Source organism: Malania oleifera, chromosome 2 (assembly GCF_029873635.1).
Source record: "Malania oleifera isolate guangnan ecotype guangnan chromosome 2, ASM2987363v1, whole genome shotgun sequence".
NCBI lineage: Eukaryota > Viridiplantae > Streptophyta > Magnoliopsida > Santalales > Ximeniaceae > Malania > Malania oleifera.
In genome coordinates this window covers 1,938,353-2,010,441 of record NC_080418.1, presented here as the reverse complement: position 1 = coordinate 2,010,441, position 72,089 = coordinate 1,938,353, and the positions used below count along the sequence as shown (strand labels likewise).

The following is a 72,089-nucleotide window of genomic DNA, read 5'->3' as shown; positions in this document are numbered from 1 at the left end:
GTATTGAGAATGCTTTAAGTATGTAACTATTTTTTACTGGTTTAAACACATGTTGTCCCACACTGATGTAATATCTTTCACCTTACTGAGAAGTGTCTCACCCTAACATACAACCTTTGTTTCAGGTCCTGCAGGACGTCGATCCTAGTTGCTAGAGGGACTTGGAAGGTCGTATTGTGTGTAGATTACGTAAGTGTTTTGTATATGTAATAGAATGTCTTTTTGGGGAGTGTAAGAATAGGTTATGTTTTAAGCACGATCGTATGTATTTGAGAATACAGTTGGAAACTCTAGTTATGTCTTCTAGATTCCATATGAATGTTTATGTTTTCCGTTGTGCATGAGATTATAGTTCATTATGAAACACCCATATGTCCCTTTTAGGGCGGGTTGTATATGTATGATTATCAGAGATATGTGTATTATACAAGTGTAGTAGCACTCCGGAGCTGTATAACGGGCCAGGATGTTACATAACCTCTGTAACTCCTCTCTGTTTTTGTATTGTTCTTTAATCTCTTACTAATGCTCTCCCCTCTATCTTTCTGTGTGAACTTTTTCTCCTTTCTAATTGCCCCCCTTTTTTGTATTGCTCTCTGATTTCTCGCTAATGCTCTCCCCTCTTCTCTACATCTCATGCCCTTCTCTTTCTAACTTCCCCATTTTCCCCCGAAGCCTTGTGCGAGACTCCCTATTTATAGGGAGTCTAGGCAGCTCATTTGGTGCCCAAATGCTTTCCCTCCAACAGAATTCCATAGCCACCTGTACCTTTATACCTGTGATTCTGGTAGGGAATATTTTAACAACCTTCATCATTGCGCACATAAGAATTTTAATCATTTATTATTTTTTCTGAATTTTATTTAGAAATTGACTTGCTCTTTCCCTTTTTGTGCACATGAAGCTTTGGAAGGTGCTCTCGGCTATTCCCACTAGCAATAGGGGGATTGGATCTGCTTGACTTTCTATTTTCCTGTATTTTTGTAATTTTATGTATTTCTCAATATATTTCCCTGTATTTGCTCTTTTTTCGTGTATGTATTTTTCTATATTCAGCATTTCTCCTTCCAGTGTTGTACTGTATCTATATGCAACTCCCTATGTAGTGTAGTATTTCCCAAAATTTCCTTGTATTCCATATCCAGGGCACGTGCCCCCTTTTTAATAAAATGTGTTATTTCAATGCATGTCCATGCTATTACATATTTATGTATAAAAACAAACAGGGCTTTAACGATTATCAATTAATCTAAAAATTTTGCCCACACAAATGACTTTCCACTAATTAAACTCCAACACTAGTTTTTGAAGCAATCGACATCTAGGAACAAGATATGAATTAAGAATTCGATCAATCAATTTTTCCAACACAATGAGTTCAAAAATTCATAGTCTCACTTAAACAACATGATTTTTGAAAAATCATGTTAGGGACACTTAGGACCATGGTTCAGTTGCAACCTCATCCATGGGAACTTAGGCACAAACAGTTAATGATGAGCAACCTCGACCTTCAAAATTTGATTCAGATACCATTTTCTAAAATTGAGTTCAAATAGTAAAAATTAGGGTGTCTACAGTTGCCCCTCTTTTTAGTCATTGTTGCTTAGAAATGACAGTGGAGGTTATTCCTTTGTTATTTTGTAGCAACATGGCTATAAAGACAAAGTCGCCAATTTTTACCAGGTTGGAGCATATGCTATCAAAATACTAGGCTTTCGGTCACTAGTATGAAACAACTTACCTCAATGAGCTATTAGTAGCTAATAGTAGTTAGTTGTTAGTGGGGACCCACAAAGGGTTGAAGATGACCTGCATCGGGTGTAGGTTCTCGAGGGCAAGCGACATGGAATGTAAGACTCCAAGATAAAGTAACACAAGGGTGGCTTGTATTGGATGTAGGAATCTGAGATAGCGTCAATGGGGGTGAGTCGTACTGGGTGTAGAATCCCGAGAGCCAAATGCATTGTCAAATTGGAAAATGAATGCTCGGGTGTAGGACCTCGAGAGCCTGTGGAAAATGACTAATCGAGTGTAGGACCTCAAGAGTCGGATGACGACTACTCGAGTGTAGGATCCCAAGAGTTTTTGGAAAATGGCTATTCTGCTCGGGTGTAGGATCCTGAGAGTTAGATAACTACTCGGGTCTTGGATCCTGAGGGTCTTTGGAGAACGACTACTCGGGTGTAGGATCCCAAGAGTCAGATGCATTGTCAAATTGGAAAATGAATGCTCGGGTGTAGGATCCCTAGAACCTGTGGAAAATGACTACTCGAGTGTAGGAATTTGAAAGCAGATGATGACTACTTGAGTGTTGGATCCCAAGAGTCTTTAGAAAATGGCTACTCTATTAGGGATGACCAAGCGGGTGTAGATAGTAACCCAATGGTATTTTCTGTTCTTCAATCGACTGAGAATTCGCTGAGAAAATGAGGAGAGAGAGAGAGAAGGATGGCGAGGAGAGAGAGACGAGAGAACGAAGAGAGAGAGAGTGAGAGTTGGCGCAGGGGGGGTATTCTGGATTAAAATGTTTCTGAAGGATCCTTTTGACCCTTCAAGTTACAAATCTTATCTATATATATATATATATATATATATATTATATTATTAAATTAATAATAAATAAATAATTATTTATTTATTTAATTATTTAATTTCTTTTTTGGATCACTATAGAATGCTCCTGAATGAGCTAATAAGTACAATAACAAAGCAATCTAATACACTATGAAAGAATAAGAATGAAGTTCTCTAAGGTGTTTTGAAAAATATGAATAAGAGAACTTGCAAAATGAAGTGAAAGATGTTTTTCAAAGTTAATCAATTTGCTCAAAGGTTCAAGAAGAAGATCTCTAACTTTCCAAGCCTTGTATAGGCTAACTTGAAATATAGTCGTTTTATAATTGTTGAAGGTTTCAACTTATATTTTATTTCAAAAAAATATGACCGTTTTATGGCCGTTCTTGGGTTTTCCCGAGAGTTCCGGTCAACTGGATTCAGTCGCCCGGATTGCAGGCAATTTCCATTTTAGCAATTTTCAATCGCCCGGACTGATGATCCGATCGCCCAACTGCCTTGCAATCTTTGAGATTTTGGGCTTTTTCCCGTTCAAACTCATTTTAGGCTTTTTGAAATAGTTTAGCATTTTAATAAAATGATTTTCCATGAAAAGTTAAAGTCCCTAGGGTCCATCTAAAGTCAAGTATGAGCTTCACTTCAAATCCATTTAGATGTGTACTTACAATCAATCCTAAATGCAATACATATAAAAAATTCTCTAAGTCTTCAACTCATGCTCTTAAAAAACTCCATGGAATTTGTCAAGTAATGTATTATCTTGAATGCATCATGGCTTCCATTTTGCATCGGTTATTGTGCTTTCTCAAGGTCATTCTTGTGAACATACTTAAAAGTACAAATGAGATGATTTAGGTTTGTCATTATCAAAACGGGATCAGACTCAAAAAGTTAACAATATTAAAATATATTAGTATATATTTAAATATTATATTATTTAGTACAGTATAATAGTTACGAACCTGTGGTTTATAGCATTACTCGATATTTTTAAATGGTCCTAGTTTGACTCATATACTATGAAATGTACATATTATTATTAAGTGTACTGGATCATTCTAAATGATATTTTTTAAAATAAATAAAATATTATTTGTTAACATAATTAAATTAAAATATTAAATTAATTATATTATTGATTGATATCTTATAAGTATTTATAATTTTATTAAATAGTAATGTAATAAAATAATATCATAAAATTATAATTTATTATATAATAGTATTATATTGTTTTATATATTATATTGTGCTAAATAATATAATATAAAAATATATTTTTATATTTAATGACATCATAATATTTATATTTTTTAATTCATGTATCATATATTATATATAAAATATTATCCCCCCCCCCCAAAGTAGCGCCCCTTTCCCTCAGTGACTAGAGCAACGTGTTTTGTTTGTGTCTTGGTCTAGCATCCCCGACTTCATCATGCGGACATAAAACCTATTATTTTTTAAGATTTAATTTTTTATCTGCATTTTGAAAATACAAACAACCTCACTCTTGTAACTTATTTTTCATCAACCCCATTCCCGTGTCTAGTTTTTTTCATAACCCCAATTTAGTAAACAACTCCATGAGTGCATCATAACTTACTATAAAAAGGATATTTCTTGTCAAAAACCTCCCTCAAGCTGATAGGTTTGTGGTCCCAATCTCAATTTGTAGCAAGATAACTTAAAAATATTTATCTCCAAGTCTTTTAGTAAAAATGTTAACCAATTGTTGATGTGAGAGAACAAATGCCAAGTTAAGAAGCTTGGATTGGACTTTCTCTGGAAAAATGACAATCTAATTCTATATGTTTTATTCTTTTATGGAAAATTGTACTAAATTAATGCAATATGCATTACTGACTTGTTTACTAAAACAATTTAATCGACTTCTAGACTTATATAAACAAATCTTTAAAAAGATAAACTAATCAAACTATCTCCTTTATTGTCTTATCCATAGCCTTATATTCTACTTTTGAAAATGATAATGCTATTGTGGGTTGTTTCTTAGATCTCCAAGTTAAAGGAGCATTTCCAAGAAATGTCATGAATCTTGTTATATATAGATCATCTTGTGGTAGGGCAAGTAACCTGATTAGTATCAAAATACGCTTTTAAAATAAGTTCATTGTCTTTAGGATATAAGACTTCCTAGCTTGGTGACCATTATATACCGAATAAGTTGCTTTGTCACATCCATATGCAGTTGAATACATTATGATGACCCTCCGCCTACCCTCAGTAAAGTAAAGAGTCTTATGACTCAAAGACATCTTTTATATGTGGGAATGTTAATATATATGATTGACTAGATTGCCAAGTAAAAGTTTGTTATATAAGCAAACATTTATAATGGTGTCAACCATGTGCATCAAACCCACATATGGACTCCTCCAACACTAACAAGTGGTATTAGAGCTGACGACTTGTGACTTTGGGCAAGAAACATCATAAATTTGATGTGTGAAACTAATTCTATTGATGTGCTAACAATTGGAGAACCAAGTGTGTGATCGAGACTAATAAGGATCGTCTAGGCTTGGTTGATGGATCTAAATAAGATCAGGATATGGGAGGTGAGATTGGTTTGGAGGAAAATGAAATGTGTTGTGATTTGAATCGAGTATAGGATACACACACACACACACACACAGTGGAAGATATAAATTTGCAACAAATCACCAAACCTCAACAACACACAACTAATATGGATGAGAAACAACAATTTATCACATAAGAATAACGCAAATGGCACTCAATATTCACTATAATGTGAAGGACAACAATACACCAATCTTACAAAGTTCTCTATAAACAAAATACATTCAGAAATACATAAATAGAAGTTTCTCAGAGGTTTCCCTCCAAATACCCAACTACCATAACGTCCAAATTCAAAATTTGAATTTCTCTTCGCGGCCCAGGCAACACTCATCGATGAGTACAAGGATTCGTCAACGATACGAAGAAGACTACTCGTCGACGTGTCCATACTCTCGTCGACGAGTCTTTAATTATGAGAAATCCCGACTGTTGGTATCTATAATGACCTGAAAAATTAAAATGATTAAAATAATTAGGAAAAATAATAAATGAACAGATAAAAAGAATAGTATGAAAAAAATAATAATAAAATAAAATTAAAAAAATTATTAATTAATTAATTAATTATTATTTAATTGAATTAATAAATTAATTAAACTTTATTTAATTGAATTAATTAAATTAAGTATATGATATTTATATGTTTATATATATGTGTATGTAAGGATGAATGAATATATATATATATATATATATATATATAAAAGGTTATAATATTATAATATTATAATATAATATATTGTATTATATTGAAATCTGGATGCTTAAAGAAGCATCCAGGTTGATTTCTCAATCTCAGACAGAGGAGGCTGCCCCTTGCTCCCGCTCACGCTCTCCGTCTCGCTCTGTCTCTCTCTCTTTCTCTCAATTTCTTAACGGATTTGTGGCGGATCGAAAAACAAAAGGTACTGTTGGATTTCTAGTTCCGCCACCGACATTTCTATTGGAACAGATTTGTCGTGGAAGCGGCTTAGGCACTATTCCTGGGGTAAGGCAACTTCTTCCCATTTTCTTAATTTCACTTTAAATATGTCGTTAAATCGACGATCGGGCACCACCACGTGGTCCTAGTCGCGATTATCGTCATTTTGACGTGGGTAAATTTTCAATTGGGGTTTTTTAAGCCCCACTCCAAAGCAAGAGTGAGATTTGGAAAATTTGGCAAATTGGTTATATTCGAGGGTATAACCATTTATTTTGAATTTATGACCCTAGGAAATATTAAAATAGTATTTTATTTAGGATTAATTTAATGGAATTAGGATTTTTTATTTAGGGGCAGGTGAGCGCCGCAGGTATTTTTCGGGGCCCCTATTGGTGCAGTTCAAGAAATCAGGTAAGGGGAAATTATATATTAAAGCAAATTTTATGAAATTAAAGGTAATAAATTATGTTATAATGTATGTATGTTTTGGTGTGAATTATTAAAATGCCAATCTTGTAAAACTATGATTTCTAAGCCTAGGACCGCTTATTTAGTTATGTATTTGTGGAAATGAATAGAAGAAAGTGGAAGGAATTTTTTGGATAATTATGTAAGAAATGGAAATTGTATTTTCAGTAATTAAATGCTAAATGTGGGTTGGCCTATTTTATAGGAATATGTATGAATTTTACTGTTAAATTGTGTGGCATAAGTTCTATGCAAATATATGTTAAATGTATGAGATGCAGGTTAAGTAAGTAAAGTATTGAGAATAAAATATGTTATGGACTATGTTGCTTGTTTATGCTAAATGCAACCATATAAATGTAAGACAGTAGAAAGACAGCCATGTTAGCAGATTCTAGCACACTTTTGTGTAGACTAATTGAAGACAGTTGAAAGGAGCTGTAGACTAATTGATGATGGCTAAAGACCAACTGTAATACGAAGGAAATGAAATGAAAATGTTATGCAATGACAATGGAATGAAAATGACAAATGTGAACGACGTAATATAGAAGATCACGTAAAGAGAAATGCAATGCAATGTTTAAACTATGAATATGAACAAAAAAGTATGATTGATTAATAACAAAGAGAATAATGTATTATGATATCAGAAGTACCTATGTACGTAGAACACGTTATGATTGGGCAAGGCGTACTCTTCACCTGAGGGCTTGCTGAGAAAGGCGAGTGCACTAGTAGCTTCAGATGTGGCAGTAGCTGCATAACGTACTAGGGCAAAGGGAACCTACTTGTATGGGCGGATAGATTTTCCTATCTTTAGGGCCTTTTCCGATAAGCTATTGTTGAATTGTGTGAGTACGAGATCAATCTAATACTTAAGGGCTTACTGAGTAAGGTGAGTGCCTTGGTATGCTTCAATTGTAACCTTTGGGTTGCCTAAGTATCATAGCAGAGGGGTGCTACTTGTATGGGCGGGTAATCACCCCTATCCTCAGGTAATCTCGCGGGTTAAATCTTTTGCATGTGTTTGAATAGGATTAGAAAATGATTTCAAAAATTATGTCAATGATTTTCAAATGTTAAATATTATGTGTTATATAAACTCATGTTGGTCACATACTGTTTTAGTATATTGTTTCTTCCCTTAGTGAGATGTATCTCCCCCGAATATGAACTTAACTTTTTCAGGACCTCCACGGCATTGAGCTTAGAGAGCTCAAGTTGTTGTAGTACTATTGAGGAAAAGAGTATAATTTTGATAATATTTTGGAATGTAAATATTTTATGTTTTATGTTTTATGTTTTAAGTCTTCTGAGTAATGGATGATTGTGAAACATACTAGTATTTGGGGATTATGTATTGGAGATGTGTGTATTTATGGAAATACAGGTGATGGATGGAAATGATGGTTTATGGTTAGAACTAGGAAACCATGGTTTTATAGTATTGTGTTTTATGGAGATTATGTTTATGTTTTTCGCTGCATATATTATTGATTATGGATTATTAGGATTTTTATCAGGTAAAACGCACCGGACCCGGGTTTAAGGGTTCCGGGCATTGCAATATCTACTCGTCAACGAGCTTAGGGCACTCGTCGATGAGTGCCTATTGTGTAGCCCCTCCATGTTCTTCTTCCTTCCCTTGTTTATAAAACTCCAAGTATAAGAGCCACACCATAGACAACAATCTCCACTTTGACGATTATACGCCCCCTTAGGAGAATACTAAAAAACATATGAACTGCTCCACCTTGAACTAGAATCGCCCGGTTGGGTTTTTTCTCCCTTCTAATACTTAGAGACAAATATCAAGTCCAAACAATACTGCTTGAACTTACCGATGGTACTTTCAGCTTCTACCATAAACCCCGATGTAGTTGTAGATTCATCACCCAAAGACTTCACCCTAGGCTTCCAACAAAGCCTTCCAACAATAGTAAACAAACACTATTGCAAGCCTTATATTACCAAAGCCCCTTGCATAATCTTCAATAAATCTCACAACTGACAGTCCACTCTGTTGTCTGCTTGTAATGACCCGAAGAATAATGATATTTAAACAATAAAAAGGGAGGGAAATGGAAACAGAAATAGAAGGAGACAGTAGACTTCATCGACAAACACAAGGGATTCGTCGACGAGGGTACAAGAGGGTCTTGTCGATGAGGGTGAGCTTCGTCGACGAGAAGATACCGAGAGGGGTTTTTGGCCAACTTTGAATTTCGTCAACGAAGGGGAGAGTTCGTTGATGAGGAGCCTTCTTGACCTCGTCGATGAGGTGACGTGGCTCGTTGACGAAGGCCAGTATATAAATAGCCCGAACTTCATTTTTAAGCATAATTTTTGGCACACAACTCTCTCTCTCCCCTCCCTTCGGTTCTTCACCCTTCTCTCTTCGATTACGAGCTGGATTTCTGCCTGTTCGAGGATCTGAAGCCACCAGGACGCTCCTGGAGAAGTTCTCTGCATATCTGCCAGAGCGGATCATCGGTGGAACTCCGTTGAAATTCATTCCTGAGTTGAGGTAAGACTTTTTATTCGAAATTTGGTCTTTTCACAGTTGAAGGAAATGATGTACTCAAATAAATACTGAAGTTTAGTTCTAGGAATTATCATTTTCAGGGTACTGCTTAGGGTTTCCTACGGGTGTAAAACCAGTATTATAGAGGGACTTTTTAGTTGCCCGGTAAGGGGATAAATTAAAACAGTTATTTTCCATTGAAATTACTATTATTTAATAGTAGAATAATTTTCAGAAATCATGTGATTATATATGAGTATAATTGATAAAATGTATGTAAGAACCCAAAATATGAAAAATAGGTTTAAATATTAAGAGAGGGGCAAAATTGGAAATTACCGAGTCAAAGGGCTATAAAAGGAAATTTCCTTTGCTTCTTCATTAAGAAATCTCAAATCTCTCTCTCTCTCTCTAAACCTCTCCCTACTCCTTCTCTCTAGAATTCTTTGCCGATCATTGACGGAATCGGAAAAAGGAAGCTTCCACGAGGATCATGGAAGGATTCTCTACAACTTCTACGGATCGGAATCTCGTTTCGGAGATTTTTGGGTTTCAGCGTAAAAACGAGGTAAGGCTTGGTTTTCAATTCTGATTCAGTAGATTTGTAGGTAACTGTCTTGTGAACATATTCTGTACTGTGATTTGTAGATTTTGAAACTCAGTTCGCTATTTAGGGACCTTAGAGTTCGGGATTTGCTTACGGGGTTAGGGTAAGGGGAAACTATGTTATATTGGTTATTTTTGAAATCGGACTCGGTGGAACTATGGTCCACGGTCTTGTATGTGTTTTGGCTACTCATTTGGGGGGATCTAATGGGAAAAATTATGGGTTTTTCATTATTACAGTTTTTGGGAAAAAGGGGGCAACAAGCTGAATCCCGGGTTTTGTTGAAAATCGAGTATATGTGTGATTTATACTGTGATATGGGGATGGCCATGCCTTGACTTTGTTTAAATTTTATTTTTTTGGAAAACCATGATTTAGATTACCAAATGAGTGTGGTTTGTTTGGTTATATGAGCATGCATGTGTGTGTGATATGCGGAATTGCTAATAGGAACGCGGTTCCGGAATTGCTGATAGGATTGCGATTCCAAAATGATTCCAGGTACTGAGAGTGACCGGCTCTATATTCGAGGGCGTGTGTTTATCGACTGCCACGTAGGCAAGAGTGACCGGCTTTATATCCGAGGGCGTGAGCCTATTCCGGCAGATCAGGCCGAAGGGTGTGGATCCACCAGTTAGCGTCGGTACGATGCCATGGGAGTCAAGGACTAGCCATGTGCCAATGGCGCCATGCTTCGCGGGTTGGCTACAGGCCAACGCCGGAATGCTGGACCAGCTTCGGGCCAATGGGTGTGACGACATCGGGTTACTGATCATGTGTGTGTATTGTTACGAGGCTGCATATAAATGGCCGCCGTGTGCGTGCGTGTGTGCATTGTGTAAATTAGTACTGGATTGCATTCAACTGCTTGTATGTTGTGTCATGATAACATTCAAATGCCACACACCGATATAACATGTGTTCTTCCTTACTGAGAGGTGTCTTACCCCTACTGTACATACATTTTTTTACAGGTCCTTCGAGTAACCGGAACTAGCGTCCTGGTGTAGGGAGCGTAGTGGCCGGTATACTGCGTTAGCACTTGGGTAAGTGCTAGGACTGTAGTTTTGTTGGGTTGCCATTTTGAGTTGTATTTGGGCACCCAGTTTGTACGTTTTGTTAGAGCCATGTTCTGCTCTTGTATAGACTCTGGTATGGTACTGCATATATGTATATAGATGACTTTTTTCCACTGCGTATATGTTGTGATTGGATGTATTTAGGGTGCCTAGGAACCCCACGGGGTCGGACCCTCATCCAGTGTACTGTATCTTTTGATGATTTGTATGATACAGGGACAGGTTAGATTATATTTTCACCCTCGGGTCCCATTTTCAGGTTCAGGGTGTAACAACTTGGTATCAGAGCTAACCAGGTTACTAGATCTTGTAGACTTGGTTAGGCTTAGTTATGAGTACATACCATAGTATAGGATGTGGATATGGGTAGAGTTGGTTAAGGGTTGTTCGGTTGCTAGACTGGGAATTGTCGATGGTATTCCGTGTTTTTCCTGGGATGACGATTCCAGTAAAAGCAGGGCAGATCATTGATGACTTTCGTGTCGGTGTGATAGGACGGACCTAGACCTGGCAAGAAGTAGTTAACAAGATTAGTGGAGATCATTGTATTAATTGTATGTGTTATAGGGATACTGATAGATTCCTATTGTGTTACAGAATGAAACCCAAGGATAATAATCTGGGAAGTGGCTCCGAGGAGACTGCGAGTGATGAGTCCCCTTCTGTGCCTCAAGGTTTGACGAGGCAGGTATTACGGGAGATCGGGCGGAGTGTGAGGAGATGCAAGCGCTCTCCTACTGCTGCGGGGTGCACCATTGAGAGGTTCACACGCATGCATCCTCCAACGTTCTCTGGAGGACCTGACCCGGCAACAGTAGAGGACTGGATGGAGAATACTAAGAGGATTCTGGGAGTTCTGCACTGCACGGATAGGTAGTGAGACCTCTATGCTACTTTCTAGCTGTCTGGGGAGGCGAGTCGATGGTGGACTACGGTGAGTCTGCTGGAGAGGCAGAGAGCTGGTCCTGAGGAGATGACATGGAGCAGTTTCAAGGAGGTGTTCTTTGACAGATACTTCTCGGCTTCAGTACGTGATGCGAAGGCATATGAGTTTTCTGCTTTGACTCAAGGGAGTTTGACGGTGCAGGGGTATGCAGCTCGATACATAGAGTTGTCCCTCTTTGCACCCTATTTGATCTCGAGCGAGTATGAGAAGACTCGGAGGTTCAAGAAGGGTCTGAGGAAGGATATCCGCAGACTGGTGGGTATGCTTCATCTGCGAGTTCTCAGTGTTGGTGGATAAAGCCACGGTGATCGAGACTAGTATCCGAAAGGATGAGGTGGATCAGGAATCGAAGAAGAGGACAGTACCTTCTGGTTCTCAGATAGGATCTCGTCAGGGATTGTGGAAGAAGAGGAGCAATGGCTCGAGTTACCACCAGAATACCGGGCGCCAAGACTCTCAGACGAGCCAAACCGGTGGTCGTTGTACCAGATGTCACAGGTGGCACGAGGGAGAGTGTCAGTCATTTGGGGGTAGTTGCTACAACTGTGGCCAGCCAGGCCACATGTCTCGTGATTGTCGAGCACTGAGGTGAGACGTGCCTGCAGTTAGTGGGGACCGAGGGGGTAATCAGATACTTCGGGGAACCGCTCAGACGAATACAGCTCCGGCCAGAGTATACTCTCTTACTGCATTTCGAACTCGGTATGGCCATTTTGAATTTATGGTTATGCCTTTTGGTTTGACTAATGTACCTGCAACATTTATGGATTTATTAAACAGGGTCTTCCACGAGTATCTAGACCAATTCGTTGTGGTATTTATCGATGATATCTTAGTGTATTCCAGGAGTACTGCAGAGCATGAGGTTCATTTGAGGCTAGTATTGCAAATGATTAGGGATAATAGGTTGTATGCTAAACTGAAGAAGTGCGAGTTTTGGCTCGAACATATTGCATTTCCAAGGCACGTGGTGTCTAAAGAAGGTATATCAATGGACCCGAGTATGATAGAAACAGTAGTGGACTGGACGAGACCGAAGAGTGTACAGGAGGTCAGAAGTTTTATGGGTCTTGCAGGTTACTACTGTCGATTTGTGGAAGGGTTCTCTAGTTTAGCAGGTCCTTTAACGAAACTCACGCAGAAGAACGTGAGGTATGATTATACGGATGAGTGCGAGCTGAGTTTCTAGGAGCTGAAACGACGACTGGTCACTGCTCCAGTTCTAACTCTTCCATCCAATGATGGTGGTTTTGTTATTTATAGTGACGCTTCAAAAAAGGGTCTTGGCTGTGTTTTAATGCAACAGGGAAAAGAGGTTGCTTACGCTTCTCGTCAACTCAAATAATATGAGAAGAACTACCCGATGCATGATTTAGAACTAGCAGCGGTAGTGTTTGCACTGAAAATTTGGAGGCACTACTTGTATGGTGAAAGGTGTGAGATTATTACCAACCATAAAAGTCTTAAATACTTTTTCACCCAGAAGGAGCTCAACATGAGACATCATAGATGGCTTGAGTTGACTAAAGACTACGACTGTGTTATTAGCTATCACCTAGGAAGGGCTAATGTGGTAGTCTATGCTCTGAGTTGGAAGTCTATGGATGCGTCTGTTTCGGCAGTGGAGGTTCAGCCTCAGATCTGTATGGACCTTGAGAGGTCGAGTTTGGAGGTAGTGGAAGGAAACCATCAGGCTGTTCTTGCTAGCTTGGTGGTACAACCAACTTTACAGGAGGGGATCCATGTGGCGCAGAAGGAGGATCCCGAGTTGGTTGAGGTTATGGAAGGAATTCAGAAGGCGTCGAAGCCGAATTTTAGTGTCTTTGGTAATGGGATATTGAGATTTTGCTGCAGGGTTTGTGTACAGAATGATGCTGTGATTAAACAGGTTATTCTGGAGGAGGCACATCGTTCACTCTACACTGTACATCCTGGTAGTACGAAAATGTACTGAGATTTGAGGGAATCTTTCTAGTGGTCTAATATGAAAAGAGAGATCGCCCGATTTGTAGAACAGTGCCTGACATGTCAGCGGATCAAAGCAGAACATCAGAAGCTGGCAGGACCACTTTAGCCACTTGATGTCCCTGAGTGGAAGTGGGAACATGTCTCGATGGATTTTGTGATTAGTTTACGTGCGGCGGTGCATGGGCAGAATGCCATATGGGTTATAGTAGATCAACTGACGAAGACTGCACATTTCATTCTAATCAGAGTCAGCTACTCTTTGAATAGGATGGCAGAACTTTATGTGCAGGAGGTGGTACGACTCCATGGTGTCCCTATATCTATTGTTTCAGATCGGGATCCGTATTTTACATCTCGTTTCTGGAAGAGTTTATAGGATGCCTTGGGTTCGCGACTGATGTTCAGTACATCTTTTCACCCGCTGACGGATGGACAGTCAGAGAGGACTATTTAGACGTTAGAGGATATGTTGCGGGCTTGTGTACTAGATTTCAGTGATAGTTGGATATGATATCTACTGCTTGTTGAGTTTACATATAATAACAATTAGTAGGCGAGCATAAAGATGGCACCTTATGAGGCTTTGTATGGTTGTCGGTGTCGATCTTCGTTGTACTAGGATCAGGTAGGTGAGCGGCAGATACTGGGTCTAAAATTAATTTAGCAAACCTCTGCAAAGGTCGAATTGATTAGGAAAATAATTAAAGCAGCTCAGAGTCGACAAAAGAGTTATGTTGATACTCATTGACGAGAGTTGGAATTCAAGGTAGGAGATATGGTATTCCTGAGAATCGCTCCTATGAAAGGGGTGATGAGGTTCTGGAAGAAGGGAAAGTTAATTCCTCGGTATATCGGGCCTTTTGAGATCCTTGAAAGGATAGGTTCGGTTGCTTATCGAGTGGCTTTACCTCCAGCATTATCCAGAGTCCATGATGTATTTCACGTGTCTGTACTGAGAAAGTACGTACTAGATCTATCCCACGTACTGAGTTATGAACCTCTAGAGATCAATGATACCTTACTGTATGAGGAAGTACTAGTGCAGACATTGGATCGGAAAGTGCAGTAGTTACGAACTAAGGAAATACCTCTCGTAAAGTTATTATGGCGTAACCATGCAGTGGAAGAAGCTTCATGGGCATTAGAATCTGAAATATGCTAGAAGTACCCACAGTTATTTGATAATACATAGTTACATAGTAGTATAGATAGTATAAATTGAATAATATGATCTTCGGGAGAGTCTTGTTTATAAATGTAATCTTCCGAAATATCTTTTGTGTAACCAAGGTATTCCTCCGCCGTATGTGAGGGTATGTAATGAAATTGAGCCAAAGTCACTTAGTAGGTGACGGTCGACTTTTTGGTAAAACTGAATAATAAGAAAAGATTATGTTAATAATTGTTAGTAAATTTTGAAGACGAAATTCTTATAAGGAGGGGAGATTGTAGAGACCCAAACCTATATAAGCTGGGTTCGTCGATGAAGGGTCACGTTCGTCGACGAAGTCCTTCAGAGCCTCATTGACGAAGTTTAGAGCCTCGTCGACGAGCAAATACCAAGCAATTCAGAGAAATATCTGGAACTTGAACTCGGTGACGAAGGGATGGCCTCGTCGATGAGCTGTGTGGTGGATTCGTCGACGAGGATGCCGCCTTGTCGACAAGTTGGACTTGGTCAAAGGCCCTATAAATATCCATGTTTGTTGCTTAAGGGCTAAGTTTGCTCCCAAAAGCTCTCTCTCTCTCTCTCTCTCTCTCTCTCTCTCTCTCTCTCTCTCTCTCTCTCTCTCTCTCCCTCTCTCTCTCTCTACCCACGAAAGTTCTCTCTTTCTCTAAGATTCTTCGCTATTCGTCGTTCGTTTCCAAAAACGGAGGGTACTGCGTAGATCAAAAAAGGAAACTCTACAACTTTAGCGAATCAGATCGTTATTTTGAGGATTTTCGGGTTTTTCCAAAAATCGAGGTAAGGATCTAATTTTAATTTTGATTGGATATTTGGATAGTAGTCGAAATTATAGTAAGGTTATGTTTTGTGGTTTTAGGTTTTCAGGATCCCGGGTTGTCGGTTTGGATCGTTTTCATACGAAGTTTCGTTTCGAGTTTAAGGTAAAGGGAAATTGATTACAACAGCATTTTTGGAAAACTAAACCACTAAAAAGTTAGTTTATATTTATATGTATGATTTAACTACTTATTTTCTAAATTCTACCGAGTAGAAATGTCGGTTTTATGATTTTACGGTTTTTGGTAAAAACGAGAATTTTGGCATATGATCTCCAAATCTTATGAAAATTATTTATTTGCACTTATATTGTATTAGGAGATGCTTGAATCCTTTACTTTTCTTTTTAAGTGATGGTTACTGGATTTATATCATTTAGCGGATTTTTGGACTAAACTCGTGTGATATATGTTGAAATGGAAATGTATGAATTTTATATACTATTAATATAGATTATGGGAATGGAGTTCCAATTTGTTATAGTGAGTATGTGGAAAACAGAGGCCGGTGATACACCGAACTATATCAGTAAACAAAAAGTGGTAAACTGAGTGGATAGACATTGGTTTGAACCCAATGTGATTATTTGAAATTGTGAAAATACTGGAATTGCACAGGTTATTATATTTTGCTATAAATTGTATATATGATACTGGAACCACAACTTGTGACCAAAAGAAGTTGAAAGAAACTTCAGTAAAAGGGGTTGAAAAATACTCCAGTTCGGGGGTTGAAATAAACTCCTAGGGTTAGGTACCAATGCTGGCAGTACAGTGCAACCATACATGAGAAATCAGTATGGGTACGTTAGATGGTCGACCTGTGAGGAGTTAGTAAACTGTTGGTAAAAAAAAATCAAGGGGTAGTTGGATCATAAAAGTTGCTCGGCTTTGTCTACACGAACAGGACATTGTCAGAGGCAATCAGTGCATAATCCGTGCCATGGGGTAAACTGACAAATTGTCATAACAAGCTGGAGGTGTTCTAATAATCATATGCATAATTTAAATATTTGATGTGCAGATAAATGTTATATGTTACAGTATTATAAACAAATGTTTCAAACGTATGAGTTTGTATGGAAATATGCATATATGCAGTCACACACTGTTGTAACACTTTTTTCCTTACTGAGAGGTGTTTCACCCTATTATACAACCTTTATTTTCAGCTAAAGGGCCCGGGGAGACTATTTTTGGTTTAGCTTACGTAAGGATTTGAATCCTGTATTAAACCTAGATAAAGTTCTTTTATGGAGGATTATAATAATAGGATTTATTATATGTCTGGCTTTATGTAATTGTGGATGTATTAGTAAGCTCTAGTATAAGACTAATAGAAATCCTAGTGGATGTTTATGTTTTTCCTTGATATTTACATGGAAATTATGTATGATTTATACCCGTATGTCCCTGGTTAGGGCGGGTTGTTTACGTATCTTGAACATGTACATGTATTTAATATAAGTGAGTGACACCTGGGTCCGTATAAAGGGCCAGGTTGTTACAGGTGTAGTAGCACTCTGGGGCTGTATAAGGGCCAGAGCGTTACAACATGAGCTTACCGTGATTCTGTGGATCTCCCGAGTTGAAACTCCCTGCAATATGACCAATGCCATCTCTGCCCTAAGTCTGTTGCTCCACCTGCATCACAAGCCCATTTAATCCGTGATATTGTTAACCAGAGTTAGAACTCCCTACAATTCTGCCCCGAGTATTTAACTCCACCTGAATAACATGATTGCTACTACCATAGTTTTCTGGTATTTCTGTTTCTCTTCCTTTACCTGAGTACGCTACCCCATGAGTTTATCAACTAAAATTCATGTCCTCGATCACCCCTTTGTTTGCCACAAGATCACCCAACTTGCACCCTCCTTTCTTAGTGAATAAAGAAATAGGTACTGTCCTGAAAAAACACCAAGCCTAGATCCTTCATCACTAGAATAGTGCACCAGTGCACATTAACTCATAACCGAGTAGTCTACCGCAAAAAACATGCCCATAATTCACTTGCAACTTTCCCATCTAGCGATACCTTTGGCGATCGATCACTCGAGAAACGAGCCATACTCACTGACTTCACCAAGAAATACCCTGCAGGCCCTGCATATAACCTGCCCTGCTCACAAAACTTCTTGAACAAAACTAGCGTACTCAGTACCCTATGTCTAACATAAGGATTTCTCTTTTGATCTGGTTTTCCTCCTTAGCCTCTGCATGAAGTACACCAAGACCCTTCGTGATAAGTTCACAAAATACATATGTCTCTCCTTTGATACTATCATCATCGGTTCCCAAACATCTGAATATATGTAGTCACTCATATGCTTCAACTGCATATACCACGAAGTAACTGATTCAAATTCAATGGATGCATCTCTACCTACAGTCGTAACACCCTGCAGTACATAGATATTTCCTTATATCTTTTCTCCTTTCATCACTATCGAATTGCCTTCACACACCTTCATTTCTCCTTTTTCACACTTGTAAATATACTCGTTATAGTCTAAAATACTCAATGAAATAACACTCTTTCCTAGACCCTCCACATGCCTTACATCATATAGTTCTTACAACACCATCATACATTTTTATTTTTACATCTTCAATACCAAGTATTTTGCATGAAATATTATTTCCCATCAAAACACAACCAATATTGACTGACCTGTAGGTGTCAAACCATTTTCTTTTTGTTGTCATATGATAAGAGCATCCGGTATCTAGAATCCAAGAGTCTTTTGTGAGGCACTCCGAACCCGATGAAATACATAGCATATCTCTATCACTGTATTCTGAATCTCTTTCCACTACACACACAGATTTTGACGAACCTTACTGATTTTCAGAATTCCCTTTCTTCCACTCTAGACATTTTGGCCTTATGTGCCCGACTTCCCTGCACTTAAAGCATTTCACGTCCTTCTTCTTCTTCTTCCCAAAATGCAACCGAGATTTACCTTGGGACTTACGTCTCCTATGTTTTTGATTACCTTTTACAACAAGTCCTTCACCATGTGAAGCTTCATTGCTAATCACCATTCTTTGATGAAAACCAAGCAATGCACTTGTCACTTCTTCCAAATTCAGATTATCTTTGCCCCATGTAAGAGTTGTAACCAAATTTTCATAAGTTTGAGACGTAGGAAGGGAATTTAATAGTATCAATGCTTTATCTTCCTCCTCTGAACGTTACATCAACACGTTCCAAATCACTCACAATTTGATTAAAAATGTTGATATGTTGGTTCAAATCCGAACCCTCAACCATCTTAAGCCAATACAATCTTTACTTAAGAAAAAGTTTGTTCGACAAGGATTTAGACATATACCGGCTTTCATGCTTTCACCACAAATCCACTGGAGAATCCTCCTCCATCACATTATAGAGAACTTCATCGGCCAAACATAAGCATATTGTAGAAACGACCTTTGCTTCCAATTCTCTCCATGTTGCCTCATCCATTCCAACCAGTTGAACACCAAGTAGAGCCTTAATCATTCCCTGTTGCACAAGAATATCTTTTACTCTCCTTTGCCACAAACCAAAGTTTGTGATTCCATCAAATTTAACAATGTCAAATCTTGCAGAAAACGATCCCAATACCATAACAACAATCGCTCTGATACCAATTTGTTGTGATTTAAATTGAGTATATGATACACACACATACAACGGAAGATATAAACTTGTAACAAATCACCAAGCCTCAATAACACACAACCAATATGGATGAGAAACAATAATTTATCACATAAGAATAAAGCAAATGACACTCAATATTCACTATAATGTGAAGAATAAAAATATACTAGTCTTACAAAGTTCTCTATAAACAAAATAAATTCAGAAATACATAAATAGAAGTTTCTCGGAGATTTCTCTCCAAATACCAAACTACCATAACGTCCAAATTCAAAATTTGAATTTCTCTTCACGGCCCAGGCAACACTCGTCGACGAGCATAAGGATTCGTCGACGATACGATGAAGTTCGCTTGTCGACGTGTCCATACTCTTGTCGATGAGTCTTTAATTCTGAGAAATCCTGACTCTCGGTATCTACTCGTCGATGAGCTCAGGGCACTCATTGACGAGTGCCTACTGTGTAGCCCCTTCATGTTCTTCTTCCTTCCCTTGTTTATGAAACTCCAAGTATAAGAGTCACACCATAAACAACAAAATGCAATCCAAGACACATAAGACACAGGGGTAGGGTTGACTTAAGCAAATGTTGGAGAATTTGGCTTACTTTCACAAGAGAGATGACTTCCATTCAAGGGGAATGGTTGGAACTTACAAGTGAGATAGAGATTGTTAAAAATTCCACTTGTAAGTTTACCTCACAATGAAAAAATCGAGTGAAAGATGAGCGCTTGTATACGTGATTGGGCCAAAGATTCAATAGGCTCAAGTTTTTAGGCCAAATTGGTATTCACCCATGCATATTAAGCCCATCCATGAACTCCTCCAACACTAACAATATATTATTAGATTGGATATATATGTGAAAAATCCTAATATGTATGAGCAAGTGAGCCCAACTTTTTTGTTCAAGCAACTATTTAAAGATTGCATTTAGGAGTATGAATAATTTTGGAATGAAATCTAATTCGTATGAATTTGAATAAAGCTCAATGTAATTAATTTCATGTCACTCTTATTCAAATTTACACCACACATAATAAGATATCATGCTTTTCACACACACACACGCACACACACAAGGAAATTTGCACCATTAATTATAAAGATTGGAAGCTTGAACTATATTTTATTCATTGACGGAACTTGGGTTTGAGGTGAGACTCAATCAAAGTTTAAGTTTTTTTTTTAAAATTTTTCTACATTTTCAAAGAAAAATTAAAAAAAAATTCTACTCAATTTAACTGTGCAAACTGCAACCATTTCAATTATAATTAAGTATTAGTTCATAAAATTTAAATTTAACTCTTACTTAAAGAGTCGAAATCTTTTTTATGGTTTTATATAATATTGATTTAGCAGTTTCTCATATATAAAATATATGTACATTCATGCACCATATATATCAATTGCAACAATTAAAGTTTAATTAGCATGCAAGCATGTTTTATATACACGAATAGTTTCTTTACGTGTTTATGTACTTAGTTTCTAAAAATAAAATGATGAGCCTTTTATCCATTAGCAATATATGTCTTAATTATTATATATAATTTATATTTCTATCGCTTTCTATTAGACTGATGAATGAATAGATTCAGAGACTCCATGCATTAATTAGCTAGTTAGCTAAATTCAATTTAAATATTTGACTAAGAGACGGAGAAGATATGGATCAATGCTAGAAAATTTTCTATTAATATTAGTTATGATGGAGCATACATATCCATTCCAAATGTATGATATATATATATATGTGCTTACCTACCAAGGAGAAATTAAACAGGTAGATTGATAGATCACATGATAATTAAATCAAAAGCAGCTAGCCCAATTGAAGGAAAGTTCATCTGTCCTTGTCCAATATATATAATTGATTAATTGGCTAGGTGCAATCACATGCATGCATGTGTTTAGATTAGGACATCAAATTTTATGAGTCTAAAATTAGTTCATATAAAATGACAGGATAATGCTAGTACCCAAAAAAAAAAAATCTTAATGATTTTGATTTTTTTTTTTTTTGGAAAAATGCATATCCCACATATACCATTAAATAAAGAATTAGTTTTTTTTTTTTTTTTTTTTGGCGCGGTGAAAAAACATCAACACGTAAGAAGGAACATCAGGGGTTCAATTCTAGGTAGATACATTCACGGAGCCAACGGTACCTGTGGATGGTGAGAATTTACTCTGTGAGCCAATAGGGATTGTGAATGGTGAGTATTCGTTCTGTGAGCCAGCGAGAACCGTGGATGATGAGAGTTCTCTGTGAGTCAGTGGGGACCGTGGTTGGTAATGAAGATGTGTCCTGGAGGTCGGGTTGGCCGAACGTCCAAATAATGTACGAAAGCCGTGTCCGCATTTCAGACTTTACCTGATCAGTGAAACTTAGGGATAGGATGCTGATTCGTAAGTTTGGTACTGCACCAAAAGGTCCAAAGGACTTGTTAGTGGCTGAAGTTCCTATGTAATAAAAAAAAAAAAAAAAAAAGAATTAGTTGCACAGGTTTTATTAGAAGAAACTTGAAAGGTCAAAAGTTCATGAGTAATTAAGATTCACGCTTTTAATTTAGAATTGTTTTTAGGGTTTCCAATAAAACTAAAAGAATTAGTTGAAATCAAGTAAATCAATTGATTACTATTACAATGTTGACAAATATTTCAATTGACGTGATGCTCGAAGAGACTGTGTCTTTATATTTTACAGAAATAGACAAATTCTTTAAGGAAAGATTTGTGTTTTTTTAGTAAATCTCATATTATGTCTGTGATATTTTTAAAACTTTAGGAAAGGTTAATAGAATTTTTGAAATCTCTAAAAAATTAGCTATCTTTTTGTCAAGTCTTCGGATAGGTGAGTATCTTTTATATTTTATTTTTTTAGGTTTGATTTTAAAAGGAAAAAAGTAAATAAAATACATAGCAAATTAATGAATCCAAAATTAATTCTGCATATCATTACCATTTTACATTTCTCAACTTTTAATTATATTTGGATAAAATTTTATTTTTGGCAATAATTTAAAATAAGGAAAAAAAATAACGAAAAATAGTTTTTTTTTCCTTAATTTGAAATCTAAAAATGGAATTATATGTCCAAATTCACTCAAATCGAAATCTAAGGATTGAAAAATCTATGCTCCCAAACACAAATTTAGATTGAAATTCAAATAGATCAGTTAAACTTAAATCTGCTGATTAAATTTTGGGCCTATCAAAACAAATCCTTCACTACCACGACCCACTTTTGGTCTTCTCCTTAATTTAACTCTTCTTTTATAAATAAAATTATAACTTGTCCCCCATTCTTAATTTTATCTTTTAATTTAGAAAGCAAAATAATAAATTATTCTTTTTATGATTATTTGAAATTTATTTTAATTTTTATATTTTTAATTAGTACAATTAGGCTTCATTTGAAACTTGAAAAATATTGAGAAAAGGGAAGAAAAATATCAAAGAATTCACATTTTCATGTTTGGTTATCAAGGAAAGTGTGAGAGAGAATAAAAAACATATCAAATTTATGAATAAATTTTAATCTCACACATCATTGATATTTAGTTTTCTTTAATTTTGAATCATATTAAAATAAATTTTTATTTTTTATAGTGTTTAATAGAGAAAAAAGTTTCTTCCTTATTTTCCTTTTCTTTTCTTTCCTCAAGCAAAATCCTTAATCTGCATGGACCAATAAATACTTAAAAAACTTATTATTGTATGCAATTAAAGTTTCATATAAAGTAATTTAAGAGTATTAATAAGTAAGAGAGAAGGAATTAAGTGAAAATCACTCCACCCAAAATTAGTGAGCTCGCGAAAGTGACCTAGATACCATGAATTATGAAAAAAAATATGCAAATTTATTTTAAATTTATTTTATACTACATGTATGTAGTACTTGAAAACTTCAAACCAACTATAATCACCTCATGTATCAAGTTTTCATTGGGAACTTAATGCAAATGGACGTAATACAAATGTGGAGCATTAATTTGATTCAAAAGTTTAAATTTATTATATCTTGGATTCAATCATGTATATAAGCACCCATCATTTACCATATTTTTTCAATGTAGGATAAATTTACAAGTCGAATTTTTAACAATCTCTCCCTCACTTGTAAGTTCCAACCACTCACCCCCCGGGAAACAAAAGCATTCTTGATCATTTTGTGTGTCTAATTTGACATTTTCTCTTGAGTAGAAACTGTCTTCCTTTAAGGAGTAAATCCAATTCTCCAACAATTGTTGAAGTGAGTGTTACCCCTGTGTCTTATATGTCTTAAGTTGCATTTCATGTGTCTGCAAACCAACCCTACTTCTCACATACTTACCCTATTCGGATCCATCTACCAGACCTACATGATCCTTTTTGACCTTTGTCACATACTTGATTTGGTCCTCCAACTATTAGCACGTTAGGAGAATTAACTTCACACATCAACTTTTCGATATTATTCATCCAAAGTTACGAAACAACAACTTTGACACCACTTGCTAACACTGGGGAAGTTTTCACAGGAACTCGATACACATGGGTAAATATCAACTTGACTCAAAAGTTTAAGTCAATTAAATTAATTATTGTTAGATTTAATCAGGAAGAAAAATATTATTACATGAAATCAATAAAGATAAATCTTAACTGCACTTATTAAAAATATAAAGGCCAAAATTTATTTGTGAAAAATTAAAATTCAAAACCAATGACATATAGTTTTCCACATTCGTCCTTGAAGAGTCAAACTTTTCTTCCTTTTCCGTGTGGCACTAATAACTAACTTGGGACATTTTTTTCCCTTTTAATAAATAAATTAAGATATGGATGCAACCAACCCAACCTAACTATACATATTCACACACACCAAGTTGTGCTATTGTGGAACTTAATTAATTAAATGTACACGAAGTCTAAGAACAGCCAATATAATCATTTGAATGGTCAATTAACTAATAAATATAGCATTTGAAGAGTATCGACTTTGAAGCCGTACGACACAATATTTTAGATCAAGTCATAAGAACCGTAGCTAGTGCTAGCTATTATAAATTATTGAATGAGAGTACCTTGATATTTTCACATGAAAAAAATTATATGTGCGTGTAGTTAAAATTTTAAGACAGTCTTTATATATATATTTTTAAATTTTTTGATAATCTGAAGATTCCAGCTATCATTTCATCACTTTGAATACTATGGTGCGGCACCAATTTCGGAGGGTGAAAGCCGCCTACCCATTGGAGCATCCCTAGTAATTCACTAGGATAGACTCTCAAGGGGGAATCGAACCCATAACCTTGGGGTTACCAAAGTCACAAGTCACCGTCACCATAGTCTTTATAGTTGAAATCTTAAAATAATTGTTTTATAATATACTTAAACTACATTTGAGAGCATAGATTTTGGGTCTTGGTTTTAGATTTAAATGGATTTGGATAAAATTCAGTATAATTTGCATTGTCATGGTGTTTAGGAGCATAGATTTCAAACTTTAAATTTGAATTTGAGTAGATTTGGACAAATTTCAATCTAATTTTATATTACTTCTTATCAAACTCTAATATAATTTCAAAAATTCATAACCTCTCAAAATATAAAATTAATATTTTTTAAATTCACGCAAATTTAAATCCAAGACCTCTCCTAGACATAGGGTAACGAAAATTTTGAAAACACTCTGTACATGACTCCTTATATTCATTTTTTTTTCTTTTTCTTTTTTTCTTTTTATTTGTTAAGTCTATGCATTCATAACCCTAGCTAGCTAGTAGGTGATTCACCAAGATACTCCACGCATGTATTATATAGGGTGAGCTAGCTAGCTAGCTGTGTGTCATAGTTCATATTGAATGTATAGTAGAGAAATCTTAAACTTATAAGGAGAGTGGATTCAGTAGAGCTAAACTCATCGTGCCAATTTATCAAAGCACATGAGTCGGGGTGAGACCGTTACACTATGCATGTCCCTATCTAAGCACATGAGTCGGGGTGAGACCGTTACACTATGCATCAAATCCAAAGAAATATATCAAAGGTCCCACAAGGATTGACAAATTGGCTACAAGCTCCCCCCCAGCTACGGCTCCCCAAAATTGACCCAATCCTAATTAGGCCGGTGGAGGGCATGCATATGTATAGTTTATCCCTATATTGAAGTGTCAAATCAAACCGAGTCTTTCATATATATATATTTCTACCTTGCAAAACCAGATAGACATGGAATTAACAGCTGACGTCATAATAAGTTATGCATGGCATGCATGGAGACTCATCTTCATGATTAGGTCACCTGCCCCTGCCTAACGGTCCATCATGACTTCTCCACATCCTCTCCGTCTCCCCCTATTTATATTCCTAGCTACTGCACACCCCCCTGCAGCTGCTTGCTAGCACGTAAGCATTATTTGGCTTCCATGGCTGCTTCTTCATCTTCTTCTTTGTGTTATTGTTCCTGCCGCTGGTTAATGTTTGTCGTGATTGCAGTATTAGTAGTGTTGGCAGGGAGCTCGTCTGCTCAGCTCTCTACGAGCTTCTATTCCAAGACATGCCCAAATGTTTTTGGGGCAGTGAAATCTGCCGTCCAGTCTGCTGTGTCGAAGGAGAAACGCATGGGCGCTTCTCTTCTGCGCCTCTTCTTCCATGACTGCTTCGTTAACGTAATGCTATATACATATACATACATACATACATACATACATACATACATATATATATATATATATATATATCTCCTCTACCAGGAAACTTTTTAACATGTTAAAATTTTATGCTTGATGCATGCTTCTACAATTCTACCTCTGAAAGCACTTCTGGCCCTTATCTCCGTACGTGTGCCTGTGTGCGCGTGTGGAGTTTAAGGCTAGTCTCACGGTTTCACATTCTGCATTATGATTAAGGTCTTTAAGGATATATGATTAAAGTTTAAAATTTATAATAATAACAAAAATAATAATAAGTCTTAAGTCCCACTAAATGGGTCTGTTATATGATTCTTTTTTTGTCAATTCACCAAATTAAGAGTATTTTCTTCTATTAAATTAAGGGTTAAATCCTTTTCCGTCAATTATTTGATCAAACTTAAATTTTGAGTACCTTTATATATGATACTCCAACATGAGACTTCTAAAAAATATATCCCTATAATTAGTATAAAATTGTTTCATTTTTTTACTGGGTTTGCTACTCTTTATTAGGTGGTTTACTCCTCTTCATATCCCGTCCAAATATAGCTTATATATTTTTGAGTTATGTGGAACCCAAAACAATGAATTCATTGGACAACTTTAAGTTAACTGGCCTGAAGAAAGATTCATGTTAGACCAAGATAAATCTGTTTGTAGAATCACATAAAATTTTTCTTAATATGCTATTTGAGTTGGTATGCATTATCATGTGCTCAGATCCTACATGCAGATGTACATATACATTCTATACGTAGAGGTATGAGTCACTCTAACAAAGGGGTAAGAAACGTGTCACAAATTCAAATTTATATTAGAGAGATTTTAAACATACAAAGATAGTGGTTATTTTATAAGGAAAATCATAAATTCTAATGGTAGACAAAATTAAGTTGAAACCAATTGGGGTAGTTACTATAAATTCTTACATGTACTTTATTGTTATTATTATTATTATATTATAGTTTGGATAAAAGGGCGGGGGAGAGGATTAAGGTGATGTTAATTAATTAAGTTGGTGTTAGGAGTTGGGTAAAAAGTCAATACCCAACAACTTAAATTTTCTTTTTATGTTCTATCATCTAGAAGCTTGCATACATGTTTTAAATTATATTAATAAATTATTGCAAATGTCACATCCATATAAATATGTTTTGTAGCTAAGATTCGTTGTGATTGAATGCATTGTACCATATTTATAATAAATTTGAACGTTGAAAAATCAAGATTCTTCATCTATATTATTAATGGATTTTTTATGGCCTTAATAAGTGAAAATACTTTATTTTTTTCTTTTTGAACTAATAGCGTCCGAGACCCTTTAAACACTCGACTAATTCACCGGAATAATGGGCCTATCCCTTTACCCTTTTTCACTTAAGTACCTAAGTATTATCTAAAATAAAAAGTCGTAATCTCCCAAACTCGAGTCGTGCGGATAATAAATAACATGTGGAAAACTAAACATTTTCCAAATCATAGCATGACTAAAATTTAATTTCAATAGTTATATGTATGAACACTTGGTAATAATTAGACACACCCTTATTAATCAATATTAATTTTGATAGCATTATGTTTGCAATTAATTGCAGGGCTGCGATGGTTCCATATTGCTAGATGACACTTCTTCTTTCACGGGAGAGAAGACAGCAGGTCCAAATAATAATTCCGCACGAGGCTTCAATGTTATTGATGCCGCCAAATCTAAAGTGGAAAAAGTATGCCCTGGCGTTGTCTCATGCGCCGATATTCTAGCCATTGCTGCTCGTGATTCAGTTACCATTGTGAGTATTATCCGAAACCGCATCCGATTAATTCGGCTGGCGAGCCGGGAGAGAAGGCCGCTGACTCGTGAGTTTGGTGCCGCATCGGGGGTCCAATAAGTGGCTTGTCGATGGCTGGAATTCTCACGGGGATTCAATACATTCAATTCTATTAGTTCTAATAAAAAAGTATATATATATATATATTCAATTTAGTCGGCTAATTTGATTAAAGAAATGGTTTGCATCTATACACCATTACGTTTAATATTAATTTGTTTATTGAAAATTGCTGAATGTGGATGCAGCTAGGAGGGCCAAGCTGGAATGTGAAGGTAGGAAGAAGAGATTCAAAGACAGCCAGTCAATCGGCGGCCAACAGAGGCATCCCTGGTCCTGCTTCTTCCCTTTCCGCCCTCATCTCCAGATTTCAATCCCTTGGTCTCTCCACCACCGATCTCGTTTCTTTATCTGGTATGCATATATTTCTATACACATACACACATATTCCAATTAGTCAACAAAGAATTGGATCTAGTCTAAAGGTACAAGTTTGATATACATTTATCAAATACCTTGGTGGATTGTTGTTCGCCTATTGATGCTTCGCTAATAAGCAACAAGTAGGGAATTGAACTTGAGATCTTAGAGTCGCCAAAGCCCAATTTAACCTTTGCTATTTGAGTAAACCTAACTGGGCATTAACAACAAGAAATTAAATGTTCAAATCAAAACAATTGACATGCAATTCAAACAAATTTTATGTACCAAATAAGTGATATAGCATATGCACACTCTTATTAGCTTTCGATATATGTATGTAGGGGCCCACACAATTGGACAAGCAAGGTGCACCGTCTTTAGAAGTCGCATCTACAATGAGACTAATATTGATGCTTCTTTCGCAAAAAGGAGGCAGAGAAGCTGCCCGAGGACTACTGGCTCGGGCGACAACAACCTTGCACCGCTTGATTTTCAGACTCCCACTGCATTTGACAATGCCTATTTCAAGAACCTGATCAGCAAAAAGGGTCTCCTCCATTCTGACCAAGTATTGTTCAATGGCGGATCTACTGACTCGCTCGTCAAAAAATACAATAGCAATCCTAAAAGCTTCTTATCTGACTTCATTTCTGCAATGATTAGAATGGGAGATATTAGTCCTCTCACTGGATCTAATGGTGAGATAAGAAAGAATTGTAGGAAGGTTAACTAGCTAGTCAAAACTAGTTAGCCAAAATAATTATTGAATCAAGTCCTCAGTATCAATTGTTATTTTGAAGTGTAGTAATTATATGAATGCAAAATTAAGAGTATCCCAAGTGTACTATACATCGTTTGTTTTTCATAATAAAGGTACTTAGCTTCAAATTAGAAGCCCCATCTCTTTTCTTACCTTTCCGTTTTTTCCTTTTTCTATCGATTGTTATTATATTTCTTTTATGGTAGACATTTCAATAATTAAAATTGCAACTTTTATATTAATATAAATCTTGAGAAAGCATATGATAAAAAGCAAGATAATAAAAAATTTTAACATCGTCTACGTGTGAAAATAGATTTATTTTTTATTTTAAAATTTTATATAATTAAAAAATATCACTAGAAAATGTTTTTATTATTTTATAATTTTTTAGTTTCTTAAAAAAATTGCGATATTATTGGCGATACGATATGACCTTTGACTTGCAAAATTAAAATAATTTCATCAAGTTGTTCTTGAAATTAATTCTTTTTTATCGCAAACATAAAAAAAATTTAAGAAATTTGCCTAAATCTTAAAAGAAAGAAATCGGTGTTTATAATTATTAATTATAAGTAATAAAATTTGGTGTTTTTTTTTTTTTTTACCTTATTTGTTTCCAGGGTGCCCAAAACTAGGGCTATAGTAATTTTTAACAAAAGATTTATTTTAATTAAGAAATATATATATATATATATATTAAAATAAAACTTATTTATGAAACCAATTTCTTGACCCCTTTGTTAAAGTCACTTTCCTTCTTGCTTTCCCTCATCTCACCAATAACCTCTCATCGCTGACAGGCTTTTGCAGTCTGCTAACAACCAACAGCTCTTTCTTCAGTGATAGCATATCGAAGTGTCAAACAATCTTTCTTTTAGGTCATTTCAGTTACGATTTTTTAAAAGCCCTACTTGCTCAATTGACGATTTCCCTTTTCAGCGGTGGTTGTTTGAAGCTTTTTTTCTCTCTATCCACAATTTATTTCATTCTCTGTCAAAGTCATGAATCCAAGGTAGATTTTGAGTTTTAATCGAGTTGAGTTTTTTCTCCCATATTCCGATTGGAATGCTTACTCCAAAAGTGTGTATGAGATTTCATTATAAGATGAAAGTTTATAATGAGATGATTCTAACATAAAGTAAGAATTGGCCCAACGCGCTCATGACTCTCTTCGACACTCCCCTCATCTTCTCTCATCCCTAACTATGGGAGAGCATAATTTGGTTAAAACCAAATTAATCGAGTAAATTCGGTCGATTCGGTTTGGTTAAAAATTTATTCGATTTGGTTTGATTTTTATTTTGTTGAATTTCGATTTGAATTTTTAGGTTCGGTTAATTTGGTTAATCAAATTAACCAAATAACATGGTTCGGTTCGGTTTTCATTTCGTTGAATTTCGGTTCGGATTTTTAGCTTCGGTTAATTTGGTTAATCAAATTAACCAAATAGTGTAAATTAATAATAAATAATTATATATATTATATATTAAAATATTTTATATTATATATATATACTAAAATTTTATTTAATTTTTATATATTGTATATATTAACATTTTATACATATTGTATATTATTTATATTATATATATATATTAAAATATTAAATTAATTAAAATTAGTTAACCCATTTAACTGAAATTTGATTCAATTAGTTTTGAATTTGATTAAACATAAAATTTTAATCGACTCAATTAATGAGATTTTTTAATCGAGAATTAATTAACCGAATTAACGAAAGTTCTCCCCTCAGCCCGTCTCCCTGATACTCCCCTCTCTCTGTCTCTCTCTCTTCCTCGATTGTGCACTCCAGTCAATCCAGACGTCGAAAGAGAACTGGGAGAAGACGAAGCAGACGAAACAGTTGAAGGACTTGTTCTTGAATTTTGCTCTCGGATTTCTCATTGTATTGTTATTTTTTAAAGCCTTTTCTCGTCGAGTTTCGTTTTCCAATTTGCTAGCGAGAGTTTTAGGGTTGGGGCTTGCAGAATGAATTGTGTGCTCTGATCCAAGGGTTTTCGGCGAAGCTTCGATTTTGAAGGTATCTCAACAAGAAAACACATTTGGAGATCAGGGGCTTACTTGAGGTGTTGTTTGGTTTTCTTCGCAGTCGTCTCGACTCTCTGTGTGTCTGGGCCTGCTCTGTATTGGTGGTTCAGGAAGGGCATAAGGTTGGGAGACGGTGCTGCTTCTTCTTGCCCTCCTCCTCTCTCCATTCTTAAGATTGTTCCTGGTATTCTCTGACATCCATTTTCCTGCTCCATCTTCCTTTGTTCATGTTTTCTTCATTTGGATTTTGTTCTCATTTCTGGGGTTTTCTCAATTTTTGTCCGATTTGGGTGAGAATATTTTGATTTGGGTGAAAATTATTTCTGATTTTGACATTTCTAGTTCTCTCTCATGGCCGCTGCTGGGACTCGTTGAAACGTAATTCTGGTTTTTATTTTACATATTTGCACGTGGATTCAGTTAGATTTAGGGAAATCAATGGATTTACCTGTGTCATCTTTCTTTGTTTCATTGTATTTTCTCTTTAGTTAGAAGTCATCAGAGTTAATTTCTTTTAAAAAAGTATTAGATTTGTGCATTTTAATGTATTTTTAAGAATTGATGAGTATTCCATTTCATATTAATTACTTGTACCAAACATGAGAATGGAATGGAAAATAGAAATGTCCATTCCATTCCGGCGTGATTCCATGTTTGTCACCAAACAGTGGAATGTGAATGGTCATTCCATTCCACTCCCCATTTCATTCTGTTCTCCAATCTATTCCATTCTTATCCCATCAGTTCATGCGCACCAAACATAGTGTAACTTGCTGTGATCATGAAGTCATGAACTGGTTTAGCTGCTTTTTTTTTCTGAAATTATCTGTGTAATAGATTTTTTTCTCTAAGTCATTCTACGACCATGAACTGATAATCAAATAGGTTTTATTTGTTCTGAATTTTATTCTAATGATGGTATTTTTGTTTTGTTGTAATCCCTTCATCTCTGCTATTTTGCACAATCTTGAGTTGGTTGCTTCAATTATCTGACTTGCAGCTGATTATGTTCCATAACCATGCCTGAGATTGTAAGCTTAAATGACCTATATGTGATTTATAAAATTTTAATTTTATCTTCTCTTTATTTTATTTGTCATGTTCTATTTCTTTTCCCTGGTTTTAGACTATATATAAATTTATTTTATATATTTTAAATGAAATTATTAATTTTTCAAGAGGCTTGCACCTCACCTTTATCATGTTAAAAAATTGGCTCGTTTATTGAATTAGCTTTAAATTTTATTTATTTAATTTATTAAATGAACTTAAACAAATATTTATTGGCTCAAGGTCCACAATTTTTATAAAAAAAAATTGACTAATTTGCCGCACAAAATTTAGGAATTAGGATATTAAGAGGTTGTTTGGCATTATTTCTATTTTCTATTTTCACTTTAGTAGTCAAAAAACAAGTGACAATAATTTGGTTGTGTAAATTGCTTGTTTTAAGTATTCATGGATGGTTTCAAGTAATAGTTGTGGTGGTGAAAATTGAAAGTCAGATTTTATAATTCTCAGTTGTTGCAGGTTTGCAGCCACAGTATTAGAATTACTTTTAAGGATTAAATCTTTTGGTACAAAATTTCTTAATGAGAAAATTAAAATAAAATTACCATGTAAATTTAAAATAAAAGAAAATAAATATTCATATATATATATATATATATATATATTTAAAATTCTAAAATAATAGAAGTCATCCAAAAAATATTTTCACTATTTTTCAAACCTTCATATACCAATAGAATTGTTCTTGAAGCACTAAAAACAACGAGAACATGTACAATTAGCTTTTAATGTTAACAATATTATTAAAAAAAAAATTTCTAAGTTTTATTTTTTGCCTTTGATTTTTAGTTTTATGGAAGCACAATAGCTGCAAGTCCACTTATGCTATAGCTTGAGGCTTGAGCCCAGCCTACAATTGACCCATAGCAAAGTGGTCCAAAAAGAAAACAAGCATTTAAAACAAGTGGTCCAGGATCACTGTATGACAATAGCTAGCTTTCTCAAAAGCAAATGAAAAATCACAGTTAGTGCCTCCAAGAGATCTCAAAATGGTTATGTTATTTTCTGTTTTGAGAATTACATGCTCAATCTGTCTTGCGCCCATTGCATTTTCCTATTGATCGATTTGTATATATATCCAATACCACTGTCCTTGTCTACATTATATTCTGTTAGGGACTCACAATGTTAGGGTTTTATGTAGCAAACAACCCAACTATGCATTAGTTCTTCATGAGTATTTTGAATTTTATCTTTCCAAATTATTCCATTTGGTCAATGAGATGGGTTCTCAAGTGATACAATTGCACAATTTCTAGGCCTCCACCTGTTTGATGAATCTACGTTGATTACATTTAGTTGGCTCACTTAAAACTAAATGTACCCTTATTCTAAATTTGGGGGAAGTCCGTTTTTCTTTCGGTGCATGTAAAGCATCAGAATGCTAATTCGCACCATTCTTCAACAATCTCAGGAATTCATCAGGAATCTCTGGTCTCTTTGTTTCTAGGCTGATTATTTTGAAGTCTTACAATTCAGAGCTTGATTGTCTACTGATTATGGTTTTAGTTCTACTTCAAGTTTTATGTGAGTTGAGATTTGTTTGCAAGATATGGAGGCTTTATTCAAGGATTCTATTAAGAACATTAAAAGATCTATTGGATGCAACTTAAATGATGTCATTGGTGTTGATTTGAAAAAAGATCCTAAGAGGAATTGGAGAATGTTCTTTGGTGAATCTTGCAATGCCTCAAAAAAGAGATTCTTTGAACCTGTAAAGTTCAAGAGTTATTGTTTATCCTTCTTCAGATATATTTAGGTTGGGTCAGGAAAAATGGGAAGATTTAGTAATTGATGAATTTGTTAGGAACAGTTGAACATTCATATCAGTAATGTTGTTGAAAAGGTCTGAAGAAAGCTTGGTGATGTGGGGGCAGCATCAAGGATCTGCAACCATGAGAGATAGAAGGGAGGAAAGGGGTAGAAGGAAGAGGGAAGAGAGGAGATACAAGGGAAAACACGGGCACTTCAATTCAAATTCATCAACAACTGCCTTCAACTTGGCTTTCACACGCTATTTATAAGAAAGTCTCTTCACATGAAATTACACATATACTCCTAAAACTAGGGATGCAAATGAACCAAGCCGCTAGCTCAACTTGGTAAGGGTTTGTTCAAGCTAATTTATTATTTAAATGAGTGAGTCCCATGCCCAATTTTTAGCCTCGATTTGTAAACGAGCTGAGTGTGAGCACAGATGGGCTTGGCTTGTTTTGGTTTGCGAGTGGCTTGATAACGGGCTTGAATAGGCTTGTTAAGGAGCTCGGTAAGGGGCTCATTAATAGGCTTGTTAAATTAGCCCAATCCCAAAAGTCCAATATTGGCCCAACCATCCAAAGATAAAAGAGCAAATCTCGGCCCATATTAATTCAACTGAAATTATGAAACTAGAAGGCTAGAAGATGAATGTTTTAACTTTTAATGTATCTCTTGTTTGCAGCCCTACGCTCCAGCCCTTTCCATTCACGCAGTGTCCTGCCTAGGGCTTCTACGCACTGTGCACGTTGAACACAGCAGTGCAACACACGGCCAACGGCTTCAGCACTTTGCCCTTTGGCCACCACGAAGGAGATCGGACTCTCTCTCTCTCTCTCTCTCTCTCTCTCAATCGGACCATCCATCGTTCTCTAAGCTTGCTTTTATTCTTGCCCACACCCCTTGTCTTTGAGTTAATTCTCTGTCCGACAGGTTAGTTTCTCTCCTTCTGTTCTGCATTTTGCCCCTTCTCTCAAAGGAGATCAGTCACCGCGAAGGAGATCAGACTCTCTCTCTCTCTCACTCTCTATCGTCTTCGATTTGAGAATGGCTTGTTGTTTTCTTGATGCGATTTGGTTTTCTGGGTTCATGGAATCTATGATTGTTTTCAGGCAAAATACCAGATGCCTTTCAGTCTCTGTTCAAGGAAGAAGAATAGCTTGATAAACTAAGATCAGCTCTGGCCTGGAAAGCTTGTCATCTCTAACCACCTTGTGAGTAATTATGTCGTTGGAAAGCTTGGCTGGTTTAATTTTACACATTTTTCTTCATGAATGCACATTTGATTATTCTATGTTTGCTGTCGTTCTTGGCTTCTGGAAGAATTATTGGCCCAAGCCTGAGCCTGAGCCTGAGCCTGAGGTTGAGTTCGAGCCCGAGCTCAAGTCCAAGATCGAGTCCGACACCAAGCCTTTAAATGAGTCGAGCTCGAGCTTGAGCCCGAACCAGTATTTTTATTCTCGAGCTGAGCTCGAGCCTGACTTTTTGAGCTTGGATCGAGCTGAGCCCAAGCCCGAGCCGATCGCTCACCCTTCTGACCAAACCTGAGCTTGGTGAAGCTTGGCTCGTCTCAGCTCGTTTGCAGCCCTACCTAAAGCTATATCATATTACAAACATATCCCTAAAATACAAAAAATTCAAAAATATTACAAACAAGCCCCCAAATACATAATCCTATACTAACTAAACTAAGCACACAATTAACTACTAACTAAACCCAAAAATCCCTTAGCAAATACTTCTTAATTATTCTCCAACAAGGATCTTCCCAAGGTCTTGCTTCTTGTCCTACATCACTGGGTCTATAGATATTTTCTTGTTGCAAACGGTTGCTTTGTATTCAAATTCAAAAATCTTGAAGATAAGAGATGGATCTTGGGAATGGACCATGGTTCATAAGGAATTCCCCTCTCTTCCTCTAAAGTTGGGACTTTTCCACTCAAGGACAACCTCTATGGGTAGTTAAAGTTCCTATATGGGTTAAGTTCCACAATATACCTTCAGTTTTCTGAACTCCTCTGGGCCTTAGTCACATTGCAAGCTCAGTAGCCAATCCACTACATATGGATTCTTACACTAAGATGGTGAGGAACTTAATAACTGCAAGATTTGTATTGAAATCAATGTGAATGATGATTGCCCGACTGTGTAGAGGTAATGACTCTTGAAATTTGTTGTTATGGATATTGAGTACTCCTGGAGGCCACACAAGTGTGCAAATTGTTCTAGTTGGGAGCATAATGACAGGAATTGTAAGACCAAGAAGAAATGCTTTAGGAAAGAGGAGAAGCATGTAAATGATATTCAGTCAAAAGAATTCTTTTTCATGGCTTGAGGGAAAAAATGATGCAATGGTTGATGAAATGTGCTTGAAAAGGGAAAACAAATTGAAAGATAGTTCTGAAAATTCTCATGTCCCATTCTTGAGGACAATGCAAAGTCTCATGGGAATAAATAATAATGAGGAAATTTTTCCTATCCATGGGATAACTGCCCCAACTCTTGAACCTCTTCTTCTTACTTTATGGTCTTCGTTGTAATCCTGAAAAGTCAGAGCTCTTTGTTTCTGGAACTTCTGAAACTGGCAAAGTCTGCATTATCCAAACTCTGGAAATCCCTGTTTGTTCCTTACCTATTAAATATCATGGCCTTCACTAGTTGCAAAGAATCCTCCAAAGGCTGATTGTGCCCTGCTAATTGAAAAGATAACTGCTAAGATTCATAACTGGACTTACGAGCATCTGATCTATACTAATAGACTTTATTAGATCTGTCCCTGTGAGCATTCAAAATTACTGGGGATCATTAATTTTTCTCCCAGGGTAGTAATTACAGGCATTGAAAACTGTTTGAAAGCTTTTATATGGAAAGGTAAAGCTTGGATTCCTTAAGGTGGAAAAATAAACTGGGGTAACATTTGTAGTGAAGATGGTTTGGGAATCAAAATGCTGTCTGATTGGAATAAGAGCACTGCTGCAAAGCTAATTTGGAAATTCTGTTGCTGCCTTCCTCTTCTTTGGGTTAGATGGATTCACTCTTCTAAGTTGAAGGATAAATATATATAAAGCCACCTCCTAGCTGTTCATGGACTTGGACTTCAAGCAAGAGATGTAGCTTATGGCTGCTTTGAGCATTATATTGAGAATGACAAAGATAAATTATTGTTTTATGATAATCCCAATTGAGTCGTTTTGACTAACATGGGCCACACTATCTCCTCTGAGTATAGTCTATGTCCCAGTGCCAAATTTTCTTAGCTAATTGCAGGTAATAACTGGAAATGGCGCAAAAGACAATCTGTCAGAGTTAATGCGTCCTTCCCAATTCAGACCTGAAAGGTTCTGTATCTTGGCTTCTTATCTCATCAGGGAAATTCAGTTTATTTTCAGTTTGGTGTCACATCAGAGACAAAGGAGATCAAGTCAGCTGGGTTTCTTCAATCTGGTTCAAGCACAATATTTCCAGGCATGATTTTTTTTTTTTTGGCTGGCTAGGCATTCATAATAGACTTGGCACTCTTGACAGAATCTCAAAATGGAACATCACTATCAATCCCTGCTGCATATTCTGCAATTCCATATCAAAAGCAGGAATTATCTTTATTTCAAATGTGATTTCACCAAAAGGGTCTCCTGTAATGTTCTTGGCATTGTAAACATTACAAGGAGATTTTCTAATTGGGAATAAGGACCTATCTTGGCTTTCTTCTATTGGTAATTTTGGTCATGCAGTCGCTATTAAGCTGGCTTGGCTTCTGTCTACCACATCTAGAAGCAAAGGAATTCTATTGTTTTTGAGTACTCTTTTCCAAATGGTGATTCTACTATGTCATGCATTCTCTTTGACATGAAGAATAGATGTTTTGGCCTTTAGTTGCTATTTTCTTATGTTTTCTTATTGTTTTGCTATCACTCACTGTGTTCTTTTTTGCCGTACCTTTGTATTGTTCTCCTTTGCTATTATATGTTCTTGTTCTTGTCTTCTTCAAAAAGGGGGAAAAATATACACTTAATCTTATTATAAAAAAATATAAATAAATGTGTCCATATCATTATGATTATAAGGATAGTTATCTTTAATCCAAATTTATACCTTTTATTATGATCAAAGGGGCTCTGATCCTGCAGCCTATTGTTCTTCCTTTTTAATACCAAAAGAAAAATACTTACCCAAACTACCATTGTTTTCGATTTAATCTGTAAGAATAAAAATGAGTGATGGAGCACTCATTCAACCAAATTTACCCATTTCATTATTACTATTAGGACAGTGAGCCCGCATCTCATTTATAGTTTTATGTTGTGGCATGCACAAGCAATAGAAACTTGTTACTTGGTAATATGATACTTGCCACCACTGCACACACTCTGTTACTTCATTTTAGAGCTTCATCGAGGATGATGCCCATGCTTTGGCATAAGTCTTATACACCAGTGTGCTTTTTGTCATCACTAGATATATCATGTGCACTACATGTGATTGTGTGTGAATAATAGTGTAAATTTTTTTAAAAATAATTTTAAATAAATTTTAGATATATTTTTAAAATTTTTTGCTAATATATTGCCATAATTTAGTTTGCAAATATTAAAGTGTGAACATCGAAAGTTATTTATAAAAGTTAACACTTTGTTAAAATTATAAAATACAAACTTCAACATGAGATACTATTATGACACCATGTAAATGTAGGGACATGGATAATATTTAATAAATATATATGGTATGACACAAATATTCTAATTAAAATTATGAAAAATATTGAACTTTTATAGTTGCATAACATTATAGATAAAAAAAAAAAATTAAAAGTAGATTTTCCATTATTTCTTTATTTTATAAAGATCTCAATGTATGGCTTCTTCCCATGAAAATATTAATAACTTTAGTACAATTTCTAAATTGTGATTTACTATTTAAACTCTTAATTATTGTTATATTTGTTTACTTAACTATCAATTAATGAGTGTTTTTAAATTTAAATAATTTAAAATTTACTATTTTAAGGTTACTTCTGGGTTTATAGTTTCATTTCTAAAATTTTTCTTCTAGAAATTATATTATTATTCGTCCAAATGATGTTAGACACTTCACAATAATTTTAAAAATAGTAGAGGAATTTACCTATTTTATTTTGGGATGTACATTTTATTTAACATTTATAATACCATTGCATTTATTTTATTTGAATGAAATGGATTTTTTTAGGTCTAAATCTTGATCTTTTTAAAATAAATTTTTTTAATGTAGATTCATCTAATGTTATTGAATTTAATTACTTTTTTGAAATACTGTCTTACTTCTAGAAGGCAATAACATTTTTTGGCTACAAATTATTTTATGCTATTTGTTATTTTATACATGATATATATACACTGATTTTTTTTTTTTGGCTAAATAGAATTTCTTTTTCAGATTCAAACTTTGACATATCTAAAATAGATTTTATAAATGTAATTTTATCTGATTTTGATTGAATTTATTTTCTTTTTTAGGAATGTTTTGTATTACTTTTAAAATATAGGAATATTTTTTGCTGCAAAAATGGTTTACTTCATTCATACATCAAGTCCATTTGTTATAGTGTAGATATAGACGTAGGTTTATATATAAGGGTAGTTTATTTTATTTGTTAACCAAATGAAAATGTTTTCTTTAACTTCAAAAATGAACTTTTAAATGTTCTAGATGTAATTTTATCTAATTTTGACCGAATTTACTTTCTACATATATATATATATATATATATTAAGAATATTTAGTCTTACTTTCTCAAGATAAGAATATATTTGTAATAAGATGATTTACGCTATCCATACTTTCATATATAGTATAGAAATTCCTTTTTTCAGGAATGTTGGTTTTTTGAAAATTTACCTCGAACCTCGAATTTTATAAGGATACTTTTGTCCACAAATTTATTTAAAATTTCATCTTTTAATAGTTTTTAGTATTTTTTTTGGGCAAAAGACACTGGCCTTCCTTGAGGTTTCAATAATTCTAGAGACCTTTCTTGAGTTTTGTTAAAAGACACAAACATTCCCTTGTATTTTGTAAAAAGACGGGTCTTTTGAGGGGAGGTCTATGACATTTTTGAAACCCCAAAAGAGGACAATGAAAATTTTGAAACCTCAAGGAGGCTTGTTGTGCACACACCATGTCTGTGATGTGAGTTTCTTCCATCACATCCATAATTGTGGCTTTGGTTTTAGCATCATTCTTTTGAAGTAGAATTTGTTGCAATTATGACCAAAATCATAGCTTTGGTCTTGCAGATCCTCGTTTTGAATCAAATTATTTTTTGACGATGAGTTCTGAAGAATCTAAAGACCCATTGAAAGGTTTGGACTGGAAAAACATTGGTGAATCTATGCGTAATGAACCAAGTGTAAGACCCGTTATAAAGAAACGGCTACCCAAGAAGATACGGCAAGTTCCAGAATGCTACTTCCTTCCTCGAAGATCCTTACCCTCTGCTATTGCACTCTATGGATCAATAATTGCTGCTGGTGTTGGTGCTGGGATGCTCGGTGAGATTTGGATAAACAAGAAAGTTAAAGGTATGCCAACTGTTGCTAGAATTTTTTCATTGCTAATTGCTTCTTTAATTGGCCATTGTGACCTCCTTCACTCAAAAAGTTAAAACACAATTCTTGGGTGGTTTAAACCACCCAGTATGCTTTTGTTCTGGAAATTGCTCAAACAAATCTTGCAACATAAAAGGAAAGGAAAAAATGGAGTGGAAATTTCATGGCTTATGGCATTTTATTTTTCAGGAGGATTATATTATTTATTTCTATATGATTTGAGTGGCACATGAATGTCCATTTGACATAAGTCGTGATGTAGGGCAGCAGAGAGGAAGTTTTTATATTCATCGTTGCATTCTAAACATACATTACACACGAATAAAGCTCTTATACATCAAACATTTAAAGTGAAAAAGATAATAAAATAGCCCCAAAATTTATGAAATATTCAAGGAAACTGTAAATTACTGAACTCCTAATTCCTAATACCTACATTAAAATTTTAACAATATCCTCAGTTTCCAATTCTTCAAGCAGACATGACTGCATATAGAATCATCCACAGGCGCTCCTCCATCGGGTGAATAATTGCTTAGAATTATCCACAAGGGGTCCCTCAAGAGAGAGAGATAGAGGTAGGGGAGGGAGTTTCAAGTTCAGTTGATGATTACATTTTAAATTTTACCATGCGTTGCACAAAGGTAAAGAACTTATATGTCTAACATTAAATGTTTTTTTAAAAAAAATGGAAAATAGAGAACTCTAAATTATCTAAAACTCCTAACTCCAAAAACACGCATGTTTCCTAATTTTTAAACAAAATCCCCAATTTCTAAATCATCAATCAGAAACATGATTGCGTAGAATCATCCATGGGCAGTCCTCCATCATGATGTGAATAATTGCTTAGAATTGTACACAGGCAGCCCATCATCATGTGAATCGGCTGAAGCAATGTTACCTAGAATGTGGAACAGGAACAGGATTGCAGTACGATGCCTGTTCTAAAATGTGAAACATTAGAGGTATACCTAATTAAATATAGTGGTGGAAAAAGTGTAATGGCACCTGTATATTTTGGAGAGAATGTTGAGCTGTTTCTAAATCTAGGAGAGATTTTCTGTTGTGGAATAGATTGATAATGATAGAAGTAGAATTAAAATGTGACGATTTCCCTCTTTTTCCTAAAAAAAGGTTCTGTGAAAAATGAAGTAAAACTTTGGATCGTTAGAGTTAATGTTCTGGAAAGAAAATGTACCACGTTCTGGAACCTTTGCACTAATACGTGGTTTGCTAGGGTGTTTGTGTTTTCTGATAGCTATGGGTTGAAGTAATGCTCAATCCGAGGCATGTGGTGTGGTGGACGATTTGGAATGTTTGTACCAACACGTGGTTTTGCTAGGGTGTTTGTGTTTTCTGGCAACTATGGGTTGAAGTAATGCTCAATCTGCGAGGCATATGGTGTGCTCACCAGCCAGCATGCATTTTTGTGAAATGGAAATTGCTCTCGTTTGGGTGAAAACCATGCTGTTTAGCCAAGTGCACATGCAAGGAAGAGAGTTTCTGTTTCTGGATTCACTTACTGGGCATAATGTGTTCTTTTCTCTTTTGGGACCGCACCATGTTTCAATTCCTCCTCTCATTTTTCACTTCAACTTTCAGCTTAATTATGGCTAATTGTCTGTTGTTGTATTGCAGAGGATGGGGGCGTGATTTGGGAGTTCGATAAGTAATCCCGAAACGGGCAATTCTGGAGCAGAAAATAACAATCTTCCTGCCTGAGTTCCTTAAAGAACATTCATTCTATAGGAACTTTCACTTTATGATTGGAATTTCCAATTTTTCAAAATTTCTAATTTTCAATCCATCCAAGTCTTGGAAAAGGGTTTAACTGAAGATGTGAAGAGTGTTTCCTTTACACTATGCTTGATGGGGAGGGGGAAGTCTTAGATACCTTCCTTTGTAGATTACTTTGTGGCCATTCCAGAAATAACAACTTGAATTCGTTAAAATCAACCAATCAAGAGTTGGTGGTTGAACTACGAAGATCATTATTTTTACTAATCGATTCAACTTTATTATCATAGGGTGCGGTAGACTCATAAACGCTCGTTACTATGAAAATTTTAACCTAATCACGGGAAATTTTAAACAAGTAATTATAAGTTATATTTTTTAAGCATTGATTATCCGATGTGGTCATGCATTATAATCTAACCTAATAATTCTTTATAATCACTAAAAATATCAAAAATTAATTAAAATGTGACAATTTAACTTAATAATTTTTTGTGTTGAACATTATGGGTTTACTTGCATCAATAAGTGTGAATTTAGTTAAGGTGCCTCTGCACATGGGAAATGCCACCTCCTAGTAGGGCATTAATTAAGTGCAAGGTCTGAAGGTGACAGCGTGAAAACAGCCAAAGCATGCAGATGCAGGCTGCTCCCCTAATTAATTGATTAATTAATTAATTAATTAATTAATTGCACTAATTAAATCACCATTTCCAACTTAATTAATTTATTTAATTAATAATCAAATGTAATAGATTATTAACTACTAACCCTTTCTCTCTTCATAAAATCAAATGTGCTTTGTTTCTATTGTCAGCGGAAGATTTTAGAATCTCTACTAATATGAAGTGAGTTTTCCCCGGAGTGTCATTTTCACAAACACCGAATTTATCCTTATATAAATATTTTTTTTTATTTTTTTTAAAAAATTAATAATAAGGATTAATCTAAAAAATAAAAAAACGTAACCCCTTAATGTCCCGTTTGGAAAAAGAGTAACGAAAAGAAAGGAAAATATCAAGAACTATATGTTTTTATGTTTGATTATCAAGAAAAGTAAAAAAGAAAATAAAAAATTATATCAAATTCAGAAGCAAAATTTTAATTTTACATATCATTAATTTTTAATCATATAAAAATAAAATTTTATTTTTTTTAGTATTTAATATAAAAAAAATATAATAAAAAACAAGTTTCTTCCTAATTTTCCTTTCCTTTCCTTTTCTCAAGTAATTTAAACGGACCCCAAAGTAGGGCACAATTCAAATTTCAATTTTTTTTTTACCTAAAACTACTCATTATTAACTATCCTAAAATGCCCATATAATCCATCACAACTATTCTTTTAAATAAATAAAAATACTTTTCGACTCCTAATTTTGCTTACAAGTATTTTTAAAAAATAAAAATACATTTTCATAAAAAACATCCCATAGTGCGTGCCAATGGCTAGTATATATTAAAAAAACAGCAAATATAAGTATTATTTAATCAACTCTAATTGTCTAATTTCATAGTTTCATTAATTAATTAATTGAGGGTCAACAGTGGGAACCGTGGAGGTGGTAACTTTTAGAAGCAGTGCGCATGCCGTCCTTAGTTCTTACGTGTGCTAATGGTTCGAGAAGAGGTTAGTGCTATATGTGTAGCCTTTAATCTATGATTAAATTACTATTAATTTAATTGATTATGATTAATTATATATAGTTAAATTGATATGCGAATCTAATCAGTGTAATTAAATTGACATAATTAAATGCTGGCCGACTATGTTAAATATTAATTAGCTACAGTCCTTAATTGCTTCTTGATTACAAAAATTTTAGTTAAATTAATTTGTCACTAATTATTTAATTAATTGGCTTAGCTTGCTTGCCTGGTACGTAGTGCAGAGGAGAAAGATGAGACGTATGACTTTATGCATGTGAGGAAAGAAGATCAAAGAAGAGTCTCGAAGAATTAAATTAAGAAAAGACGAATCATTGTCTCAAGGGATAGGTTAAAGCCTAGAATTTACATGTTGTAGGTTTCAATAATATGAAATTAAAGGCGAATTTCAAGATTTCGATTTGGATTTATAGGCTTAAGTTTTTGGGTCAAGTCGGTACTGACCCAGGCGTATCAAGCACACCTATAAACTCCTCCGGTGTTAACAAGTGGAATCAGAGCTGACAGTTAAAGAAGGGTCAAGACATAGGAGGTAGGATTGGTTTGGAGGTCCCACTTGAAATACAATTCGAAACACATAAAATACAGTGGTAAAACTCATTTGAACAAACTGTTGGAGAATTAGTCACATGAGGGAGAAGATGACTTCCATTCAAGGGAAAGTAGTTGGAACTCACAAGAAAATCCAATAGGCTTAAGCTTTTGAATTAAGTTGGTGTTCACTCATATGTATCAAACATGGTTATGTAAAGTATATACATACTTGCATTCATGACCTAATGAATTTAATAAATTTTGAATCAAACTAGTTTACCCATATATATCGAGTCCGCTTGTGAAGACTATCTCAGAAGTATTATAGCAATTACTTCAATTCCGTGTTGTTTATATTGCTCGATTGAATTCCATTTTTAACAACTTAATTTATTTTTTTAGTTACTTATAGAAAGCAATCTTAGATTCCTAATTCAATTCAAGGTGACTTAGTTGATCTTTTATATACACTAAGGTTTTCAGAGAGTGTAATATTGATAAGATTATAGTGTTTCTCCAAATCTTTTCTTTAATGCTAGCGGCATTTGATCTACATGTACTCTTCCCTTACTTGGGTAACATTGTGACGACTCAAAAATTTGCTTTCCAACTGTGACGATCCAAAAATTTGCTCTGATACCGACTGTAATATCCCGAATATTTGCACAGCGGAAGACCTCAAATATGTTTACCAGAGTACTAAAAACTTTCTATTACAATAATATCTCCAATATTAAATATTATCATCCGCAAAATTCTAAAACATTAAAAATACAACTAATCTAAGATCTATTCTAAATAACTCTTACTATCCCACTCACGCTACTTTGATTTCGGTTAAGCTCCTTAGGATATCTGAAATGTATGAAAATAATTGGGTGAGACACCTTTTAGTAAGTATGGACTAGATTATTATCAATGTGTAATTAAAATGAACTTTAGTGTAAAAATAATTTAATAATCTAACTGTTAAACTCATATTTGTAAAATAGTGAACCACAGATAATTAAATATATGTATTTCCTTCAAATCATAATTTAAATTTATCATATGATCATAATCACATAAATACACAAATATGTACAAAAGAACTTCTTTTTGGCCATGTTATGTTTAACCTCCATGATCGGGTTGTGTGGTCCGAAGAATTTACTTAACTGATTGACCACCAACCAACAAGACTAAATCAAAAGTTTATGTTTGTAAGATCAGTTTGCCTGTCACATTCTCATACTCAGGCCAAACTGACAATCCACCGCCAACACTTCCACAACAGTGTGGCTGCACTAATATTTATATGTAACTACGACCATTAGGGTTTTTAAAATATATAATACAATTTATGCAATTAAACCGTATAATAATCTGAATATTTCACCAACATTAAATTTATAGTCAAATCGCAAAAACATTTTCAATAAATCACATAATAAGTATAACACCGCAAAAATTCCAATTTTGCTCAATTATGTAATAATATAAAATAAGCTCATGTCACACGATTTATCTAATAATTATAATTTTAACAAATTACAAAAGAAAATATATAATAATCCACCTATTTAATTTAATACCAATATAATCAAAAAATCTGATATAATCAAATCCTCACGGTACAATTTAACTTAGTCATAAGGATATAATTAAACAGTTTAATTCAGACATATTTTAAAGTAAAATCTTATATAATCTAATCCACGTCCCTTAACCCTGAAATGGTGCCTATAACATGCGGATGATGAAATCTTTCCTGTTAAATCCTTGGAGAGCGGAGTTGGGACTTGGGAATGATGCTCGTTTTTCAATTCGGCCAAAAAATGCAAGAAAAATTAAGAGAGAGTGAAGAGAGAGAAATGGAGAGAGGGTGAGAAATGGGGAAAGAAAAGGAAAACTTCCTGATTTCTTAGGAAGTCCCGATGAGTTGTAAATATATATATTATTATATTATATTATATTATTTAATAAATAAATAAATAATTATTTTTTATTTTTATTTATTTATCTTTTTACACTTCCATTCATATTATTTTTGGGGTCGTTACAAACATGGTCTTCCCAAGCAACACAGATTTTTTCAAAGATTGTTGATACAAAGACATCGACATTTGGTACTTGTGATATTTGCAGTTGCTTGTAATCTCCGAGATTTATCCACCAAACATTGAGTCTTCTGATGAACTCGGAAACAACCCTTCCTATGACCTCCTTAAGTATGATTCCTTCTATACAGTTGAGGAGAATTGAACCCTACCTGTCATTTTGGAGGGTTGGGAGATAATCATTGAACCCAAAAGTTCGAGTATGTGTGTGCACAAACTAATTTGATCCTGACCCTTAAGTTTTGACAACCACCAAAAAAATCACTTGAAATGATTTGTAAGGAAAAAAAAGATTTAAGTGAATATATCTTTTTTGTCAATAGAATTATAAAAAAAATTTAATGTGAACATTGATTATCTACTGCCATTGATTATCTACTACGTGGTGTGCATTTGGGACTTCAATTAGCATTCATATTTCAAAATAATTATATGTTCATTGTGCACAATGATTTCGTGCTTGATTCATGAAAGTAAAATATTTCAAAATGAAATCAATCATTCTATTTTACTTGTGTTTTTATTTAATTATTTATTTTATTTTACTCCCATTCCGAAGTATTAAACTTTGCATAAATTAGAGTTGTTAGCAAGTTATTAAGTTTATTCGTGAGCTACTCGGATTCAACTTATCTCCTAGTTTGACTCGACTCGATTCCATTTAAGTTCGAATCGAATTCAAGCTACTTGAATATTTTAACGAGTCGAGTTCGAACTCAGTAATAGCACTCGAGTCTAATTGAGCTTTTGAATTTTATTATTTTTATTATTATATGTCATAAAATATATATGTTATAAATATATTTAATATTATATGTACATTTTATATATTTGTAAATTTATTTAACATTAATTTATAATCAAGTCAAGCTTAATTGATTCGAACTCGAGTTTTATGAACTTGTAGTTGAGTCGATCTCGATCTTAACGATTATGAAATCAATCGAATTCGAATCGAGTTTCGAACTTTACATTTTTGAATCATGTCAGGTTCAAGTATTTTATTATGTCAATTCCATTCAACTCAAATAAAACCCTAGTGTAAATAATAAGAAGGGCGATTCAATAAGGTCAAGAATTTTGTAGATACTGAGTAAAATATTAAGATTTAAATCTTGCCTAATTTGACTTTTCGACTAATATTAAACATAAGTATTTTAATGAAAAATGATGGAAATGACAAACCTATCATCATAATAGATTATCGAAAATACAAAACAACAACAACAACAACAAAACCAAACTTTAGTCCCACTAAGTGGGGTCGGCATTATAAAAAATACAAAATCTCAAAAATCATTGTATCAATAATAATAATAATAATTAGGGTATTGGCAAACTTTGCTCACCTAACAAATTTAAGTTTTTCGATGAATCAATTATGGTGAGCAGAGAGCAAAAACATTTTTGTAAAAACAAGCGCCGGTGGGGGGAAAAGAATTCTTGAATTTAATTTAAACTGTTGATTAAAATTCAAACCTCTAAACTGGTGTCTTGATGATTGGGAATACCAAAAAATCAAACCTTTAAATCACAGGCAAACACAACGTCCCTTCAATCTTCAAATGGCGCAGACAAACACGTACACATGCAGATCAGTATGCATAGACTTTAACAAAGTTCAGTCAAAGCGTATTCCCCACACTGCACGTGCAAGGCTGCAATCTTTGACAACCACTCCCCCCACATCAATTTTGACAAACCCTAGTTGAATTAATATGAGAAAGTCTACATTTTGATTGCTGAGAAGACATCAGAAAGTTAGATGGAAACTTTTAGATCGATCCCATTAACAGGTTGGGATTGGATTGGCTGCAGTAATAATCAAATTTACTTTTCCCTTGTTTTCTCGGTAAACAAACAGATCAATGAAGAACAAGCTAGCTAGGAGCCTAGAACAATTCCTAATATTTCTACTATGCTAAATTATAACAAAGCTAGGAAAGAGAACTTGGAAAGGGAAAAATTTAAAAAAACAAAAAAAATTAATAGGCTTATCACTATCTACCCAAAGTATGGAACATCATCACCAGAAATGGAGCTATAGCCTGTAGTCGTGCTTGAAGGTTGCAGTAACGTGTACGAAGAAAGGTCATTGGAGGAGGACGAAGAAGAAAGAGCAGGCGGCGGCGTAGGAGGAAGAGGCGGTGGAGGAGCGGCGACGGAGACTATAGCAGCAGCAGCAGCCACTTCTCTGTATTTGTACCGGAGCACGGCGGCCCTTACCGTAGAAAGTTCAGCCTGCAGGGTTTGAACTTGCTGCTGCAAAGCTGAGATTGCACCCATGCATCCGTACACCGGGTCTCTCAGCCTCACATTCGCCTCGTACACTAAACTATTCGCAGCATCGGCTCTTAGGTTCTCCGGCACCTCCTATATATATACATACGCACATTGGTTGATTAATAGTCATACATGCCTCTGTTCTTCGAATCAGAAAAATCACAGAATCAGAATGATATATTCTATGTGAATTGTTTGTAGTCATGCATGTGTATATTCGCTAGTTAAGAATCTGTCAATGCAGATTCTGTCCAAGAGACCCCTTTGGGTTCTTCAAAAGTTTCCTGCCAATTAACAATATAGGCAAAAGAAAGGGGATGACCAGAGCCGGAGCTCCGGGAATCTTCCCATCCTCATCCCATCCTCAACCCGATATATCTGGTTTATATTCAAGCATTGATGGGTTTTTCTAGAAACTCAGATTCCGGTCATCCTCTCTCAATGCTTAACCCTATCTCGGTGTCTGATTAAACAGAAAAATAAAAAATATTTCTACATGACACACTGGGTGGGTTTTGGGTTTTAATTAACATCAGTAGTTTAATTAGAATTAAACAGAAAAGCCACAAACATGCATCTAGAATTAGCAGTACTGGCTAGCTAGCTAAATGGGTGGTTTTAAAATTTGATTGATTGGTGATCGCAGAGAATAAAAATAAATGAAATGAAATTACCATGAGCATCTTGGAGACGTTGCTGGCTCCGAAGACCTTGTGAACGGCGGCGAACTTGTGGGGTTCGTGAGGGGAGAAGTAGGGGGAGAAGGGGCATTCCTCGGCGCAGCGCCTTCTGAGGAGCTTGCAGGCGGCACAAGGGGTGATGTTGTTCAACAAGGAGGAGGATAATGAGGAGGTGGCTGAATTAGGAGGAACAGCGCTGCCCATCAGCTGTACCACTCTCCTCCCCATTAATGCTTGCTCACAAGTACTACTGCTTGTTGCAATATCCAACACCTCTCTCTTTATGCTCTTCTTTCCTCCTACCTCAGCTTCCTCTACCAAATCTGATATCATCTCCCTATACATGTATATCAAATCAACAACATATATAAATCATCATGATCAATACATAGACAAAGCTAGAAATTAACATGCATGCATACATAAACATATGCGTGTGTGTGTGTGTATATATATATATGTTACAGTAGAGAGAGAGTTGAAAGTGTGGTGTAGGGTGTTTTACCTGCTTGCTCTGGACATACAGGCATGCTAAGAGGAATTAGGGGGAGAGAAGCGAGAAGGGAGAGCGTCAAGGAGGAACGAAGAAGGAGGAGGAGGAAGGTAGTGCTTTAAAGGCAAGATATGGCGTGTGCCCAATTTCAAGGATAGCACTTAATAGTCTCCTTCTCTCTCTCTCTCTCTCTCTCTCTCTCTCTCTCTCTCTTGCTTCACATAAACAAACGAAGCAACAAAGGAAAAAGGACTCCAAATTAATTCAAATAATAATAATAATAATAATAAGGGCAAAAAATACTAATGAGTTTAACAAATAATAATAATAATAATAATAAGGGCAAAAAATACTAATGAGTTTAACAAAAAGATACTGAAGTTTCCTGAAATTTCAAAATTTTCAAACCTTTTCTAAACTTTCAAGAGATTTCTATTTTATTTTTTTTCACAAATCTCATAAAAATTTTAGGGAGATTACATCTCTTTACAGATCTTGAATATTTTTTGCCCTATATGCACTCTCTGAGCCAAAGAGATAGAGAGTGCCAACTCAGAAATTGCTTGCACACGTGCGACTGATGCTGCTTCTGACTGTTGAATAATGAAAATAAGCAACCTTATTTTTATATATATATATACATAGACGTGAGGGGGATTGTTATTCTGCTTGAAGCATATAATTAATAATTTGCTGTAATTTTTATCAAATGACGTGGGGGATACCTTCTGCTGATGCACTAACATCATGCAATGACGTATATTGTCCTTAGAATTCAATTTTAAAAGGAAATAATTATACGGTATATTTCTTTTTTATTAGAGATTTTATAATACTATAATTTTGTTTGATTTGATCAATGTATAAGAATTACAATTTAAAAACTTTTTGCATGCGCTAGGAAATTTAATTATGTTTAAATATTATTTTTTAAGCCATACTTTGATTTATAAAATATTAAATTACTATTTAATTGACTTGCTAAAGATGAGTGGAATTCAATAGTTTTTTTTTTATATAATGAAAGTCCCTAATTTATTGATAGCCCTTATGGTGGAAGAAAACCGTGAATACAAACAAACCGCAAAGAATTTATAATTAAACTAGCAAAACCATCTCAGGCAACAAGACCAAAACAAACCTAACAAAACTCGACCCAAAAACCAACTTAAACAAAACCATATGAATCAAAACAAAACAAAACAAACACAAACAAAAACAAAATACTTGCAAACTGATGAAAATTACCTACAAAACAAAAACTTGAGGAAAACATAGGAGGACCAAATGATGTCAATTAAAAACGAAAGTTTGGGATACTCATCTTATCCATACAAACTAGACTTCTCATTTTACTCAACAGCACATCACCTACAAAATATCTCCTTGTGTTGCCTCCCTGCCTTGACGACCTAAGTAATCCACCACCTGATTACCTTAAATAGTTATGTTCATATATGTATCAATAATTAATTTAGCATTTCCATATTTCTTAGCTAAAAATAGTATGATTGCTATTATTTTTTATTATTCCTAATAAGTAATTTATTTTTTAAATGTCAAAAAGCTTACACATTTTGCATTTGTTTTTTTTTTTTGAATTTATATTATTTATTTTCCATTTATGATATTGTAAATTTTATTTTTGTTTACCTAGTTCAAACTTTAGCCTATTTAAATAAACTTTCAAAATGTAAGGTCGAATAAATTTCTTTTAAAAAAAAAAAATTATTTTATTCACAAAATAACATACACTATCCTGGTTTATATGTAGTGTGCATATGAACACACACATATCGATGCACATTTTTAAATTTAAAACATTATTCATTTATTTTGATTTATTTGAAAGTTTATGAATCTAAACTATATTCTATGAGCTAGCTCATCCTTCTCAAATTTATCTTCTCATTCCATCTTGAATAAGGAGGTAAACCGTTTATTTCCTATCCTTAATCCCTCCGATCAACCGATCCTATCCCTCTCTTTCTTTCTCTCTTTTGTTGTTCACTCGAAAGATTAATGACACTCCAAATATCTAGAAAAGCACGTTACAAACGTAAAGCTTGAGATTATATATATAATACGCTACACATTATAAACATTACCTTTTTCTTCTATCTGCACAAACTTTATAAGTTCGTTACCTAAAAAGTTTGGTATTAATTTATTAGCAACTACCAATATATAACAAGATAAGGGGTATTTCAATTCTTAAATAATGTATATACTAAAAACCTATCTTGAGCAAAAACTCAATGATAAACAGTCACAAACTTTACAAGTTTGTTGCCTTAAAAGTTTGGTAATTAATTTATTAGCAACTACCGATATATAACAAGACAAGGGGTATTTCAGTTCTTAAACAATGTATCTAATAAAAATCTATCTTGACCAAAAACTCAATGATAAACAATCACATCCATGTTTCAATATTTTCTAGTACCATTTTGCACAACGATATATGTGATTCTTTATGTTTAGTATACTTTTTAATGCTCAATAGAGCAAGATTGTCCAAGATGAGAGATTTACTAATGACTAATAGCTCCTTTAGAGACGCGACATAAGCTTATCATTGCTAAGAGATTTATGTTTCTCAGCTTCAAACCTTAAAACATGAAAAATAAATTCTTAAAAAAATGGGAAAGAACTTGAAGGGAGACGACTTTTTCCTTATATAATATTACCCTAGAGCTAACAAATCTTAAAATAGACTAAAGCGTTGAGTGAAAATTCGAGAAGCACGCCTTTTCTTTTTTACTCTTTCTCTTTGTCTATAATTGTCATGCACTCATCAAAATCATTCACACATAAATCTCTTAACAATGACAGAGTTAAGCTAATGTAACCAAAAGAAACGTAAAATTCACTATGCGCGCACACATAAATTATAAAAGTAACTTCGAGCCCAAATGAAAGAGAAAGGGTGTGGTCTATTGAGTATTACCATCAAATTAGGTAGGGAGAAAGTGATGGAAACCAAGAATGGATATATTTGGATATGGGGGGGAGGAATTGCTTGTTCAATTTACTAACAAATAAACTTATGCCTTAAAATATATTTCCCCAACTAAAGAAAGAAAGCAGAATTGCTTAAAGTGCAAGGAAATGGAGCCATCAGTTCTTGTTTGACCCGCATTTTATGCCTAAGAAGTCGCTCCTCATTAAATGTTTTCTCCCATCTCCAAACCCCATCATGTATGCAACCAAGTGCTCTTCTTTGCTTACCTCCCCAGATATACTTTCACATCACCGACTTCCACCTCTGCATATAATATGGGACACCCTGTTTGACTTCCTAGAAAATATATATTAGATCTAATGAAATAGGTTACTGTTCAGAGCGCATTTTTAAATTTAATGCATGTTTAAGAAATAATGACCTATGTGAACCTGATAAGATGATAAGTTAGACTAGATCCGGGTCAGCTTAAATACCCCCCTATAAATTAAAGATACTTAAGTTCATGTTTGTCAAAGAGCTTCTTTGTTTAATAATTATATTTGAAAGTATTTTGAAAGAGAATCAATGCGTAATATTCTTCTATAGTTATACCTTGAAATATTACAAAAAGTACCTAAATTATATTTAGTATTTGTCAGCAACTGGTTAAATAATTAGACCAATAGAAGTCCTTGATTTTTTCACTCATTTATAAACGAATAAATCGTAGCTCGAATCAGTTCAACCCTTATTAACTACACAACTAGAAGTCGTTAAAGCTTGATATACATTGTTGGCTCACAACCTAAAAGTTTAAGTTTTGAAATAAAGTGATAATCTAACATGGTACATAACTAGTTACAAGGAAGTCTTGAGTTCTAATCTCGTCGCTAACATTTATTCTGTAGTATTTAAAAATTTATTATGTATTTATCTTTTCACGTGCTGTCGGATTGCATGTGCGGGAAAGTATTAAAACTTGATATGCATTGTTGACCCACAACCTAAAAGCTTTAACTTTTAGGTAAAGTGATAATCTAACAGAAGCCAACCCTTCTTTGTCACCCTCATCTCTATTGAGAACTTGATCTGACCATGTGCCTCCTCAATTATTATCTCCTTTTTTTTTTTCTTCGGTTTTTCTTGTGTTGATTGGATGCCCGAGTTACACAACCGGAGGAGACCCACCTCCCATTTCATACTCCTTTTCGCCCTCACGAAATTCCAAACCGAAATCTTTAATATATGAAAGTCTCAACTTTAGAGTATCTCCGGACCTCTTCAACTCATCTCTATTCTCTATATATGGTATACGCTAGCTAGCCAGTAGCTACCTATATAGAGACATGTACTCGCGTACCCAACATTCTATTTAAATATCTTATGGTCAATGAACAGAGAAAGCTATATTAAGGAGCTTACTGTGCTTAAAGCAGTGATGGCACCCACAGAATTCCTTTCTTTTTCTTTTCAGAAAAAGAACAAGAAAATTGAGCAATGGTCATGAGTATTTAAATACCCTGTAATACCCATTTCCTAGATTTCAAAGGCCCACAGAAAATATGAAGATCTAATATTATACATGAATAAAACAAGAAAGAAGATTTAGAGAAGTTAAAAAAAAAAAGTTAAACAAACCACATAATACAAAATATATGATTCATGTGATCTGCACAAAAGCAATTTCGAAGAGTTCCCAATCAACTGGAGGACTGACAAATTAACCCACCTAGGTCTCACACAGCTAACTAGCTTGACCAAGATACTAATTATCTACTTAATTATATAAATTTAGCAAGCTGTTATTTATTTAACCTCGACCACTGTTTTGAAAATATGAACCGGCCAGCCAGATCACTGGAAGTCGCCTTCCAGTCTGGATTAACTTTGAAAACTATACTTGATAAAACTCGGTCAAAACCTAGTTAAAAACCGATAAAAAAACTGAATTAGTTTGACTAATCTGCATGTATTTTTAGTTAAAGATCATTTTTTATATCAAAGATTATTATTTTTATTCAAAATATACATAGAATATATGTTGTAGGTGTAATATATTATTAAAGATAATATAAATTTATTTTTTGTTTCATACAAAAATATAATATAATTGGTTATAAAATATAAACATAAAATCAATGATGACTTGATGATTGAACAGGAATGCGCGCGCGCACACATATATGCATTTGATATAACATAGCATGTATACTTGATCACTTGCGTATCCTGATGTATGGTAAAGTTTGACAATTCTTAAGCCTTAAGATTTTGCCGTACATTATTACTGTACCAATAGGGGGAAAGGGAAAAGTAGTGTGGGGGAGTATCAGCTGGTTGTAAAACCCCATAGCAGCAAAAAGTCAATTTCTTGGTCTTCCTCTTGTTGAATAAAAGTAAACGAAGGGGGGATTCAATTATGAATCATAGTATCAAGATTTCCATATCTCTAGGCATGCTAGAAGGGCAGTCATATTTTATATTATATAAGATCTGGTATGAGAGGATACAGAGCAGAATGGCATAAAATACTTTTGCCTAGGAAGCCAGTGGGAAAATTGCACAAAGTTTTGAAAGACTCGGGGGGAATAGAAGGTGAGCAATGGGTGCAAAATGCAGGGAAACAGTTGCAAAATGATATTGTTTAAGATAAATTGCTTTCTTTGTAGTCCAACGAAAACCTGTGGATAGGCTCTTTTAGAAGTTGGAGCATAAAACTCTCTGTGTTCCATAAGGAATATATAAAATATATCTGAGCCTGCACAAAGTAACCATCTTCTATCTCATACCCCTTTCCACCTCTTCGTAAAATTTAAACCTATAGTTTGAAAGCGTTGTGCTCTAATAGATGAGAGCTCCTCTAAAATTTAAAGGCTTTCATCAAAATTAATTTTCTGCTATATTCCCATCGCATTTGTCTCAACATCTTTAATAAGAGAAAATCACTTGTTTCCCAAAAGAGACTCGAGCAGTCATTTAACTTATGGTTTTTTAGGGTGCCAAACTCCTGGGTAATGTCAACTGAGCATTTTTTTTTTTTTTTTTTTTACCTTATATCGACCATAATGAAGTTATTGCTGATTTTTTGAAAGATAGAAAATGTAATAAATATCATTCAATCAAACAAGAAGTCTGCAAGAATAAAATATTCAAAAACGAAAGTACACAAGAATAACAAAGAGGAAAACAAACTTACAAAAAGAAGTAAAATGGAAAAGGGAAAAACTCATCAACTCCCTAAGTCCATGGCAGGATCCAATCTAGGAGTTGAGAATTAATCAGTCAAAGTGTATTCTCCAATTTTTAGATGACAACAACCAATCCTTAAGTCCAAGTACGCGAGCTTGATTGTATGAAATTTTTTTCGCCATCCTGCGCAACTCAAGGCAACATCCTCAGAGGGCTTTCAAATCCTTATTTACAATCCCAGATCAAGTTATTCTAGATCTACTCCTCCCCCTCCTATTACCAGTATTACCACTAACATTAACTAGCACACTCCTCCTTACTATCTAGGCCTACATTGCCAAGGGTCCAAAGCATCTTAACCATCTGTCTGTTATCTGATCTTCAGGCATTACACGTGCTTTCTACCTTGGAAATAGTCGTACTGTTTGGCAACTTACCACAAATGCATTCATTGCTTAATTTGTCTTTTAGAGTTATAGCATTCTAATTTCAAAAACTTTAAATTTTTGAGTATGTCCTTTATTAGTTGTCCAATATTACAATCCATAAAGCATAGCTAGCCAATGATTACTTTCCTTTTAATTTTAAGGGTATTCCACAATTATGCAGCTAACTAGCTTGACTAAGATACTGATTAATACTTGATTATGTAAAAACTAACGAAGCTGTTATTTATTTAACCTCAACCACTGTTTTGAAAATCAAACTGGCAGAGCAGACCAGTGGAATTGTTTAAAGTCTCAATTTACTTTGAAAACCATACTTCATAAAAATCAATCATAACTTAGTTAAGCTGGTAAAAAACAGGATTAACTCCAGCAGCATGGATATAATTTTCAATTAAAATTTTTTTCATGACAATAATAATTATTTTTATTCAAAATATGCATGGAGTATATGTTATATGTGTAATTTATTATTAAATAAGACATGAAATTTTTATTTATTTTATTTTACATAAACATTTAATATAATTATTCTTAAAATATAAATATAAAATCAATGATGAGTTGATGATGGAACCAAAACAGACTCCTATAGGCTATACATGCATTTGATATAATATAAAGCATTTAGTCAATTTATCACATCTTATGACACATAGTATACTTTGACAACTCTTAGGCCTTGAGATTTTCCCATACATTATTGATATGGGGTGGGGGTGGGGGGAGTCATCTGGTTGTAAAACCCCATAGCAATGGTGAAAAGTCAATTTCTTGATCTTTCTTTCTTGAATAAAAGTAAATGAAAGGGGGATAAAAGTATGAACCACCGTGTCAAGATTTCATTATCTCGAGGCATATTAGAAGGGCACTCAAACATATGAGGGGGTACATATGCAGAAATGCCATCAAATATTCGAACATTTGAGTTGGAAACCAGAGGTAAAATTTGCAGAAAGTTGGAAGGGGGGTGGGGTGAGGGTGGGCGAGGAGGTGATGAAAGGGTTGCAAAATGGAGGGAAGCAGTTGCAAAATGATATTATTAACATAAATCTCTGTGTCCATCGGAGAACCAATGGACATAGGATAATAATAGGGATAGACTTCCTAATTTTGAACATAACTCAACGTGTTCCATAATGAAATTGTTGACCCATATCTATATCCTCATTGAAAAAAAAGAAAATTAAATTGGTCCATTGGAGGACTGAGCCTAAGGTCCACAGCAGGGTAACCCATCGTCTATCCTGTGCCCCTTCCCTACCCCTTCCAAAAATTTGAACCTTAGACCTCTTAACTTTAGAGTCTCATGCTCCAATGGTTGGGAGTCCCTTTAAGATTTAGAGGCTTTCATTAAAATTAATTTTCTGCTATATGGATACTCTCCCAAAATCCCATGTTCATCCTTAATAAGAAAAAAGGAACAAACAAATCATTTGCTCCCCAAAGGAGAAACCTGAGCACAGCCATTTAACTTCTGAGCTTTTGTTTTTTAAGGGTACCGAACTCCTGGGTAGTGTTCACTTGTGCCTTTTTTTTTTTGGACCTTATATCCAGTATACTTCATGATGAGTTATTGCTGATTTATGGAATGATAAAAAAATAAAGGCTAGTATTATTCAAGCTACAGCAACCACACAAGAATAACAAAGAAGTAAACAAACTTACAAACGGAAGTAAGAAAAAATTCACTAAATCTAGATCTAATCTAGGAAACTGAGAATTAGTGAGCCAAAGTGTTTCTCAAATTTACATAACAATAACCATATTTAAATCCCACTAGGTGGGATCTTATATGAATCTTTTTGCCCTTCCACATAATTTAGGGCAATATTGACCAGCAATTGGAGGGCTATCAAATCCTTACAATCTCAGCCCAAGTTACTGAAGTCTTCCATCCCCTTCTTATTGTTTGTGCTAGCATTAACTAGATCACTTGTTTTCACTAGTGTGTCATTTGACCTACATTGCAAGTGTCTAAACCATCTAAAAAGGCCCTTCTCTTATCTTATCCTCTATAAGTGTTAACACCTAATTTAACACAGTTCAATCCTTATCCTTTAGAATTTTGCCACTAATGCACCTTAGCATTCACATTTCGGAAATTTTTATTTTTCATATTCCTAGTTGCTCAATATTATGATCCATATAGCATAGCTAGTCTTATCACTTTCCTTACAGTTTGAAGGTTATCCTATAATCACATAACACACTTGAAGCACTTTTCCATTTTATTAAACTATGTTTAACTTTGTGTATTATATTTTCTTCAATTTCTCCTTCTACTTGCATAATTGATAAGATATAAAAATCTACTAATGCTAATAATTTCTTGATGATAAAGTTTAATTTTTTTCCAATATTCCTCCCAAAATGACTAAAATTACATTTCATTTATTTTGTCTCATTTTAACTTATCTTCAAAAACCTTTAAATTCTAAAAGCTTCTACTTATAATTCTTAGATTTTATTCCACCTTTAGTTTCATAAATGGAGATTGTTAAGATATTAAGTAAAATAGAGACTAGTAATCTTGTTAACTAATATAAGATTGAAAGGGAACTTGGGAATATACAAAACTGTAGGAAGAGAAATAGAGCAAGTGGGATTTGCAGTTTCTATTCCCTTAACGGCAATAGTACTGGACCAATGAATAACATGAGTTTCAGGATATTGGAAAATAGAGAAGAAATTAGGTATACCTATTATATGATCAGTGGCAGCTAAATTTATAAGCCAAAGACTAGCACAAGAAGTATTGGATGATATGCAAGTTGAAGGGTTACCTGTCTAAGAGATGCAATGGGCGAATGCATGTTGGGATGCTTAACTTTGCTGGAATTTGGAATACTCTTCCTCTGACATAGATACAGCACGCTGCTCCCCATTCGGTCCCGAAAGTATGGAATCTGTGGTGGCTACAATAGTGACACAAGGAGGTTTACCATAGAGATCCCAACATTGCTCTATAGTATGACCTCTTCAACCACAATGAGCACACTTGCCAGGAGGTCCTCTACCTCATCCATCTCTTCCACCATGTCCACTTGAAACACTTCGAGAACCTTTGCAGCTGCTTGGTTGAAAATTAGAATCATCTTATGTAACGAAAGCACTCCTTTTAGAGCCAAAGGGTTGAAACACTAGTTGCAAGGGCAGGGGAATGTGCACTAGAGGAAGCATGAAGGGCGTGAGAATAAACATCAGCAAAGGATGCAAATTTTGCACTAGCAAGTATCTGGGATTGAACTGCCCCAAACTTGGGTTTCAAACACGCTAGAATCTGAAGAATTGTCATCTGCTCCTGCCTTTGCATCTCATGAACATCAACAGTTATGGGTTGCACGATGTTAAGCTCCTCACTGATATGCTTTATCTCTGCAAAGTACTCTGTAATACTCTTATCTCCCTGTTGTAACTGAAAGTACTTTAAGGATAGATCGTACATACGTGTAATGTTACTGGAATACAAGGGCCTGACATAATCCCAAATCTCCTTGCATACATCCACATGCATGCACATTGTGCAATCCGCGGGATCGAGTTCCGCAAGAGAAAAACAATCAATGCATCTTCTTGAATCCACACTTCTTTCCTTTTCTCATTAGAGGGCCCAAATTGGAGCAAGTTTGCAGATTTACCGAATCCTTTCAAATATACCTTAACAGCCTTAAACCACTGAACATAATTCTTTCCATCCAATTTTTTCATTGTTCTCTGTGGCAACGATGAAGGGAACAAATTTTTTGGATTCATGGACTCCATTCCAACACTCACAACCTAGACCAATGACAAACAAGGTGAACGATCGGAGCAAACAAAACCATAAATAAGGTGAAACACCAAAACAACCATGAACCAGTCACCAACAAACTGATATATCACTGCCACAGCCCCACAAAACCAATATATGAACACTGCCACTGCTCCAAGATACTCACCCATGACCTTTAATAATCCTGAAAGACAAACAATGGATTGCCATGAATGCACGATGGAAAAAGTTTGGATCTTTGAACAAAAAAATGACTAGCAACTTGATATTATGGTTTATGAAAGAAATCAGGGATTCTTGGGAAAAAAAAAAGACACAGCAAAAACTGGCTGGAAAATGTTTCACACGCCATAACATGGGGTAGGGGCTGCCAAAAGTCAGCCTGCATGTGGGGGACCTAGGGGTGCATGGAGGATCCTTCGGCGATGATATTTCATAGACCTATATATTGGAGGGTTTTGTGGCTACTCATGTGGTTGTTTTTGTGAAATATAGAAGGAATCTAACAGTTCTGAGAAGGGCAGAAACGGTTAGGGTTTTCCAGTGACTGCTGAGTTTTTTGACAATCTTTGGGTTGTTTTCTAGGCTATAGAAGTGCAGTTGATTCTCCTATACTAGCTTATTTACATTAGTGTGGTTTGGTAGTAGGGTTAAGTTTGGATCTTACTTTGATACAAAGTGAAGATATTAGGTAAAACGGAAGATCTAATCAAAACAATAGGTCTTTCCTCTAATTATAATGTATTTCAAGTACATACCAATGGCCATAACACGGTATTAACACCCTTAGTAGCTCACTCTTATTAACATAACACTAACACAATAATAATGCTAAATGACCAAAATAACCATTAACAAAAACAATGTAATGTGCAAACAACATACACTTTGAAACTTCATCTCATATATTTTTAGTAAATTCATCCACTGCTAAGGCAAAAAGATGAGGCTCATAAGCAGACTCTTACACATCCAGTTCACTTCTTTTTGAACAGTGTAGAGCCCAGCCTCTATTTAGAGGTTATTAAGCGCAGAAAAATGACCCCTAACACAATCTTGTTTTGTACTTGATAGGTATTAATAAGAAAGGAAAATAAAAAGAAAATAAAGTTGTTTTATTCCCAATGGTTAGAATGGATGCACAATAAAAAAACAAAACAAAAAAAAGGGTTCCCTAGTTTGGCCGTTTGTAAATGTGTGGAAATACCATTTCTCCCTAGATTAAATTGCAAAAAATTTCCTAACTTTCTATCAGATTCTGTCCTTTTAAATTACATTGACTAACACACAATCTAGTATTGTACTTGATAGGAATTAAGAAGGAATGGAAAATAAGAAAAGAAAAAAAAAAAGGAAAATTTTAAAGTTATTTTATCCAATAGTGTGGCTATTTGTAAATGTTTGAAATTACCATTTTTTGGTAGATCATGAAATTGTCCTGCCTTGAATTTGCAGTTGAAGACACCCTTGCAAGAGATCAGGCAGGCAGTGCACTTGAGATTGAGTGTGGAGGTGTGGTGGGTTTCCCTACTAACCCTGGTCCTAAGATGTTCTAGAGTCTTAAACTAGTGAGCTCAAATCAATGTTCGTTAAAGGAGAGTCTCAACACCCCGCACCCCACAATTTTACTAAGCTTCTCAAGAATCTGCCACAAATCGTTTGTGACACATCCCTTTTTCTTCTCTCTCACCTAATCATGTGCTGCCACCTTGACCAGAAATTTATCAATTTCTCATTTTTTATGACTTGGCATGGCACTCTTTTATTAGTTAATGACAACCCAAACATTTTCCTTTTCTCGTTTTCCTCTTAAGCATCCTGAGCCTATAAACAAGATGCTCATGAGTTGAAATGAGCCAAGCCCATTCATGTTCAAGCTCAACTCGTTTATTAAACGATCCATAAAATTGGGCTTCAGAATTGCTCGTTTACATAATGGACAAGCCTAAACGAGCTCCTACCGAGCCGAGCTTCCGAGCCACTTGGGAGTGGCTTGGTTAGTTTGCAGTCCTACTCTCAAGCCAACCTACTCCCTTGGACACAACCTTCCAAGTTTGTAACATGCCTCACACATCTACTACACACCTCCCATGAGTTCAACAAAAGGGGATCTACTTCTTCTGCTCCTTTGACCCTCACTCAAACCTTCAACTCCTATCACACCCAATTCCGCCCTCTACATAGTAAGGAAGAATTGATCAAGATTTTATAGTGGAATCAAAAGAAGTGTTATATCTTGGTTCAATATCTCGGAAGAAAAAAATTGTTTCCAATCCTTACTCTAGGGACTACGCTATTCATAAATTTAATCTTCAATTGTAAGCTAGTAATGCCAAGGAGCATATGATAAAGTTGGTGGAGACGGTCTAACGCCTATGGGTTGGATGATGATTTCAATTTCAATTCAAGGAATTCTCTTAGTCCTTGAGTAAGAAGGAATATAAGTGGTATCTAAACCTTAAACCTAGTTCACTGGAAACTTAAAATCAAATTTCTCAATTTTTTTCCAAGAATTCTTCTCCCCTAAAAATAAAGCCACTCTAGTGGACCTCGAGAGGGAGCGTGAGGAGTCAAGGGAGGATTTAAAAAACTATCTCAAATGCTTCCGTGAGTGCCTATTGACGATGCCAGAGTGGGAGAGCTTGTAAAGATTTGCTTCCGAAGTATGTTCATTGAATACTAGGTGTACCTTGAGAACTTGTTGGTGGCAATTTTTGCTACTCTAGCGGAATCTGCTTGGGGGAATAATAATTCCATCCAGCAGAGGAATCACAATGCTTGCTTTGGGAAGAGACATCCCAGTATAAAAATTCCATCCAACACAAGGAGGACCAATTCAACAAGAAAGGCAGACCTACTAGGAGACTATAGTCACTATATTCCTCATCATCTTTTCCTTTCATAACATGAACAAGGTGCCCATTGTCCTTGACGAGTGAGTCAAGAATGGAGAAGTACAAATCCCCACTGTTTAGGCAATCTACAAATAAAGAGAAGGTTAGTCCGAAGTAGAACTGATTCATAGAGTTGTTGGCCATCCTACAAAGAATTGCACGATCTTGAGGAGGATTTCTCAAAGAGAGATTGCACATGGTGAGCCCCAAGGCAATGATGTTTGGAATAACCCCCAACACCATCATTATAATCAGGAGGCTAACACTAATGCTATAGTTGGGATCCTCGAAGGGTCCAAAAGAGCTGCAGCCATGACTTTCATTCAAATATCCAGCCTGCAAAATGATAAACATGACGAGTTGTTATAAGAATGCCACTATCTTCACAAAGGCAGGCATGTGTGCCAAGTCAGCCAACCACAATCGCCCTCTATGCATAAAGAGCATGATAAGCGAATGCCTATTCAGAGCACCTTCTTTGACAAATGTTGGGGTGAACAGCATGCCTATCCCCACCTTTAAAGGCTGTAAATAACTGAGAACATGATTTGGTGAAGCAGCCTTATGAATCCACGGGTTCAACAATTCCTCTATCAAACCTTGGAGTATATGAATTTTGATTCCCAAATGAGGCTAATCCAAGGTTCTATCTTTTAACAAGTTTGGTGTGATTGATGCTCTTGTCATCTACCATCTACTCAATGGTAGGAAATGGTTGGATACTGACGACTTGGTTCTTTCTTCTCTTCATCAGTGCATCAGCAGAATGTGGAACAGGAATAACATATTTATTTCGACTTTCAAGTCTCTGACAGCATCTAATAGGATCTGAATTTCTGATCTAAACTCTAGAGTTAAGTGATAGAATAGCCCACCTCCCATAGCAGGCTAGGAGATGATAATTAATGGGCCAGAGTGTGTTCCCAAATTTTTACATCAAACTCAGACACTCCATTTGATTATGGTAACAAGGCTTGTCCTGGAATATTTTTAACATCCAAGCCCAACCCATCAACCAAACAGGCTTGCCTCCAAAAACACTTATAACACCACTTTATCATCCCATTTCAAGATGTTGATACATGAATGACCTCTTCTTAAGAAGTATATTGGGTTGGTTACATGTTAAGATTATGGATAGTAGGATTGTGAAATGAAAAAAAAATCAAATAACTTACTATTAATAGCTAGAGATTGAATTGAATTACTTTATTTCTCCACTCCTTAAATGCCACTATTAATCAAATGGTGGGGCAGAAAAGTCCTAACTTCTATAATGATTCTGTTCTTTAAAATTACACAAACTAATATTACATTTGATAGGAAATAGGATGGAAGGAAATAAAAAGAATATAAAGTTGTTTTACCCAATAATTAGAATGGATGTGCAACAAAAAAATAGGGTTGCATAGTTCGGCTATTAGATCAATAAAATTTTCTATCCTCAAATCCATTTTGTTTCCTACTAAACACAACTTTAAAAGTTAAGAAGATTGATGTCTAATGGTGAAGATATTTTGGTCCAACTTTGGGGATACTAGAAAATTTTAAATATTCCTATTGAACGCAACTGTTAAATGTCATGAAGATTGATGAGGTGAAGATATTTTGGCCCAACTTTAGGAATATTAGGAAAATTTTAAAAAGCATAAATAGAATTGCACCACTGAAGCTTGAAGAAATGTTGGCACAATATTGTTTAGTTGTTTAGAGTTGAAATTGGAATCAAATCACTCCTACTAAAGGAGAATCATAATGGATATTTCTGATTAGTGCATTTGGATAACTAAAATTAGATAACGAATTGATGCATTCAACAAATCAGAATCATTTGTGCCAGTATGTTCATGCCACTATAAAGAAACAAATAGACAAAAGCATATAAAAATTAAAAATGTCCATAAAACGAGTATTTAGAAACATAGCCTTTAATAAGTAGGTGTTTGATAAGCAAGCTTTTTCTGGGTTATGACCTACAGATTTGATATGCATTAGATAGGAATCCCAAAGCAACATAAGACTGCCAAACCTAATATTATCCCATGCAAGACAGCTTTTCTAAAAAAGGATAACTATTTCTCATTAACCAAAAAAATAACATAGAATTATTAAATACAAATGAAATATTGACAATGCTATCAACCAATTCCCCTTGTTAACTCACCTTAAAGTGCAATTCATTTAACACTATTTGACTTTTGTTTTCCTCTTTTAAAACAACAAATCTAGTTAACATTATCTCTGATGACTAACTAACTAAAAGATTGAATCTACATTGTGCATGTATCTATGCCTTTATAAACTTAGTGATCATTAACTAGCCCATGAAGAACAAGAAGAAAAAGAAGGGGATTCCAGTGATGGCCTTGGAGTGAGCTTGGGCCTTGGGGAATGTAAGAATTTGAGTATTGGGTGGTGCTTTGTGGGTTTCTAGGGGCATTGAAATGGTTGGACAGTGGGGGTGTAAAAGAAGGAGGAGCGATTTTAGAGCACTTGAATATAGACGTCCCTAGTTAAGATACCTGAATGAAAGGAACTGTTGCACATGCATCTCCATGGGAAGATTTCTAGGGGAAGTTGGTTATGGAGATCTTTCCCTTAGAAGCCTATAGAAGAACTTGTCTTCGGGCTTAATTTGATTGAATTTTTTGGGGAAGTCCTTCTGAGCAACTTGTATATAGATAAAACATCATTAATGGAGTGAAGATTTATGACTAGGGGGCCAAGACTAAATTCAATAAAATAATTATAACAAACACAAATTTAAGAAAGAAAATTGATATCTAAGATTTTCACAGATAATAACCAGAAGGTAATAAAATTATCACCATATGCTCTAGAAAAAGATTACATCAAGCATGGCCACCATCTATCTACCAAAGGTGGGCATCTTAAATTGCACTCAGACATCAAAGTTCTTTCAAAACATCAAACTCATCTCCAAACAATGTCTTTCTCAACATATGTTATCAAGTGACTTGCGAGAAAATCATCCTCCATGGCTCCATCATTTTTTGCATTTTTCTTTGACAATTTTTATAATTTAAAAAAAAAAAAAATGCAGGCTCCATTATTGTTGTTGAAATTGGAAGAGCCAACACAAATCAAATCAACCAATCAACGAGGAACAATCCTTGAATTTTTTTGTTTTTTGCCAACACTTGACATGAGTCATAAATTTCTACGACATTTTGAAATTCAAAATTTTGTCAATATGTTAGGACCGGAGGAACCTATGGGAGGGCTTGATACACATGGGTGAACACCAACTTGACCCAAAAGTTTAAGCTTATTGGGTCTTAGGCCCAACTATGTATATAAGCACCCATCATCTACTCAAATTTTCCAATGTGGGACAAACTCACAAGTGGAATTCTCAACAATCTCCCCCTCACTTGTGAGTTCTAACTGCTCCCCCTTGAACGGAAACTGTCTCCCTTATGGGAGTAAGCCCAATTCCCCAACAATTGCTCAAATGTGCCTTACCACTGGCACCTTATGTGCCTCGGATTGCATTCCATGTGCCTCTGAACCAATCCTACCTCCTACGTCTTGACCCTATTCGGATCCATCCCCAGCCTAGATGATCCTTATTAGCTTCTGCCACACACTCGGTCCTCCAACTATTAGCACATTAGGAGAATTAGCTTCACGTCTCGAATTTTATGATGTCGCTCACCCAGAGTTACGAATTGTTGGCTCTGATACAACTTGTTAGGACCGGAGGAGCCTATGGGTGGACTTGATACACATCGGTGAACACCAACTTGACCCAAAAGCTTAAGCCTATTGGGTCTTGGGCCCAACCATGTATATAAGCACCCATCATCCACTCAAATTTTCCAATGTGGGACAAACTCACAAGTGAAATTCTCAACAAATATCAAGTTCAAAGAGTTCCAATTGAACTCTCAGATGTAATTTCTCTTTATTAGTGAAGTACTCAGGATGGAGCTTCTTTGTAAGCTTACAAATATCATTAATGTTGAATAGTCTTAAGTCATTCCTTGATTTCGAAGCTGAGCTAAGAGTGCTTGAACCTCATCACATCTTCTAAGTATATTATGACTTCTTACAATTATAAAACTTATAACAGTTTCAAATACATCAATTAAATAATGATTATGCTCCATTATAAGGATAGTGGCCACATTGGCTCACTATATAAAGAGCGACGAGCGCATATACTAGGGATGTTTATCCATGTTTGTCACAAAAGGACTTGTTTTCTTAAAAAAAGAACCTTCTCCATTTTCTCTTCATTATAAAGTAGTCTTTTTGTTACAAGTACCAAATGCATAACAAGCAACATATCTTGAGATCTACCTTGCAAAGCATGACAAAGATCATCTAGAACTCCCCAACCTCTCTCAAAGACTATAAAATGAACAGAAATTCAAAGGAAGTGATCACATCATAAAGTCCATCTTCTTTCTTTCATTGAGTTGCCAAACTAATGATATCTCTTAGAATGGAACAAGTTTTGTCCACTATGGATTTTAAGCTTCTTAATGGCAATCATTTCAGCAATTTTAACCACTTGAGCAATTCTTCGTTGATCACATTGTTTGCAAGAACCAACCAAATTGATAATGAGGATCAAATATGAGAAAATTTTATTAATCAAAATAATCTCCTGGAATACCGCGCCAATTCTAAGTGGAGTCAATAGTCAAGAAAATGAATGTAGTATGGACAGCCCTGTCCACAGGGACGCCGATTGGAAAATAAATCTTGCAATTCATTCCATTCTCTGCACATGGTACTAGCACGATCCCTTAAATATCTCATTTGTTAATATGATGACAAGAAAGAACGTCACAAATCTCTCTTTAAAATTGATAATGGCGTATCTTGCATATGACTAGATCAAAGATATGTTTCCATACAAAGCCTCTATCTACAAATCTTAACACATTGGCAATTAAAAACCTATTTTCAATATATAATTGTGTTAAATGAGAGTTGTACATTTATATAAGTTTATGAAATTAAAGGTCACAAACTAACACAAATAAAAACAAACATTCAACAATCATATTAAAGCTAATGAAACTAAAGAATGGGAAAGTACACAAGAGAGAGGAGGTATGCAAGGAATGGGCTCAAGGGGATTTTACACCAAACAAAGATATTAATCACCATCAATTTCAAAAACGGGAAAGTACACAAGATAGAGGGAACATGCCAGGAATCCATTTCTCAAGGGGACATCACACAAAATGAATGAAGACGGGCTTATGTTACCTTGTGGGTAGATTGAATAAGAGTGAGCTTTGAAGGTACAATGTCAGTTAGGAACAATTCTGGAAAAAGGAAAAATAGAAAAGTCAAAACCAGTTAGCACTCTGCTTACTCCTCACTTCAAACTTAGTGCATCCTTATCTCCTAATTTAGATGAGGAACGTAAGTATATGTCACAAGTTCCTTATGCAAGTGCAGTTGGCAGTCTGATGTATACAATGGTATGTACAAGACCTCATCTTTCACAAGCTGTTAGTATGGTGAGCAAGTATATGCATGATCCGAGTAAAGGACCTTGGCAAACTATGAAATGGATTTTACGATACATTATGAATACTATTGATGTTGATATAGTATTTGAGAAAAATAATACTATTAATCAACGTGTTGTTGGATATGTGGATTCTGATTTTGTAGGTAATTTGGATAAATGTTGATTAACTACTGTATATGTATTTACACTTGCTAATGGCCCAGTGAGTTGGAGGTTTACCTTACAGTCTACTATTGCTTTGTCTACGACAGAAGCAAAGTACATGGCAGCTTTAGAGGCAGTTAAGGAAACTATTTGGTTGGAGGGTTTACTTGAAAATTTGGGAGTTGTTCAGAAGCATATTACTGTGTTCTATGATAGCCAGAATGTTATTCATTTGGTAAAGAACCAAGTCTACCATACACGAACGAAGCACATCGACGTTCATTTTCACTTTATGCGAGATAAAATTGATGAAGGCAAAATACTTCTTCAGAAGATTGTTACAGCTGAGAATCCCACAGATATGTTGACCAAGATTGTGACAACAATCAAGTTCAAACTTGTTTGGACTTGATCAATATCCTACAAGTTTGAATATTTTTGGAAGGCGCCGATGATATCGAACTCCAGAGAGTATTGCTGACTGAAAATTTTGTTGAATTTATCGTCAAGGTGGAGATTTGTTATTTTTTGTCCCACATTGGTGGGAAATGTTTATTGAAACTTTAGGTTGAAGCTATATAAAGAGCTTCCCTCACCATTTGTAATCACACCTCAAATTTGTAGAGTTACAAATAGTATTTGTACTCTAGGGTATTTTTAATTACTATTGGTAATTTAAAATTTGCCCTAGTTTTAATTTTTCTGGAAGTAGTGGATTGATCGTCGGCACTGTCACGAGCTAAGCTTGTTTAGGGCATTATGCTTGCCTGTGACCGCTTGTCTTGTGTGTTTGGGATGAGTTTTCATCATGTAAATACTAGTGTAGGGTTATTTTCTAGTATTTATTTCATTGTAAGCCAAATAAGGCAGTATGACTCCTCGGTCACTTTAATGTTTCCTAGTGCCAGAGTGAGAATAGCCCAAAAAGCTCTTTAGGGCAGGGTGAGTGTTCATCAATCATTGTAAAACTCACTAGCAATGGTCAACGTGCTTAGCCTACTTGCCTCCCTCGCTAAGTTCACAATGTCAACGGAGGATTGTTAATGAATTACGTTTGCTTCAATGTTTACTGCTTGCTTGCCACAACTTTCATGAATTGATTACTATTTCCGCTACTATTTGAATGAATGCTAATGAAAATGCTTCGTGGATGAATGTTGCTAAACGATAGGCTGGCTAGTTAAAACAAGAGTGCTTTAGCTAGCGCCGCATGGCCCTTCACAACGGTGTGAAAATAGTCGGACCGTGACACTTGGTATCAGAGCCAAGGCTCAGTTGCTACGAGAAATCAGTTACCTTCATTGTGGGATTTTTGAAGCTTTGGTAATTGACCATGGCACCAAACAATGCTGAAAGACTCAGTGCACTAGAAGCACAGGTTGAAGAGACAACGAACAATATGGCCAACGAGATGACCCAACTGAGGGGACTCGTTGATGAAGTGATGGGATCACAGCAGCATCAAGCAAGTTTGACAAGTGAAATGTCAGAGGACTTTCACCACACTGTGGAAACTTTTCAGGCTCGGATGGCTGATCTGGATGCAAAGGTGAATCTAATGGTTCTTGCTATGGGGAACTCCAACACTCTGGGAGTTAGTAAGACCAAGGTACCTGAACCCAAGACGTATGGGAGTGCCCGTGAGGCTAAGGAGTTAGAGAACTTCTTGTTTGATATGGAACAGTATTTTCGCGCTGTGAGGATGGCCTCAGAACAGGTGAAAGTGGATACTGCAACCTTGTACTTGGTGGGTGACGCCAAACTGTGGTGGCGTGCTAAGTACAATGACATTGAAAATGGAAACTGTGTAATTGATAGTTGGGCAGACTTGAAGAGAGAGCACAAGGCCCAATTCTTTCCTGAAAATGTTGAGTACAATGCAAGGAAAAAGCTGAGAGACCTCAAGCATACTGGGTCGATCAAGGAATATGTGAAACAATTTTCTGCTTTGATGTTGGATATCCGGGATATGTCAGAGAAGGACAAGTTGTTCTATTTTCTAAAGGGGATGAAACCGTGGGCAAGGACTGAACTTCGTAGACAAAGAGTTCAAGACTTGTCTACCGCACAAGCTGCTGCAGAACGCTTGACTGACCACGCTGGGGAGAATACCACTTCGTCCAAAGGATCTGGTGGAGAGGGAAACAATGGAAAGTCTTTCAAGAAAGGCAAACCCAAGAGTGGGGGAGCCGACTATAAAACATCAACCTCAAAGGAAGTTTCGTCGTCTCGAGGGTTCAACACACCCAAGGGAAAGGGTAAACTTGAGTGTTTCTTGTGTCGAGGTCCTCATAGAGTCTTTGAGTGTCCTCACAAAGCAACATTTAATGCTTTACAGGCTTCCATTGCCGAACAAGCACTGGAAGACAATAGGGAAGAAGATGAGACCCCGAGGATGGGTGCAATGCGGCAAGTGAGCGCATTGGAAAAGCAGGTGAAAGCCTCAAATGTTACACGAGCCAGAGGGCTAATGTTTGTGGACTTGAGAATCAATGGGAAGAGCACCCACGCTATGGTGGATACCGGGGCTACCCATAACTTTGTTTCGCAAAAAGAAGCTTGGAGACTCAACTTATCCTTAGAGAAGGATACAGGACGCATGAAAGCAGTTAATTTTGTAGCCCAACCTACTCTGGGAGTAGCCAAGCAAGTTACTATGAAGCTTGGGCAGTGGGAAGGTCATGTGAATTTCACAGCAGTGCCATTGGATGAATTTCCAGTCATTTTGGGAATGGAGTTCCTAAGGGGAACGAAGGCAGTGCTGATGCCTTCGGCTGGTTCCCTATGTCTAATAGGAGATCACTCGTGCATGGTGCAAGCTGTTGCAACGAAAGGAGACGATGGGAAGTTCCTTTCAACCATACAACTCAAGAAAGGTTTGAGGAAGGGAGAGCAGACATATCTAGCCACAGTGGTGGTAGATGAAGAAGTAAGCCAAGAGCTGGTACCTACGACCATCCAAGCGGTGTTGGATGAGTACAAGGAGGTGATGCCAGATAAGTTGCCTCACGAATTACCTCCACTACGGGGTGTGGAGCATGAGATCGAGTTGTTTCCAGGAGTGAAACCACCTGCAAAAGGGCCATATCGGATGGCGCCTCCAGAGTTAGCAGAATTGAGGAAGCAACTTGATGAATTATTGGAAGCGGGATATGTT

The 72,089-nt window shown here is 35.3% G+C and overlaps 3 protein-coding genes across 4 annotated transcripts; 2 read left to right on the top strand and 1 right to left on the bottom strand.

Moving 5' to 3' along the window:
- The first annotated feature begins 25,584 nt into the window (after positions 1 to 25,584).
- On the top strand, positions 25,585 to 29,188 carry LOC131147762 (peroxidase 4-like). The gene is made up of 4 exons (XM_058097321.1): positions 25,585 to 26,024; positions 27,644 to 27,835; positions 28,123 to 28,288; positions 28,639 to 29,188. Exons 1-4 carry the CDS (start codon positions 25,782 to 25,784, stop codon positions 29,028 to 29,030), a joined length of 993 nt encoding a protein of 330 aa, XP_057953304.1. The 5' UTR covers positions 25,585 to 25,781; the 3' UTR covers positions 29,031 to 29,188.
- Positions 29,189 to 31,067: 1,879 nt separating this feature from the next.
- LOC131147761 (uncharacterized) lies at positions 31,068 to 42,529 on the top strand (the record flags this gene model as incomplete). The annotated part of the gene is made up of 4 exons (XM_058097320.1): positions 31,068 to 31,293; positions 37,314 to 37,400; positions 40,211 to 40,495; positions 42,164 to 42,529. Coding segments are annotated over 4 exons (633 nt in total), but the record flags the coding sequence as incomplete, so codon positions are not given.
- Positions 42,530 to 48,255: 5,726 nt separating this feature from the next.
- LOC131147760 (LOB domain-containing protein 15) lies at positions 48,256 to 59,633 on the bottom strand. 2 transcript variants are annotated; one of them, XM_058097319.1, is made up of 3 exons: positions 59,388 to 59,633; positions 49,521 to 49,863; positions 48,256 to 48,936 (listed from the first exon to the last, which is right to left on the bottom strand). In XM_058097319.1, the coding sequence occupies exons 2-3, from the start codon at positions 49,857 to 49,859 to the stop codon at positions 48,568 to 48,570; spliced, it is 708 nt and encodes a 235-aa protein (XP_057953302.1). In that variant the 5' UTR covers positions 49,860 to 49,863; positions 59,388 to 59,633; the 3' UTR covers positions 48,256 to 48,567. The 2 variants fall into 2 exon arrangements, with proteins under 2 accessions (XP_057953302.1, XP_057953301.1); XM_058097318.1 differs by lacking the exon at positions 59,388 to 59,633 and adding an exon at positions 50,032 to 50,155.
- Between the last annotated feature and the right edge of the window lie 12,456 nt (positions 59,634 to 72,089).

What these genes read in the sequence shown, in the direction of transcription:
- LOC131147762 (XM_058097321.1), top strand. Translation starts at nt 25,782, where the DNA reads ATGGCTGCTTCTTCATCTTCTTCTTTGTGTTATTGTTCCTGCCGCTGG. An exon ending in TCCATGACTGCTTCGTTAAC is followed by an intron (nt 26,025 to 27,643) that starts GTAATGCTATAT and finishes AATTAATTGCAG; the next exon opens with GGCTGCGATGGTTCCATATT. An exon ending in CTCGTGATTCAGTTACCATT is followed by an intron (nt 27,836 to 28,122) that starts GTGAGTATTATC and finishes ATGTGGATGCAG; the next exon opens with CTAGGAGGGCCAAGCTGGAA.
- LOC131147760 (XM_058097318.1), bottom strand. An exon ending in ACGTCTCCAAGATGCTCATG is followed by an intron (nt 48,937 to 49,520) that starts GTAATTTCATTT and finishes GTATATATATAG; the next exon opens with GAGGTGCCGGAGAACCTAAG.